Below are 72,089 nucleotides of genomic sequence, written 5' to 3'. Positions count from 1 at the left end.
AGTAGCTCCAAGAGTAATCAACAATTCTCCCCCAGTTTGGTATAGAGATCATGAATATTGTGCTTACCACACTCAGAAGGGGCACAACACTAAAAGATGCTTGAGTCTGCAACATGCAATTCAAGACTTGGTAGACAACGGGATTATTAAAGTCAAGGTCAAGAAATCCCCTAATGTCAATACTAATCCACTCCCAGACCATGGAACCTTCAACATGTTGGCAACAATGAGTGACTGGCAAAATTGGGACCCTCAGTTCTATGATCCAACCTATTTTATTAGGGATTCTAAGAAGCATCAAGAGGAGAGGCGTATTGAGTGGAGAAAGAAGTTCTTGCTTGTGCAGAAGTTGTCTCTTCCTCTGGAATTGGTAGGGCACATCAATGGTCTTGTTAAGGATGCTTGTCAAAGGAGTGTGACCCCTTCCGAAGGGTCGTTCACATGTATCAGTTGGATAAGCACTTTTGTCATCCCATGTTCTATGATCATGTGAACAAGTTGCAACTGTTGCCCACACTTACAGAAAAGCCATGAGTCAAAGGGCCAAGGCCATGAGAACTCCCAAAAAAGAAGAGCCATCAGAAGAAAAATTAGAAAATCAAGCACTCGCTATTCTCCTCACACATCAACAAAAGAATCCACTTTACCACTATCACCATATTACCCACCTTCACCATACCATCAACCTTCGTCATACCATCAACCTCCACCATATCATCAACCTTCACCACACCATCAAGGAGAAGGGACCTCATCATCTTATCACTTCTTATCTTCCTCACAATACCCTATTTCTTATGTTACATCACCTTCATATCACCCCGTCTCATATCCCTTATCACCCTCATACCAATCCCATTCTCAAGGTTCAGTAGATAACCCAAAAGAAGGATGGATGGACGGATATAGCTAAAAGGATATGCTTGCATTACCAGATTCTCCAAAGATAACATCAACAACAAGATCGGTGAATACTTTGGGAGAAGACCAAGGTAATTATCCCACTTCACTAATTCAGAGAACCATATCTCCAGAGGATAATTTGGTGATAATTGTAGAGATTACAGATGATCTTCTTAGAGCAGTAATAGCATTGGCAATAGGGTTGAAAGTCAAAAAACATACCTCTCTAATCCAAATAGGGAGTGGCACAGAAGATGATGAATCTAGTTTAGTCCGGCTTCGGGCCAGGGAAGTCAAGTCTGGCCCTATAGAAATCTTCCGGTCTATACGCTCTGAATACTACGAGCGTTTGGATACAGGGGAATTTGATGGTCAAGAGGAATCTGATGAAGAACCAAGATAGGGGAAAATCAACAAAGAAGAGGATGATGACGACGACGATGAGGATGAGAGTGCAAATGAGAATGATGAACATGACTCTGAGTCTCAAGGTGATGATGAGTACACGGACTGGGATGACTACCAGGGGCCTTAGGTGAATCAGGGTACTATTCACCCAGGGATCCAGGAGGATATTCGATGTATGCAATTGCAGAGGATGACCCGATGGTTTATCCCACAGATGTTATTCAGTTGGCACATGAGTAAAGGATATGAGATCACTTTTGAAGGTGAAAAAAATCCTATAGTAGAACACATGGCTTATGTCTATAATCGTTTGGTTGACATCAAACTCGAGGCTGATGAGATTGATCAAATGTTAGGTGAAGTAGCCATTAGTGAACAATGCTATACCGAGTAGTTGAGAATCCTTGAAGAAACAGGGGGACATGCCACACTTGCAGAAATGGTGGATACAACAATTGCACGGATTTCCAATGCAGTTAAGAAAGTGCAAGCCAAGGCCCTTGACATTTGTAGAGGAGCTCGACTTCCCACCCCTAGCAAGGAAGGAGAATTAGAAGAGGATGATGATCCTATGGCAGGAATAATTACCATAACAAATAGTGATGATGAGGAGTGTTATATTACGGAGATCATCGTGAAGAAACCTATCAATGTGATGGAAACTCAATATAGAAGAGATTACAAGGGTAAGGCACTAGCCGTAGAACAGTCAAGGACTAATGAAGCAGGAACCAGTGGCTTGAAGAAAGAACCAGAGAATCCAGTCTTGGCTCAGCTAAAGAAGTCCCAAGCTAATATCTCAATTTGGGGATTGTTGATGGCCTCCCCCACACACCATGAAGCAATCTTAAAGTCTCTCACCAATGTTCAAGTGCCACTCAAGATAGATCTGGCACATCTCTCGCCATAGTAGGGGCAACATATGCGGTACAGTCATTGATGTTCTCAAACTCTGAACTCTCCAAAGGAGCCTAGCATAATAAAACTCTACACATCAAGGTAGAATGTCTTGACAAGGTGGTTTTCCAAGTTCTCATTGACAACGGGTCTGCTTTGAATGTTCTACCTTTGAGATCGGCAAAGAGTATTGGCATCAACCTAAAAGAGATGAGGCTGTCAAACCAAACCATACGGGCATATGACAACACAAAGAGGAAAATTCTTGGCTTCCTCACCATCACCCTAATGATCAGCCGGGTGAAGTTTGATATCGATTTCCAGATCATTGATATACTGGCATATTTCAACATACTCTTAGGAAGGCCTTGGTTACATCATGCGAAGGCAGTGTCCTCTAGTCTCCATCAAAAAATAAAATTCATTCATGAGAGGAAGGTTATTATAATAGCCAGAGATCCCGAAGTGGTCAACACCTTAGCCAACATTGAAAATGGAGAAGAACGAGACTAGGAAGTTCAACTTAGTGGTTTTAAAATAGAGGAAACTTGCGCAAAACTCGCCAAGGAAATGCCAGATGAAAAGATTTCAGCTAACTATGAAGCTATATGGAGCCCTCCAGTGAACCAAATGATGAGGAACATGCAATACTTTCAAGGGATGGGATTAGAAAAGTATCCTCAAGGTGTTTCAAAATTACCTACTCCGATGGTTAGCTGGGTACATTCCTCAAGCTCTCGGACCAAGAAGAAAGAATGGTAGCAAAGGGCGAAAGGTACTAAGGATGACAAGGAAAATATCTGCCACTTATTACCCCACTATCAATGGGTACTTCGTAAGGGAAGGAGAAGATTTTTCCTTTTGCAGAAATGCTAAACCATGGTTTGATGAAACCGCCACGAAAATGCAACCAGGATTTAAAGTATTCTTTCAAGATGAGTTCGCCTGGATAACTCATGAGGTAGAACAATAGCAAATGCTAGCCAAAGAAAATGTTCAAGACAATTGCATCACCAGAATAGTGGAAGTGGCACTGATTGAAGATGGGTTCTCCTTTAACAACCCAACAACATTGATCCGGTCAAAGGAATTGATAAGTCCTTGAGTACTCTTGAAGAGGGAATGGAAAAAGAAGATAAGACTCATCTGGAGTCTGCAACTTCCCATAGATCTGAAAAGTCACATCTGTTCTTTTCTACAAAAGCCACGAGCTCAGGAGTTACATGAGCTCAAGCACAGGCCCTTTAGAGGAAGAAGCACTTATACAAAGCAAAGGAGAGCACAAAGAATGATGATCTACATGCACTATTCCCAAATTAACTACAATGGGAAGACCCGAGATGGTGGTCAAAAATGTGACCGAGGAGCAGGGATGGCCTCAATCAGTAGGCTTGAAAAATTGGACTTCATAGAAAGAGGATTGAGTAGTCTCCAGCAATCCTCACCCCTCAAGAAGTTTGACTTTAGAGAATATGAGCTGGATCAGCTCATCTTTGTGAAAAACAAGTGTCTGATGTCAGCACCCATGAAGATATAACAGTGACTTTTCTAGAAGAAGAAGAAGGTCCCTTGCCACATCTGCTCATCCACCAAGCCGTTGACCTACTCCTGAACTGGAGAAGCATGGGAGAAGACTTCAAGTTTACTCATGCTACTGAGTCAACTACCCTGAATACCATTGATAAAAGCATCAAGCTAGTTATGGAGCCTGTAGTCGAGTCAGTTGTTGAGTTTTCTGTTTATGATGTGAGTTGGCCTTCCCTCTCGAGGAAAGTCCAGAGTCCATGTATGATGAGTCTGTTACTCCTTCTTTCATGAATGAAATTTCTAATTCTGAGTATGACTTGCCTCATTTTTCTGATGATGATCTTAATAAATATCAAGAGTTAATAAAACAATGCAAACCAAGAAAAGCCCAACCCATCCGTGAGGATACTCGGGTAATTAATCTAGGAACCGACCAATGCCTTTGAGAGGTAAAAATTGGCACTACCCTTGATGACGAAGAAGTAGAACAGATAATTAGTCTTCTGAAGGAATTCGTTGAGGTCTTTGTTTGGTCTTACGAGGATATGCCTGATATAGACCCCAACATTGTGCAACATCGATTGCCAACCTACCCTAGGGCAAAGCCAGTCAAGCAGAAGCTTAAAAGGATGCGTCCAGAATGGAGTCAAAAGATCAGGGAAGAAGTGATAAAGCAATGGAATGCGAGGTTCCTACAAGTGGTAAAATACCCCCAATGGTTAGCCAATATTGCACCAGTGCTAAAGAAAGATGGCAAGGTACGAATGTCATAGACTTCTGGGATCTTAACAAGGTAAGCCCTATAGATGACTTCCCATTACCTCACATTGATGTATTGGTGGACAACATGAAGGGGCATGCCTTGTTATCATTTATGGATGGATTCTAGGGATACAACTAAGTGAGCATGCACCCAGAGGATCGGGAGAAGACAGCCTTCACCACTCCATGGGGAACCTATTGTTACAAGGTGATTCCTTTTGGACTAAAAAACGCCATGGTAACTTACCAAAGAGCAGCTACTACCATATTGCATAACATGATGAACAAGGATGTGAAAGTCTATGTCAACGACATGATAGTAAAGTCAAAGGATTGATAGGGGCACATTCCCGCACTAAGGCGATTCTTTAAAAAAATCAAGAAGTATCAGTTGAAGTTGAATCCTCAAAAGTGTGTATTCGGGGCAACGACAGTAAAGTTGTCGGAATTCTTGGTAAGTGAAAAAAGCATCGAAGTCGACCCTATCAAGATCAAAGCAATCCAAGAAATTCCCATGCCTCGCACTGAGAAGCAGATACGAGGATTTCTAGGTCACATCTAGTATATCAATAGGTTCATAGCATAGTTAACTACGATCTGCGAACCAATCTTCAAGTTGATAAAGAAGGATCAGCTATAGAATGGAATGACCAATGCCAATAAGCTTTTGATAAGATCAAAGGACATCTTATGAACCCACCAGTATTAATGCCACCGGTGGACGGAGAACCACTTCTGTTGTACTTATCAGTAGGAGAATATTTCATGGTCTCACTGCTAGCACGAAAAGAGATAGAAAAGGGGGTGGAACATGCCATATACTACCTTAGCAAAAAATTCTTGGAATATGAGACATGGTATACATCTTTGGAAAGAACTTGTGCTGCACTGATTTGAAGAACAAAAAGGTTGCGATACTATATGGTAGCTTATCTGGTACGTTTGATCTGAAGGATGGACCCAATCAAGTACCTCTTTGAGAAACCATCTCTAATAAGAAGGATGGCTCGATGGTTGTTGTTGTTATTAGAGTTTGACATCACTTATGTTGCTTAAAAATCTATCAAGGGTCAAGCTATAGCTGATCATTTGGCTGTCCACCCCATAGAAGATAGAAGAGCCCTGGATGATGCATTTCCCAATAAAGAAATCACAGTAATAGAAGAAGAAGACAGCTAATGAATGGCAGTTGTTCTTTGATGCAGCTAATCAAAAGGGGTGTGGTGCAAGAATATTGCTTGTCACCCCTGATGGTCTTTATTTGCCTTCATCATTCCGCCTTGATTTCCCCTGTACTAACAGTATTGTTGAATATGAAGCTTGTGCCTTGGGACTCAAAACTACCCTGACCATTGGGGTAAAAAAGATCAAGGTATATAGTGATTCATCCATAATCATCTATCAGACACATGGAAAGTGGAAGAGCAGAGATGAGAAGCTGAAACCATATCAAGAACATCTGGAGGAAGTGATTGGACACTTTGAGAAGATCTCGTTGAATACTTCTAAAGGGACAACAATCGGTTTGCCAATACCCTTACAACCTTGGCTTACATGGTAGAGTGCAATTCTATAGCTAGGGTTCGACCATTCTTAGTGGAACAAAGAAGCAGGCTCATTTATTAGAATTCAATGAACTCTCTCACTATAGATGGTCGGTCTTGGTTTGCTCACATAGTCAATTTCATCAGGGAAAAGAAGTATCTGATTAAAGCAACTAAAAGAGAGAAAAAATCTTAAGGAGATATGCCACCCAATTTATCCTTCAATGAGACTTATTATACAAGAAATACTATGATGGAATACAGTTGTTGTGTGTGGACAAAGAGCAAGCTACAATCATCATGAAGGAAATTCATCAAGGCCTTTGTGGACCCCACATGAATGTCAGAATGCTAGCTAAAAAGATCCCCAGACTAGGATATTATTGGAACACAATGGAAGCAGATTGTGTAAGCTTTGTCAAGAAATGCCACAAATGTCAGATATTTACCAATATCATACATATCCTTCCAATGGAGTTGCACTCACTCTGTTCTCCTTGGCCATTCTTTACCTGGGGCATTGACATCATTGGGTAGATCAACCCCAAGGCATCCAATGGCCACGAATTCATTTTGATAGCCATTGATTATTTCACCAAATGGGTAGAAGCTCAGTCATATGCAGACCTCACCTCTTCTAAAGTGGCAAAATTCATCCAAGAAAATATCATTTCTCGATATGGAGTACCTCAAGAGTTGATATCAGATCAGGGATCCCATTTTTTGGGTAAAATCGATAAAATCTGCAAAAAGTTTAGTATTAAAAGGCATCGCTCTACCACGTACAGGCCATAAACCAATGGGGCAGTAGAGCTGACTAACAAGAACATCAAGGTCATCCTATAGAAAATGGCTGAAACACACAAGGACTGGTCAGATAAGTTTCCCCTTGCCTTATGGGCATGTCAGACTTCTGTGCGATCCTCGATAGGGGCAACTCCTTTCTCTTTGGTGTATGGGGTTAAGGTAGTTCTACCCATGAAAATCCTGGTGCCATCCCTGAGGGTGCTCTTGGATAGTCAGCTACCTGAAAGAGAATGGGTGAAGGCCAGACATGATGAGCTCAACTTTCTCGATGAAAGACGTATAAAGGCTATGGATACTTTGAAGAAGTATCAACTGATACTGGCAAGGGCCTTCAATAAGAATGTGAAGCCCCATCATATAGAGGAGGGTGAGCTTGTTCTTCGAGAACCAAGAGCTCTAATTTATGACCCAAACAGGAAATTCAGGCCCAACTGGAGTGGCCCATTCACTATCAAAGAAATTCTACCAAGCAAAGCTATAAAAATTTAGACCACAATAGTGAAGACATACCTAGACTATTCAATATGGATCAACTCAAGAAATATTATGTCTGAAAGGGTGAATAGCTCGAACTATGCTAGGCTTGATTCCTCTCAAGAGATACGAAGGCGAGTTGACATGTGTAAGTGCGGTCTCAACCATCTCAAGGCAATAAATTAGTTCCTAGATTAACAATCAAAGTATCCAAAAGATCATCATAGCTTGTGTCCCCCAAGAATCACCATTTGCCATACAAGACCATTAGGTATCTGTCATTCACCTATGGTCCTCCAAATTTTTATCCAGAATTCCACCCCCAATAGTCGTCACCAGGCACCAGTATGTCAAGGCTAGTTTATTCCCCATCCTTGATTAGTCAAAAAATCTATATAAAAAGTGTTTGATGTAACAGTGGTAAAGGTTTGGTTGTGTCAATAGCTAATGAGTGATACTTGGCAAATCACCGCCTCTTCTTTTATTTCTGATGGTTGTAGGAAAAGTTATGGACTTGCTGGATGAGACATTGAGAAAATGGAACTTGGACATAAACATGAGAGCACCAGGACTGCTGGAATCTATAAATATATCAATGCTCAGTCGAATCGGATGTGTAAAATTACATCACCATATACATCGACAAGTGCCTCAACACTGGGATACCAATCTGCATGTGTTTCGGTTTAGATCAGTTGAGATCTGCCCAACTCTCGAAGAATTCTGAGTCTGTATGCTATCTCCACCCAAGGGCAGGTTTATACAACCATCTTTGAAGAAAGATTACTCAGAGGAAATTCAGGATTTCTTCGGATGGAAGGAGGAGGAAGTGAAGCAATTCGTTAGATATGGGAAGATTCATATTCTGAAGGTGGCCAAGATCTATGCTCAGTATCCATCAACAAAGATCACAGGATGCTTATCTACTTTGCATGATAGCTCGCTATGTTCTCCGAACCCCTGGATGTGGTGCACCACTCGTTCTGATAGAAGTGGTAAAGCAATTGAAGAAATGAGGTGATATCATCCCTACAGTCCTTGCAGAAATGCTCAAGGGATTTGATGACATGAGCCATAGCCATAGATTCGAACTTGATTAGTATCAAAAAAGTCCTGCTATTTTCTAGATTTGGCTCCTCGAGAAACTGAAGTTGACTAGGCCATTGAAAGAATGCCAACTCGGAGCTCTTTGCTACCAGGAAAGGAGGGAAGCCCCAGAATTTAAGCTCATTGTTGATTGGAAAGAGTACCTACAAGGAAGAACTACAAAGAATATTACATGGAGATACCCAGGGAAGTCACGAGAAGATTTTCTGATGAAGACCCCTTGATACAACTACGTCAGGTTAATGGGATTGACTCACACGTCCTTTTACTTGCCTACGTATATTAGGCGACAGTATGGACTAAAAGCAAATGACCCAGAGGAGTTGGTGAACTTTTATCCAGCCCAAGAATTGTCTCCCTATATTGTTACCCATCTATCCCATTCATGGTAGGAAAGTTATTTTTATGTAATTCACTTGGTAGTAAAATGAGGAAATATTTGGATTTTCATATTATCCCGATTATTCTAATGAAGACTTGAGTTATGGAATTAATTATGCCTAAACGTTACAAACCATAAACAAAAGGAGATTTTCTTTGTGCCAAAGATAGGTTTCCATTCATAAAATGCTAAAAAAAACAAAATGAACAAACAGGGGGAGGGAAAAAGAAAAAGAAAAAAGATATACATGTGTTTGTGCTTGTAAGAACTACAGGAACAGATCCCTAAGAGTCAAAGTCCTCGTCTGAACCATAGTCGCCCTCATGGAATGGCGAGGAGTCCACGGGTTAGATCCTGAATCTGTGCTTGCTGCTGGGCGTTCTCTTGCTGGTAGGAGCTGACTTGGCTCTCCAAGGCAACAATCCTTCCATCCTGAGGAATATAAGAGATGGTTAAGAAAAAGAGTAATAAAAGAAGGAAAAAAAATAAGGGGCAAAGATACCTTATCGATCACCACCTCACACAAGCTCTGATGCATCCTCCTGATCTCAGTATAGACCTCTGGAGACACTTGAGAAGGCACATATCAGCTAAGGGAGGTCAAAAGCCAAGCAAATGAGGAATGATCAGATACTCACATAGTCATATGGAATAGGCAGACCGAGAGAAGCATCTATGTCTATTCTCCGCCCCAAAAAATGAGGGATGCTAGGATTTTCTATGTTGGGATATGACCAACTTGGGAAGCCATGGAAGGGAATGGTGGCTATCCTAAGGGATCCACCCGCACTAGTAGAAGGTTCGGCTTGGGATGGACCAGCAACACCAACATGTGATTGAACAGTAGGAAGGTTTGTATGTCGTGTTCTCCCCTAAAAGAACATTAGTCAAGGCCAAACAAAAAGAAATTAAAGCATAAAGGTGATACCCAAGGAAGAGCAATATATCACTGGACCGTCAGGACCAAAAGGGGTGCATACTGTCTCTTCCTCAAGGAAGGTCTTGTAATCCCTATCCTGGTCTAGGAACAAATCATCCCATGTTCCGTCAGCTAGTCTCTCGATCTGATCTGCAGGAATGCACTCTGGACCACTGTTAGTTAAAACGGGAACGGCAAAAAAATGGAAACGTACGGTACGGGTTTTAAACAGATAAAAATGATGAATGGTGCGGTCAAAAAAAGGGTAAAAAAAACAAGGAACGGCAAATGGACGTAAACGAACGGTACGAGTATTAAACGTGTAGTTTTCAAAAAAACGAAACAAAAAAAACGGTAGTATACTCATGCAATTTGAGAGATTATTACTTGTATACATGCATCTAATGTTCCAAAAGCTCTAGGAGTCCCAAGATAAAATAGCCCAATGGGCTACAAGAAAATGAGATGTTGCTAGCTTTAGCTTCTCCTTATTCAATGGGCTATAAAAAGATGAGATTTTTTTCCTATAGATAGTATGGAAGTTAAAAACAAAAAACCAAGTACCATATTGTCTTCACTCTTCACTTTTACTAATAGGTTTTTTTTTTTTAAATTAATTAATTTTTTTAATAAAATTCCTATTTTACCCTTAAAAAACGGATACGCGTTTAAAACGGCCGTTTAAAACGCGTTTAAAATGAATTCTTTTGCCGTTTCTTTTTTTTTTTGGATTGTATAATAGCATACGGGAAAACGCGTTTTAAACAGCAAAAAAACGGGAATGCGTTTAAAAAAACGCGTTTTAACTTACAGTGCTCTGGACAATGCATGGTCGGTGGAGGAAGACAAGGAGTGAAGCATATATTAGAATCAGACCATTCGGGTGTAACTCTCTCTCCTAAATACCAGGCATGGCCCCATAAACTCTGTTCTCTGATAAATATCTAGCCCGGGTGACTTCATCAAGATCTGGGAACATAAGAGGATGGAATGGTCTCCAAGTGACCTGCAAATTCAAGAAAAAATAAGCACATCACAGGACAGAAGGAAATTTAATGACAAGTATGGCTTACCTCTGTAAGGTCATTCAGGAAAGAACGAGCAGTGGTCCCTAGAGGATGGTGCGGGCCCCTGAGTACTCAGCTGTCTCCCCATCTCGAGGCTATGGAAAAGGACGATACTCGAGGATCTTTTAGTATGGGAGCCATAATCTCCAAATTCTCATAGCACCAGGGCTGATTTAAAAATTCAAAGTGAGTAAATAAAACCAAATGAAAAGAAATGGGTACAAGGATGAGAGATTACCTGGAGGATGTAACCCGCTCCCTTGAGACCTCGGTCTCCATATGATGGTAGGTCTAGGTTCCGCAGAAAGTATGCATAAGCAGCCCCGCCCTAATCTCAGGCGTCCACTTCCCAAATATTCCGAAAGAAGGCAGCCATGCAAATGTCTACCCCACCCCGAAGGTCACTAAGAGGCACTGACCCATAGTAAATAAAATTAAAGAATGGGTCACCTACGCAATGTTACCAGGGTTCACCTACAGGTCTGTTCTCCACCAACGGGCACTAATCTCGCCTAACCAGTTATCTTTCTGGTTGGCTTGAATGTCAAGCCTATCAGATCTATGAACTCCTGTGCTGTCAGAGTCTTAGGAAAAGACAAGGGTCTCCCTCCAAATGGTATGCTCGTCAAAGCATAGAAGCACAGAAGTGTAATGATAATCTCTCCAGTAGGAAGATGAAAGGTGTGAGTGCTCGGTCACCATCGCTCCATCAGGGCCTCTGCCAGTGCCAGGATGAACTTCCTAGTCTCTATGGAAGCCAATCGACTCAGGTATAATGAGTTAACCAACTCCTTCACTTTGCAGGGGAGCATCTTGTACCACTCCCGAGCTATGTTTGGATGACCATATCTGGCCAAGGTCAGTGGTATTCCCCCATGTGCTCCTAGGATAAAAAAAATTTGAGATTCCAATTCCAAGGTGCAAATGAAAGGTTCTTACCACAAAATACCAAATTCAAAATTATTTCTTTTGGTAGATGAAAATTATATCATATGAGAGTGGAAGGTAAAAATCAAAGGGAAGGTGAAATACAAAGCAAATGGGTAAGTAAAAAATTACATCATATAAAAAGGGAAGGTAAAATCCAAATCAAAATTTGTGTGGTAGATAAAAATTATATCACATAAAGAGGGAAGGTGAAAGTCAAATCCCATTGGCAAACAAAATTGTAGTAAAAATCAAAAGTAAAGAGTAAGATTCCAAATCAAAAGCAAAGAGCAAGATTCCAACTAAAAAAGAGTAAAATTCAAGACTCCAATCTCTGGGTTCAAAATTCAAGAATTTCAATCAAGGCACATGAAAGAAATCAAGAAAAGAAACGATCTCATTGACCAGGCCCCAGGTGGCCCAATTTCATTGAATTGGCCCCAGGTGGCCTCATTTCATTGGACTGGCCCCAGGTGGCCCAATTTTATTAACCCGGCCCTAGGTGGCCCAATCTCTTTGAATCGGGTCCGAGTGGACTAATCTCATTAATGAAATCCCTAGGTTGGCACATGGAAGACCGAATAAGGAAAATTTAGGAACCCAAATGTTTTTCTTTTGCGAGATTGAAAGAGCAGTAAATTTCTTTCTTGTAATCGAAGGTCCCAGATAGCCCAAAATGGGTCGAAAGACCCAGCCTAGAGAGAAAATCCCCTATACTGGCATATGGAAGCCTAGCATAAGAGAAGACAAAGATCAAGTACTAACGTCTTTTGTAGGATTGGAAGAGCAGTGAATTTCTTTCCTACAAATCAGCAGCCCAGGTAAGTCTCAAACTTTAAAGTAGCTAAAAGATATTACCTGTTACATTTTTAACTCCGTTATTAATGAGCAAAATGACAGCGGTATATGCTTCGGGTGACAAAATGTGGTCGTTCATTTCTTTGCCCTTCAGCTGTTGGCATAGACCTCGGTCAAAGAGGGGCATTCTATAGACACCCAATTTTGTCACCCCCCTTTCGGCTATGATGAATTGTGGATCTTGGACATGACTTCTTGCTTCTGATCGATTGAGATAATAATTGATTAAAGAAACCTAGAAACATCCCCTGCTCACCCAAAACCCCAAAAATCCCGTGCGGGAGGGAAGAGGACCCAATTATAAATTTTCATATACGAAGGAATACGATTAAATTGACCGTACGGATGGATAGTACTCAGAAACGCGATTTCAACGATATATGGTATGTCAAAATTGGACAGTCGAATCTCCCATAATCTTTCCTGGAAAATCACATTTTTTGTGCGCATGTAGCCCTGTCTGCCTTGCACGCACAACCCTGTGCATGCCAGCCATCTAGCTGCACATAGCCCCATGCATACCAGCCAGCCAGCTAGCCACGCACAGCCCTTAGCATGCTAGCCATCCAGCTTCGCACAAAGCGTCGTGCACAGCATGCATGCTAGCCAGTTACCCTAGCACACAAAGCAGCTCGCCCCCCGCCAGTCGGCCCCTCGTGCCCCCATTCGTATGCTACTTATGCCCTTTAGCCTTTGTGCACATTGTGTGCATGCCTCACTCTCTCCCCTGCCAGCCTGCCCCGTGCACCCCCACGCTCATACTGCGTGTGCCCACCAGCCTTCGAGTGCCCCTACGTGCACGTCGTGTGCCCCAGCCTGCCAAGTTCGTGGCCCTGCCTACCAGCCTCGCACACCAGCCAACCTGTCCCTCCCACCCCCATACGCATGCCACATGGCCCACTAGCCTTCGTGTGCCCTCGAGTGCATGTTGTGGGCCCCTACCTGCCATCTCATGCCCCCGCCTACTAGCCTCATGCACCCGCCAGCCTGCCGCGTGCACCATGCCTGCACCATACACCCCTGTTGCGCGTAGCAATGCTTGTCCTGTATGCTATGTGCCGCACACCCCTGCCAGCTTCCCCATGCACACCCTGCCTACCTTGTGCACCCATGGCTGCCCCGCCACCCTTACCCAACCTCGTGTGCCACCATTAATGGCTGAAATATTTGTTCCATTGACCTATTGGGTGAAGAGATTTTCTCTCCACTCACTTGTGCACTATACACTACCCCGCTAGCATACCCTATGCCGTAACCTCCCATTCGCCCAAAAAAGTATCTTTTTACCTTATTGGCCCAAAAAATTTTACTTTTTTTCTATTAGCCAAAGAAAATCATCTTCTACTCCATTGGTCCAAAATTCCATATTTTCATCCTATTGGTTTAGAAAAATCACTTTTTCTCCCTATTGGCTAGGGAATTTCCCCTTTCCTCCCCATTGGTTCAAAAATCCTATTAATACCCCCTCCCTTTGGTTTTTCACACCACAACAACCCAAGCCTCTTAGTGAGAATCCCTTTGTAGAGAAGCTCTGCCCCTCTCTCCTCCCCTCCCCCTTGAGGTTTTTCAAGTCTTCGGAGAGATCTTCATCAGATCCAAAGTGTTCTTCAGCTTTTTGAAGTGTTCTTCAGGCCTTCAAAATTCTTTAATCCTTTGCCTTCTTTGAGTGAATTTTGGTAAGAAAAGTTTCCCTTTAGTCTCCCTCCCCCTTTTAAGGTTCGTCAAGCCTTCAAAGAGATCTTCATAAGATCCGAAGTGTTCTTCGGATCTTTGAAGTGTTCTTCGGATCTTCAAAGTGTTCTGTAAGCCTTGAAGTTCCTCAATCCCTAGAGAATAGCTTATTCCTAGTGGAAGCTCTTCCGGAGTGCCACATTAGCCAAAGTCCAGAAATAGCTCATCCTAGCAGAAGCTCTGCTAGAGTACCCACAACCTAACCCTTCCATAGCCTATCCCCAGCGGAAGCTCTACCGGAGTGCCACCTTAGCCAAAACCCTGAAGTAGCCCATCCCTAATGGAAGCTCTGCCAAATCAATACCACAGTTAAAATCCGAAAGTAACCATTCCTAGTCGGAACTCTGTCCAATCAAGATCTCTCAAAAAAGGAAATTGGAAGTCAAGACCATCTTCCCCTGAGCCAGGAAAATCCAAAAGACAGTTTGTGCCAGCACTAATAAGGGTCCCATCCCTCTTAACCCGAAACAGGGGTCAATCTCAGTTATAATTTCTCACCCGAATTAGCATAATGTAGACTCTATATTAACCTTGTTGTAGTGTACATAATCTTTTAAATTAAGTCAATATACATATGAGTGATAATTTAGCCATGAATGTGAAATAGGAAAAATCGTGGAAAATGTTTGTTCTTAAGCATCTAGTAGGAAGACCGGTTGAACCAGGAAGATTGGGTGCCTAAAACTTTCCCAATTCTGTAACTTGACACGTACCCTAAATCTCTGGACTAGACCAACTTTCGGGCCATCTTCTCAGGAATCGGGCCCACCCCTTGGTCCTAGGCACATAATCCTAGGTGGTGACTCCAGACCCCTTTTTGTATGATCTTAATCCCCCGTATTGGACCATCAACAAACCCCCGTCTTAATGATGAACTTTACACTCCTGTGAAATAGGCCTCCACGTATCTCTGAGCTGTGATACGGCAGTGCGGGGCCCACAAAAAAGTACACAGGACACAGGCCTCCCTATAAAAGAGAAAGAGAGGAGAGAGGGCCGAACGCAAGTCCTTTTCCCCCGGGGAAGAGAATTCTCCAACCGCTACCCTCACAACTTAGTTCCTTATTTATTTTGAAACTGGTAATTCGGATTAGTTTAATGACTTTAGTCATGAAATTGAAACCAAATTGAACTTCGGAAAGATACAAGCTTTTGAAACCAAAATTGAACTGTTGGTTCCGTTTCAAATGGCCAGTTTTAATTTTGATTTTAAATTGGAACCCTTACCTAGACACAACACATATGGTAGGACCATGCTACCCCGCACTAAAAATGATTCCGCTACCCTCCCATGGGCCCACGCACTAGCGTATACTTGCGACAATAGGGTAGCATTCTCCTGCTCTTCAATCACACATGTTTTTCTGTTAGTTCACTTGAAGTCCCAACATTTGATCGTTTGATCTGCTTGATTTATCAAAGTTATTCCCTTATGGCTTATAATAATTTCAATATTAACAATAATTGCTTAACGCAATTGGTGAAGTTGCGGTGTGCAAAGCCCAAATTCACTAGGAGGTCTCAAGTTCAAGTCTCCTTATTGTATAAGAAATAAATAAGGATGTCAAAAAAGCCCAGTCAGCTTGAACCAAACCTAGCCCACCCTGAGCCCGGTTAGGGCTTGGGTTAAGTGTTTCAATTCATAAGGCGGGCTCGGGTTGGAATTTTCAGGCCCAATGCAAGGCGGAGCTAGGTTGGGTTGAACCTTGGGTTAAGCCCAGGCCGGCCCAACCCGACCCTATGTATATAATACATTTATTACTATTTACAACAAATATATTATATGATTATATTTTTTATATTATTTTTTAAATGTCTCTATTCACTATCAACACCTTTTAAGATCACACCACTCATGTGTATCTTTACTTTTTCCTTTTTTCAGTATAAATTTTTGGCTTTCAAAAGCTGAGAATGAGTGGATTAATAGTCTCTCTCTCTCTCTCTCTCTCTCTCCCATCCAAATGAAAATATACAAGGGTTGCCATGATCAATTAAGGTCAACCTTGCCCTTCCCAATTAGGATCAATAAGGCCGAGCAGGGTTGGGTTGAGCTTGACAAGGCCAGGCTTGGATTGAGACATCTCAGGCGGACCTAGGGTTGGGTTGGCTTGGGCTTAGTTAAGAGACCTTAGGGTTGGGTTAGTGTTTCCCAGTCCATTGACACCTCTATTCCTGGCTATTACCTTCCCCCTCCCCCTTCTATTGTGTACCCATCCAAAAAAATATATTTCTCAAAACATAATAAAAATTCTTTAAGTTCCCCTTCTTATGTTTAAGGAGTTTTAAATTAATTGTGTTTACTTCTACGTATAAAGCTTATTCTTAGCCTATCCAAATTCTCTTTTTCTTAATTTCATTCTGAGAAAAGAACTTTACTTGATTGCATGGCTCTTACCAGATCTGGGTTTAGCCCTTTTCTTTCTCACTCAAAATCGGCTTATCAGGAGAAAGCGCCCAGAGACTTAAGTATAGACCATGGATGGGATCCACGAGCAATGTGGGACTAAACTCCTTGCACAGGAGATTGACGTGCACTCACTCTCCCCCCGGTCCACCCGGCTCTGATACCATTTTTACTCTGACACGGATATTCATAAAACTTCCTTGTTCTTTTTACTCTGACACGGATATTCATAAAACTTCCTTGTTCCTTCTACTCTATTGAGCACTTAAGGCTCTATTTATACAATCTTACAAACACATTGGATTCGTTTACTCTGGACCCCACACTTGGACACGTACAAAGCCTTTTACAAAGCACGAGACGATAAAAAGTTACATAACACTTAAACCAAGACGATAAGTGGGACCGACCACTTAACAACAAACACTAGTGGGACCGACCACTTAACAATAAAATTATACATTAAAATTATTAGAGTTGTCGGAACTACTATCTGGGTATGAGCTGGCAGTATCAATCAACCAATCATTGTAGGTGTCGAGTAGCTGTTCAATACGTGGATCAGTGAGTCTGCCTGTTTGATAAAATTCCCATGCAGTATCCATTCGAAGAAGAAGAGGGGCAAGAACTTGACTTGGAGAGACGTCATTTACTGAACACATAGTGTGTAAAAAGGCTCGCCATTCATTCCTGTGCTAAGCTCGAGTGGTAAAGAGATCATAAGATCTGATGGTTAACATATGAAAATCAGAAGTGTAATGGATGTAATGGCAGGGTTGTTGATTTTCAAATGTTTGGTGTATAAGGGGGGGACGGTGGAAAAGGATAGTAATATGGTGTTGATTTGGGTTCTCTTCCATGTTTTATGAGAGATGGGAGGAGAAGAGATTAAACCAGTGATTTATGGGAGCAAAGAGTTGTAGGAAGGTAAGAATTGTGAGATTGGGTCGTGGAACACCTCGGTGGGAAAACATCGAACGAGAAGTAAACTAGTGGATAGTGGTAAGAAGAAGGCTTAGAGCAATGGTGTAGGCTGAACAAAGGTGCCAAAAGATACATTTGTAGATAAGAGAAAGGTCTTGAAGTTCATATAGGGTAGTAAAGGAGAAAAGGGTAAGAAATGGGTAGTCAGGGTGGAAAGAGCTACCTAGTAAGACTACTCCTTCACGGCGAAGGGCAACTTTGAGAAGTTAGATGGCTATAGTCTTCTTGTAGGAAATGACTTTTCTCTGGGTTAGGTCTTGTAAGATTTCTGGTGGGAGATCTGGTGGGAGAGAACAACAGAGGTTATGACCACTGTTAGTTAAAACGCGTTTAAAACGCGTTCCTATTTTTTTGTCGTTTAAAACGCGTTTTCCCGTATGCTATTATACAATACGAAAAAAAATGGAAACGGCAAAAGAATCCGTTTTAAACGCGTTTTAAACAGCCGTTTTAAACGCGTATTCTTTTTTTAAGGGTAAAATAGGAATTTTATAAAAAAAAATAATTAAAAAAAAAAACTATTAGTAAAAGTGAAGAGTGAAGACAATATGGTACTTGGTTTTTTATTTTTAACTTCCATACTATTTATAGGAAAAAAATCTCATCTTCTTATAGCCCAATGAGTAAAGAGAAGTTAAAGCTAGCAACATCTCATTTTCTTGTAGCCCATTGGGCTATTTTATCTTGGGACTCCTAGAGCTTTTGGAATATTAGATGCATGTATACAGGTAATAATCTCTTAAATTTCATGAGTATACTACCATTTTTTTGGTTTCGTTTTTTTGAAAACTACACGTTTAATACTCGTACCGTTCGTTTTCGTCCGTTTGCCGTTCCCTGTTTTTTTGACCATTTTTTTTACTGTACTATTCATCGTTTTTATCTGTTTAAAACCCGTACCATACGTTTCTATTTTTTTGTCATTCCCGTTTTAACTAACAATGGTTATGACCAGGTGGTGGAGGTTGAAGTTGAGAGGTAGAGGCTCTAGGGGTTATGGGAAAAAGTAAGGATATGACCGCAAAGGTTGAGGGAGGTCGGGAGAGGAAATCTGCCAAAACATTTTCTTTTCCTTTGATGTGTTTGACATCAAATGACCATTGGGAGAACCACTGAGCCCATCGGAGAAGTTGTACATGGGGAAGGATCTTCTGTCAAAATTCAAGCATTCGGGGAAAACTTGACATATCAAGTTCGATGAGGAACTTGTGACCAATGAGATGGAATTGGAATTTTTCTATACCACGCTTGACTGCTAGGATTTCTTTGAAGGTAGAATGATAATGAGCTTCAGAAGGCTTGAAAGATCCACTCTTGTAACCACAAATAGTCCTTTTGGTGGCTGGATTCTGTTCTTCAAGAAGAACGGCACCCCAATGAGTGTCACTTGCATCTGTTTGTCAAACTCTTTTTCCAGTAGGAGGGATCTGGAGGGTGGAGAGATTCTCAGAGAGTTTTTTTAGAGCTTGAATTGCTGTGGTATGTTCAGAAGACCATGGAAGAGATTTTCTTCGTAGAAGCTAGTGAAGCAGGGAGGTGTGCTTGATCTGCTGAGGAGAAACTCTGTCATGTAATTGACTATTCCAAGGAATTGTTGGACCTGATTTTTTGTCAGAGGACCATCTGAAAATCTCTGCAACGAAGTTGCAATATGGGGTTGAAGGTTATATTGTCCTTTTGAGATGGTTACTCCAAGAAAATCAATGGTAGAGACGCCGATTTGCATCTTCTTAAAAGAGAGCATAAGACCATAATCTTGAACAATCTTATGAAATTGCCGGAGAAGTTGAAGATGATCTGTCTCATCTTTAGAGAAGAGGAGGATATCATCAATTTATATAAGGGCATGGTCTTGGATGGGAGCAAAGATCTTCATCATGGCTCTCTAGAAGATTGATGGGGTTGTCTTCAGACCAAAAGGCATCACCGTCCATTGAATATGGTATCTTGGGATACAGAAGGCTATTTTTGGTCTGTCTTCTGGGAGTATCCCAAACTGCCAAAAACCTGCTTTGAGATCAAACTTGGAGAAGATATTGGCATGGGCCAACTGGAGGAGTAAAGCCTGGCGAGTTGGAAGTGGGAATTTATCATCATCCAGAAAGAAATTTAAAGACCGATAATTAATTACCATTCTTAATTTTCTACGAACTTGTTCTGCCCTTTTGTTAACATAAAATGCTTGGCATGCCCATGGAAAGAGGGTAGGTTCTAAAAGACCTTGAGACTGTAATTGTTGGATCTCTTGAACCGCTAAAGAAAGATGATCCGGATTCATGCCTGGATGGCTGACTTTTGTTGGGTTGACATCTTCATTCTTCTTGAAAGGGAGAGTAATAAAGAAGTCAGGATTCTGCTATAAAGGATGGGAACATTTTGTGAGAAATTTTATATGAGATTCTGCACAAGATGTTGAAAGGATGTGTGCTTTAATTTCTTCAAACAAAGATGGACCTGCAAAAAAGAGGTTAGAAATAGGGGACCAGGGAAGAAGTTGTTGTTTATACACAAGGCCATGGGGAGTCCAATGGAGTGGGAGATGGCTGAGAACATCAAAACCTATGATGAGGTCTTTTCCTGAAAAATGGGTTCCTAGAACAGTATGAGTGAAAGACAGGGTAGGTAGAAGCTGGATTTTTATGGGATGTTTAGACACTAGGTTGACATGAAAATTTTCACTATTAGCTGCAAGAAATGGTAAAGGGGGTTCCTGGGTTTTCCAAAGGGATTTGGGAAGAACTTTTAGATTCATAATGGTGGTAGCAGCTCCTGTGTCTAGGAAAGCTATGATTTTAAAGGGTTTGGCATAAAGTTCAGGGATTAGTTGAATTGAAACATGAGGGAGAGAAACTACCTGATATGGGAAGAAAGAAGGTTGTAGGCTGGTCTGGGAATGGGAGATAAAAGGAATGACTTGGTAGAGGGGATCAGATTCCTCGGACTCGGAGAGAGAAGACTTTGGGTCTGAGTCTGTTACTGGGAAATCAATGGAAAAAAGGGAAAGATCTGTGGGTGATTTGTCAAGGGAATACAAAGATTCCATGTCTACATCTGGAAGATCTTCATGATGAAGAAATGATAACATATGCATGACCTTATCTTTCTTACGAGACAGGGGACAATTTTTTACAAAATGTCCTTCTTTTCCACAAACATAGCAAGAAGTAGACTTATTCTTTCCTCTGAATTGCTTTTTTCGAAGAAATCTCCATTTTTTCTTGAACTTTGGAGCTCTAAAGGAGAACTTATTTTTAGGTTTCCATTTCTGATGCTGAGAGAACGGTGGAAACTTTTTGTGATGAGAGGACTTCTTGGTGCAACAATTACAAGACTTGTCACCTTTGCATTTAATTTTGAGATAAGAAGTATCACAAGCAGAGGAGACCTTATCAAATCTATCTTGCAAATCTTTTCAGACTTTTTTGATGTTGCAAAGTTTGTCAAGAGCAGTAAGAGCATAGCTATAGAGTGAACCAATAGTACACAATGCTAGTGGAATGTTCTGGTTCCTCAAAAACTGCTGTGTATCTGCACCAAGAAATTCTGGTAAAGAATTCAGGAAAACTTGTTTGAGATTTTTATCATCAATGCCACCAATCTTATGGAAACGATCAGTCATTCATGAAAAATGTTTATCAATATCTGACCTGTTCAGGGAACAACACTTCATTTGAAGGAATTCGTCACGGGCCTTTGATAAATCATTTGAAACTGGGCCAAGAAACTCTTGATAGAGAGTGGTAATAAACTGGCTCTCTGCAAGCTAGACAAGTTGAAGTTGTCTGTAAGGGCCAAGAGCTAAATACCATTCCTTGAGTTTTCCTTGGAGTCTTACAACAAATTTGGACAAGACTGTGACAGTGGAGGCTCCTTCATGAATTAATTTTGCATTGATCCATACGTGAAAATCTACAATTCTGGATGCCCATTTAGGGACAGGGATATCATCTAGGGTGAAAAACTGTTTAGGGTCCTGGTTTTGGTACCGGTATGCGGTGTGGGTGGAGCAGGATTTGGTCTAGGTGGATCCTCAGGATTATGAATTTTAGGGTCATCATCCATTTCTGAAACATGAGGAGCAGTAGGATGAGGACCATCATTCATAAATAAAAGAAGAGGATTAGTGATGGTAAGGTTTGTAAGGTACTCAGATAAAGCATTCTCTGAGGGGGACTGATAGTATGGATAGTTTTAGGGGGTTGAGCCGTCGCAGGGGTAGATGGTTGGGGAGAAGTCTGAGGCATAGGTGGTGGTATTAGTACTGGAGGTGGTGGCATTGGGTAGGAGACGGGCATAGGATAAGGTGTTAAAGGAGGAGGTGCTGGTAGGGCATCTGCAAATTCTTCTTCATATTCATCACTGAGATCCATTAATGCGGTAGTAGATATCCATGCTAGAGGAAGTCTACCACTGGCAGGTCCTCTAGTTGCTCTTGTTCTTTTAGGAAGAGAACGCTGTTGTCTTTGAAGTTCTTTGAGTTCTTCAATAGGAAAAGTCCCTGGAGAGGAGACAACTGGTGGAGTAGGAGAAGCATATATAGCAAAAGGATCTTGTGGAATGAAACTTGGAACTGTAACTGGAAGGGGTTGCTGCGTGCTTGTTGCAAAAGGAGGTTGTGGCCACTGCAAGCTTTGAAGTTGAGCTTCAAGATGTCGAAGATGTTTTTCCTTTTGGCCAATAAGGGCAAAGGTAGCAGTGGTATCTGCAACACTATAAGCAATTCCAGCAAGTTCTGGCATACACGTGATCAATTTCTCAACGTAAAGACTGTAAGAGATGATCATGATGAGTCAAAGTGCCATGGGTTTGCTGTGTTTGGGCCAGAATTCTTTCAAGGTATTGGTTTTGAACAATAGCATTTTCTGCTTGCCAATTCAAAGCTGCTTCGGCTGGATAAATTTCTAAAGATTGTCTTGTAGGACGGATCGGAGGTTTTACTTTCCAAACATGATGAATACCATGAGTATCCGGGCCATAGTCACTTGGTCCTGGGAAATTCTTGAGGGGAGAAGAAGAAGAAGAACCTGGAGTATACATACAATAGGGAGGAATAACCGGAGCGGGAAGATCTGGTTTTGATGGAGGTTTGCAAGTAGAGGGAGAAGGTTGGGGGGTAACCTTTTTTCCATACTTAACAAAGAAAGGGTATTTGGATTCTTCACTGAGTGGACCTACAGAGGAATCTCCAGATTCATATCGTTCTCGTTAAATCTGTTGGGAAGACTTTCGTCTTGGAGAACGGCAAGTTGGTGAAGGTTCATCCTCAGAATCTTGTAGACAAGAATCACAGTCACAAGGTCAAAATATTTGTGACCAGTAATGGGATCTTGGAAGAAGTAGATAGGGCCACCTTGGGAATTGAAGGATTTAATAGGAATTTTATCTTGGATCATATCAAAAGATGTTGGAAAAGAAGGACGGGTATGAAGATTTGGAGGAGGAAAACGGATTTCTACCTCACCATTGGAGTGTCTGATATATTCTGGGTTTGTGGACTAGACAGGTTCTGGAGGAGCCTGTGATTGGGAACTAGACACTTGTTGTTTATAGGCTGTAACCCAAGAAGAGGGGAGGAGACGAAGGAGTTCGTCTCGTGAAATCTGTAGTGGGACATAGGTACAGCAAGGGACTTGGTTAGAGTCCATTGTTATGAACAAAGCATCTTCTATATGGCTAGTAAGGATAAAAACATGATTTTGCAATCGATAGGCCATCTGATAGTGTAAGGTAGCAGCTTGAGCAATAGCATACTGGGGAGCACCAGTAATATGAATTTGAAACTTAAGGGCAATAGGGAGAAGAGGATCTGATAGTGGGATGTTAAAATTAGGAAACAGAGTTAAAAACACTGTTCCTGCATTCAATGTTGTCTGAACAGTAGCAATTACGGCATGTTGATACCGCAAAAATGACTGTCTAAAAGAGCTATCCGGGAAACTACTAGAAGTCCTTTCTTGTCATGGAAAGAGAGAGCAAATTTGATGGCTCCAAGATGGAGGTGGGTATATCCTTGTTGAATCCACTAGAGGATTAACTCCAAAGGTATCTCAAGAGTGAAAAAGTATTCTTTTTTAGTAGCAGGGACTTGGAATTGATTAAAATGAGAAGCCTAAACCAATTCTTTCAGAGGTGGAGTCTTCTTAGGTTTAAGAAGGGTTGTCCATTTAGAAGGGGTGGGGTCTTTGGAAAGATAGTATATGGATTAAGAAGTGGTGTAGGTGTAGCAGGGATAACCTGATCATCAAGGACATAAGAAAGTTCATAGAGATAGTCTAAGGAAGATGAAGAAGATGAACGGGATGACGAAGATCGTCGAGGGGAAGAAAAAAGAGAGGAAGAAGGTGAAGCCATAGAGATTCAGTAAAAATAATGGGCATACTCCATATCTAAATCATCACCACTCATCGGAGAAACTGCGCTGGGTAAAAACACAACTAGTCGAGACCGATCAAGAACCCCCCTAATTATAGTATCTAACTGCAAAGCAACCCGAGCAAAAAATGGCACAAAACGGCAACCAAAGCCTGAAAGCCTAGCACACTCAAGGGTCTTTTTCTACCATAAGGGACCAAAAGCAGGGATTACTTGCAAAAGGGCATGCCTAGACTGTATCCTTAGCTAAAACAGGTTCAAACCAAATGAGAGTGATAGCCAGAGTAGGCATCATGTCACATCATTCTCGTGAAATAAAAAATATCTGTCCTTGTTGATGCCTTGCGCGGAACCCCTCTTTGGCCCAATTCGGGCCACAAGACTTCATAGCATTCTGCTTTCATTTTTGGTTTTTTGTTTCAATTGTTGCTTCTTAATCAAATTGTCACTTTTGACGCTTTTCGAAGTGAAGTGTGAACTTCTAAAAGCTTATTCAAACCTTTTGATCATTTCTGTCCATAAAGGAATTGACTTGTGCTATATACCTATCCAGACTACACATCAAACATGTTTATGAAAGTCCATTATATGGACCTAACATAGTTATTCGATGTAAAGCTGGCTAGCCTACTTTTTGGAAAACAATTTTCTTCAAACGAAGCAGTAGAAAATTTCCAACTACTTGCAATTGTATGTGTCAAAATAGAATAATTTCGTTCTCGCAAAAATCTTCTTAGGTTTTAGCATTTTTTTCGAAAAGAAGAAAGAATGCTACATACTTGTGTATGTCTACACCTAGACATAAGGGTGTCAATCTATTTGGATTTGGGTTTGGTTATTCTGTTGGTCTTAGTTCAATTTCTGATATAAGATGTATAAACTAAAATCGAACCGAGCTAAGAATAGGAACAGATTTTAGAAATCAAAATCGAATTGACTCGGTTTGGTTCGGTTTGTTTTTATTTGGTTTCATATTGGACTCCTTATTCAGTTTTAATTCGGTTTCATATTAAGTTTAGGTTCTATTTTAGGTGTTTGGATAAACTTTTTTTACTTCTTTACCGACAAAAAAAACTCTCATTTGTTATGTCAACAATTCACCCAACTTTTATCAAACATTAAAAATGAATCGAATTATCATCCACATTGATTGAAATGATAAAAAGAATATAATTTTACTCAGTTCCTTGTTCGTTTTGAAAATAGGTAATTTGGTTTGATTTAATGGTTTTAGTCATGACATTGAAACCAAACTGAACCTGAAAAGATTGAAGCTTTTGAAATCAAAATGGAACTAGTTGTTAGTTTCAAATAGTTGGTTGTGATTTTTGGTTTTAAATTGACACCTTTACCTAGCAGGTGTGGAAAGACCAGGCTACCCCCACACTAAAGATACTCCTGCTACCCTCCCATGGGCCTACACACTAGCGTGTACCTATGCCAACAGTGTAGCATTCTCTTCCCATTTCCAAAACATCCCTTTTAATTGGAATGAAATTCTATTTTGATGCATGCAATTATGGGCAGCTAGAAATTTCCTACAAACCTGGTTCGCAAGAAAATTTTGTCCATCTCCCACCCCTTTAAGGTTCATGATTTACCGAAATTTTATCAAACATTAAAAGGGAATAGAATTTATCATCCACATTGAATGAAATGGTAAATAAACAATCTAATTTTACTCGGTTCCTTATTGTTTTGAAAAGGTAATTTAATTCGGTTTAACAATCATAAAACTAAACCGAACTGAACCTAAAAAATATTCTAGCTTTTGAAGATTCAGTCTTAAACGGCCGGTTTTGGTTTTAGATTTGACACATTTTTGAGTTTATCTAGACATAATGGTGCAGGAAGACCATACCACCCTTACATTGAAGATGCTCCTGCATACCTTCCCATGGCCCCATGTGCTGGCGTGTACTTGCGCCAGTAGGATAGCATTTTCTTGTAGTTTGCAAGAAAATTTTGTCTATCCCCCACCTAGGGGTGTCAAACAGTCGGTTCAAATCATTTTTGGTCTGGCTCAATCGGTTACAGTCTAGGAATGAGAGGGACCAAAATCAATCCATTAAGGAACTTCGGTTTTTGATGAATTTTGGTTTCGGTCCGGTTTGATTTCAATTTATTTTGATTCTTCAATATCGGGTTTATACCAGTTATATCAGTTTATTATTGGACTTGAACCATAATGAAATCTTACGTTCATAACTTCTGTGATGAAAGATTTGGCGAAAAAAATTTAAATTTGTGATGAAATCATGGTTTTTTATTGTAAGGGAAATATAATTAATATTAAAACCAATTGATAGATAATAACTAAGAAGATAACTAATATTGAAATCATAAAATGAACCCTATTATCCAATCATTCATATCCAATTAATTTTATATATTGAACAAGAAGATCAATGGAAGTATTATTACAATTTACAAATCAATTTTTCTATTTATAACCTCAAATTTATTGTTTCGTAATAATTCCCTCTACAACAGAAAACATTTTCACTTATATTATAAAATATCGATAATCAAGTAACCCATTTATAACCTCATAATCACATTTTTTTTTACTCAGTTTCATTCGGTTTTGATTATTGATTGGTTCGATTTGATCCAATTTTCATCTGATCCTGAAATACCTCATTCTAAAACCAATTTAATAAAGATCAGCTTGGTTCGATCTGAATTTTTTCGATCAATTTTGATAGATTTTATTGATTCAGGCTAGGTGTTGTCACTCCAACCTTCACTCCCTTGATTTTGACCCACTTTTACGATCTGCTTTTTTTTTTTTTTTATCTTCGATGCCTTGTAGCTGATGTAACTATGTATGGTTATGGTTGTTCGTGGAGCGTGGATTTGTCAACATCAGTATTAGGGTATCTGGTTTTTTTTTTTTTTTTTTTTTTTTTTTTTTTTCCCAGCTTCTACAAAATTCAACTAAAATCTTGTTTTTTCTCACATTTTCTTTTTTCGTTTTGGCTACTTGCTAGATATCTCTTTCCAGGATTGCGTAATCTTAAGGGCCATGTTAGTCCAATGATTTAAGTTTATGGATTCCACATAAAATGAATGTCATGAGGTGCTCAGTGTGACCATTCTACAATTAAATTTGGGACCGGGTTTCTTTTCATTCATATTATCAATCCCACACAAAGGATAGAGGGTGAGAGCTTATAATGGGATGAATGTCTTATCATACGGTCAAATCACCAATGGTGAGGGAGTTCTTTTCATTCTATGAGTAATGGAAACCCTATATCTTAATCTTATGTCAATCTATCTAAGATCCAACCTCCTCGCCATTAAGGTCAGAACCCTTTGATTAGTATGAAAAGTGTATTTTCAATCTTATGCAACAATCGGTGAAAATTAATGATGAAATGAGTTTAGTCATAGGTTTACCAGCAGAGATGCTGGAGAAGAGATTCCGTCTTCTTCTTCACACATGAAGGAACACTTGTACCATTTACCTATAATATCTACACATGGCAAATCTGTCACTGCTTCAAGCCTTTAACTAAATAAACATGCACCATTATCTAGTCATGAATTTGAATTTTGGTTTAATTTGATCCCATCAATAGTCAATGTAGTGATTTCGACAATATGACTTATAAGGATCTTTACAGAGGAGTAGGGGTGTCAATTGCAAATCCACATCGGTAGGCCTAATCGAACATGACCGGGAAAGCCCAAAATCAGTCCGTTTCATTTATTAAATGTGTCGACCTCAAGCTTGTCGCAACTAACATTCAGTCATTCTCGATGCAAAGGTGCTACTTGAGGGGCATCCGATCAGGACATCCCAACTGAGGCCAAAATATTTTAAGCCCCCCCCCCCATTTTGCAATAAATGTTTTTATTTACCCATTTAATTCGATTATTGATAACCTGATTAAGATTGCTACTTGACTAAATATTTATAAATGGGACCATGCAAAGCCTATAAGGACCAATTACTTAAATGAATGAATCACCTTAAAGTGGAAAAACCTGATTAGGCCCAACCAATGGATACCCTTACGGAGGACAACATATATTAGGGCATAAGAGAGAGCAAGAGAGAGAGAGAGAGAGAGTTATTTCTTATAAATTGATTAGTTGACTCTCACCTCCATCCAGACTCTTGCGATGTTTGGATTTTCCTAGTAGAACCGTAGAATTAACCATTGGTGTCATCTTGCCTACTTATTTTAAAGAAAAAAAATTCCGTAACACAAATAGATTTTTCTGGTTCCTAACTCATAAAACACCAACAATTTGTTATGTGGCAGTATTGTTGGGGATTGAATTCCTCTGTGGCGCAATAGGGTGTCTAGCACACATTCAACAGTCAGAAATGCTTAAGCACAGAGCCCAAGTTTGTTGCACGCAGCCTAAAGACATTTTTTGGCGTTGGATGCTTGCCAGACGCCATGTTGCACTACAGATGGTCCAAGTCAATGTTGTTGGTCATCTTGTCGTACGGATGGATGGATGGAGAATCCCTAAATTGAACACCCAGAATTTTGGTGGTCTATCTCAATCAAATGGGTACATCATGTATGTTTTCCATTTTATTTATTTATTATTTTTTTTTAACAGGTATCCCTTGAACTTGTCCAACTTTACTGTTCAAGCCCAAGGGTAAACTCCGGTTACACTTAACCACACTTAACCCATGTAACAGATCAGTCGTGAGGAAACCTGAATTAGAGATGTCGGTTAACACACAATGCCTTTGGACCAGTGGAGCCACACACGGGGTGTTATATTTTCTTTTTCTCCTTTCCTCTGATGACCCTTCTATTTGGAAGGTAAAAAGTTTTCTAGCTGCTCTGCATGGAATAGAAAATGTTACATGTTTTGCACACCTAGTTATGCTATGCTACATGGAATAACACTGTGAGAATTTTGATTATTGTATATCTACAAAAATTTCTAGATAAGCTATAAGGGTAATTCCATATTTCAAATTCAATTTCACCAATATATATATATATATATATATTCAAATTCAATTACACTACCATGCATGTCCGCGCCACTTTTCAACTCCATTTGTACTGAATTGTGAGCAAGGATCTTGGGCTTACTTATTCACAAAATTTCAGATGCATCTGACCTACCATGTGAAAGTAACTTTGTGTGGAGTAGATACTTCTCTATTTTTCCATTGTGGAAATGCCCTATACTTAGAATTGAATTTTTGGAACAGTTTTAAAAAATGTGTAAGCATGTGAATATAATAAAATAAAAATCAAATAACAAGTTTTATAGGATCTCGAAGCTATTGTCACAAAGTTTTGATGCAAACTGATGAATGCCACATGGCACAAGACCATCTTTGGCCTCCGAAGTAACTTTGTAGTATTTTTGGAAAACTTAGGCTATGTTTGGTTGTAAGGAGAATTAAAGGGAAGGGAAGTGAAATTTTCATACTTAAAAAAAATATATATGAAACCATTACCCATGTGACTTTAACATTAACTTCAAACCATTCTATATTTGGTTATAACATCTCACTTTACTTTGCATCCAAAACCCTTTGCTATAATATATAAAATAAAAATTACATGTAAAATATATCATTACTAAATATGGTTAAAAATTAAATAGTTTATATAATCATATAGGGTAATGATTATAAACATTTCTTTTTAAAGTATGAAAATTTCACTCTCCTTCCCTTTAAATTCCCATTACAACCAAACAGAGCCTTAGGTTTTTTAAGTCTACGTTCTTTTTTTTTTTAACTTGGTGACTTGAGTGTGTCATGTGGATAAAGACAACAAATACATTATATGCCTTTTTGTATGAAAAATTAAACTGATGATTGAAGGAAATCAAATTACTATAAAGAGCTAGAATTTATTATGTGCTTCTTTTTATAAATTATTTTCACATGTCCATAGAAAAATAAACAAACGAAGTAAAGAAATAAATATGATGAGATGATTATTAGAATGTCATATTATAAGGGTTTTAAAAAATATGACCTAAATTGAAGAGGATCAATCAAGAATTATAAGACCATCACTTTCAATCTCAATCATTCAATGTCAGATTAATGGCAGATGAAGTCATGAGAACCCAAAATCTCAACCATTGCTTCATGATGCACTCGGAAGGAGGAGAGAGAACCATGAAATGAAAGTAGCTAACAGGGGAGAAGAAGCAGAGGATTGTGTCTGAGAGGGTAGTATTGTGGTTGCGCCATGCATTGTGATGTGATGCTGACACCAATTACACCTTGGTTGATTAGCATGTGCGCGCGCGCACAGAGAGAGAGAGAGAGAGAGAGGTTTAACACTTATTGGACTCGGGGCAAGTTTCATTTGACTCGATAAAAAATACCATGTTACAAGTGATTCGATCAAACTCAGATGAACACTATTTTTCTTTTTCTTTTTTTAATTGAACAAGTATACATGACTCTTGATCTGATTTTGCCATTTTTTTATGAGAATGTGTTTTCAGTGGGGAACACATCTTTGACCAATGCCTCTCATAGTCTGTTTCTCACTTATATCTGTATAGATTATTTCACATGAAAAAGCAGAGAAACAAATTAACAAATTGTGACGGAAGTTCATTCTCCCAATGAAAATATTCTCTCTCTTTTTCTATTTAACTTGAATAATTTATTCGAATCAAAATATGATTTTTCGAACATTAGTTTTTATAATGTGATTGCATCATAATCATGGTCCTAGAGCATTTCCATGTTGTTGCGTTTTCTTTTGGTAGGAGTTTCGTTTATTAGTTTATAGACTCATCTAGCTTCTTTTCGAACTCACCGAGTCTCTGCTACATGGATACCACCTTGGTGGTGACTTCTCCTCTATCGGTACATTCCATTAACAATATTCCACATTTCACCCGTGGTGGGATCTATATATTTTTGCCTGTTTTTTCTAAGGTGGGACCCATATCACCGTGGGAGGAAAAGTGAAGTGGACCACCTTAAAAAGTAACGTCAATAGTTCAATTGTCTGCAGTATATGGTATATATCACCTACAGAAAACGTTTTTTTCTTTTCTATGGAACATTGAATCGAGGCAAGAAAGACAAAACGAGATTCGGTAACACTTAAAAACCTTTAAAAAAACATGATTTGATAGTAACAAATCCTAATTCCTATCTTCATATCTGGATGAGACAAATCAATTGGATCGGGAATCATGATTAATTTTTTTTTTTTTAAGTAAATATGCATAGAGAGTTTTGTTTGGCAGAGTCTGGCCCTAACGTTTGTTTGATGCAGAGATAGTGCAATGACAAGTGTCATAAAAGAGAAAATGATATCTTTGCAGATGTTTTTTCGTGCATATATATGAATTGCACTCACCAACAAAAAATATTTTCCGATAAATATATTAGGGAATAATGTTCTCTGTGGGAGAGTGCAGCCTCCGCTACAACTTGTTTCTCATCTTTTATTTGAAGTGACCTATATGGACAAAGAAATAGAAAGATTGGGATACATTGGAGATTGTGATCCCCTATGGAATTCATTTTCCCATATATTAGATAAGAGAAATAGCAACCTCTGAAACAAAGCTAGGTTAGGGGGAGCCCAAAAATAAGGAGGAAATGAAAGGGTAGGGAATCTAAAAGACCACAACACAAGAAAGTGGTGATGAACCCCAAATGCAACAAGGGCATCAGCTATTGCAATACATTGCCTATATACATGATGAAAAGAAATGACCATAAAATGAGTCATCAAAATGAAATAGTCTTCTCTATTGAAGTAAGATGCCTTGAAATTTTGGATGTTTGTATGTTAAAAGATCTCGAAAATCAGCATCCCTTCAATAACAATTTAAGAGAACCCTTTAGAAATTGCAATTCAAAGTACTTTACAGGTTACCAATGCATCTTCCATTTAAGAGTAAGTCAAGCTCACAAATTTTGCAAATCCAACAACGAAGACACTTGAGGAGTTTCTCAAGACTCCACTAATACTTGCTAGAATTGGAGAACCAAGAGCAAAGCCATCAACATTGATTTTGATAATGTTACCTCGGGTGTTTCCAAGCAATGTAGATACATCTCCACAAGAATGTTAAAGAAAATGAAGCACCACAATATTCATTGGCTAGATGTTGAGCAAGATAAGCCGCCACTAATTAAAAAGAATGTGGACCAGTTTCTCATATGATCTGATCCACACACATGGAATCCACCAAAGGACTTTTTTTGTGTGGATTCCACCATGTATGCGGATCAGGATCATGCAGGAACCTGATTTGCTTTCCACTAAAAACATTCCTAATTGAAGCATCATTAAGGAGATCCATATGTTCCACAGAATATTAGCCATCAAAGCACTACCAATTGTGTTGGGAAGGAGAACCCTGAATATTAAAGATAAAAGCAATCTAGTCATTCACCAACAAAGATGGTGAGATCTCTTATAGAACCCTAGGATATACAAAAATTGAGGCAAATTGAATCTCATGAAAATATGGAAGCCTCGCTCTCAAAAAATACTAGGATGGCAAACTTGATCTAAAAGTAATTTCTAAACAAATTGCTTGATTTTAAGAGCAATACAAATATGATCGAGTTTTCCTGAGGCCACGGTGAATAGGCATAATTCACCATGGCCCATCAACAACATACAATTGGGGGAGATACATGGAGAGAGAGGGGGATCACATCAGGACTATGTTTTCCTTCATTGAGCAGTGAAGGAAACTTGGTCAACATGAATATGTCAGATTTTTTGGCAAATCAGACTAATATTCGAAGACGACAACCCAAGAGAAAGTCTATAGGTTCACGAAACTGAAGATAAATTATTATATGTATGTTTCCAAATGTAAGAACCATGTCTTTTATGAAGCACGATAGAGATGGAAATGATTACTTCTACCATACATGGAGGTCACAAATGATGAACCAGCTTCCTCTTCCAAGCACACACACAAGTCTTGATCAATGAGATCCACAACTATCATAGGGGCCATTGGAAAGAGGAATGGGGGTAGCTGAGAGTGAAATCCTAGTATCCGGGGGCCTGTCCAAGGATTAATGGATCTCCCATGGCCAATTCTGTATGAACAACCCTTGAATACGAAGGTCCTTGGTTCTGACAATATATTTCCACCCACATGACAAATAAACCATGAATAAGGAGGACAAGAGCCATGGAGGAAATCCGAATGTGGGAAATATTTGGTCTTCATCAGATGTCCCAAAAGAGAAAGAGAAGAAGGATCAAGGAGCTCCCATGACTTTTTGTGAGAAGGGATATGAGATTAGATTGCTTCGTATATAACCCTTCAGATTTATCGGTATACATATAGTCGACTAGCTCATAGTGGGAACAATGACTGATCTTGGACAATGATAAAGATTTTCTCTGTGCATATGAGCATTTCTTTGTGACACAAGGAAGCATAGAAGGACTCGTGTCATCATAACAAGATCATGAGTGAAGGAAGAATTGTTATACTAAGTATTACCAAAAAATAGGAAAAAAAAAATTTATGTATCATTCCTCCTTGAAATTTGAATGGATTATCCATCTAGTTTTATTATATAGATAATAGGTGATACGATAATCCTGGTCATTGGATATCCAGAAATTGGTAAGGATTATTTTAACCCCTCATAAAAGGTTAGGATTATATTAAATTAGGGCATTATATGGCACATAAGGCTAGAACAGAAAAACTTAAAAGCTATTATGCCTTTTCGAAGTTTAATGAGATTTCTATTTGACAAAAGGTTTTTTATATACACAATCATACATACAACCGTTGGAGAAGGAATGAGGGGGTCTACAGTGCACCTCCTTATCCATGAGAAGTACCGAAGCCTCTCCCTTTTTTGTTTCACAAAATAAAATAAAAAAAAAACTCCCTAAACATTTATATACACTTAAATGATTGGTGATCTAAGTATTCTCATAACCAGATTCCTAAAGTATTGATACACCCAACCAAAAAAAAATCTTTAATTGTTTTTTTTTTCTTCGGATAAATAGAATCTAAGTGTTGTTGATTCCACTTCTTCCCAAATTTTCATCATCTTAACTGAAAAAAAAAAAAAAAAAAAAAACAAAAATCCAAAAGATACCCTATGGAGATGTCAGTCGACTCGGTAGATAAAACTTGCTCTCCAATAGAGAAACATAGGGTTCGGAGTCCCACGTGACACGGATCTCATAGCACTTAAGCCGTCCGTCAGCGAAGGATATCGTTGCTGTGGCCACGTGGCGAGCGCCGTCTGCTCATCGTATTTAATTCCACCCCGACTCTTCGCTCTTTTCCGTTCAGAGCTATGACTACGCATGGTTGAATATTTCTCACTTCCCACTCTCACTCTCTCACTCTCACCCTCACTCTCTTCCTCCCACTGCCTCTCTGCTGCTTGGTTCTCTCTTCTGCTTTTTTCTCTCCCATCCAAACAGTAGGAGGCGAAAGCTTCCTCTCAATCGAAGATTATGGATTCCATCGATCCTACGCGGGCTTTCGTCAAGGACGTTAAGCGTGTCATCGTCAAGGTGTCATGCATTCTCATATTCTTCTTTGTTTTCCACTTTTCGCTTTCAATATCGGGCTTTTCTGGTTTTCTTTTCGTTATCCTTAATTTCTATTGCAGTGAAGCATCTAATGATGTCTGAGGCAGATTGGAGTAGTTTTCTTTGCCGTTCAATTCAATTTTTATACGAGTGTTGATTCCTTGGACATGGCGGTGGTTTTATTTGGAGTTTTAATGGAAGTTTGAACAAAATTTGTTCCTAGATTAATATAGATGCCTCATGGAAAATTGAAGCTTGATTGTTGATGTCAGAGATCTGGGAGAGGGCTAATCTAGTTTTAAGATTTTTCTAAGGTTTTATTAATGAATTGTTTTCTTCTTCTGTGTATTTTTTTTTTGGTTGGGGGTGGTGGTGACGATGGAAGAGGGAAATGTGTGTACTTGAAACATAAGCTCAGCAAACAAGTTGCAATGGGAATATCTAGACATCTCTGGGGTATTATCCCATAATCCTGGCATAGGAGAAACTTTATGATCTTCCTAGAGTCTCTACAAATGTGCAAAGAAGAGATATTCTCGAGTTGAATTTTAGCCTTGATCCCTAGAGTATGCCTGTGCCTTGATTGCTAATAAGGCGGCTGCTGAGTCTGAGAATGCCTGGAAATTTCTAAATCCTCAAATTCTAGCTTCTTGAGGGCCACCGAGAAGTCGTTGAGTCTCGTGGATTAGAATAAGAGGTGGACGGCAGCTCACTTGTATGATGGTTGTTTCCGACAATGCAGCCTAGTGAACGAATTTTACTGCCTTTTCCCCTGTTTGAACTCTTCTACTAGTATAATTTATCTCACATGGGGAATCTTATCTTTCTGTGGGATTATGGTAGTTTTTGTACAATCTGTTATCATGCTTACAGCGTGAAACAGGGAATGAATAACTTGGGATTGCTCTGGTTAACTCTGGCAATCTCATGCGAATTTCTCTCTTTTATCCCAATATCATGAAGGATTAGTTGAAATCAATTCACAGGGCCTGACGCTGCTTTTGATATTTTGTCTGCGGCGGTGGCTCTTATTAGGGCCCGTTTGATAACGTTTCAAGAAACGCGTTTCCAGAAACAGCAGAAACGGAGAAAAAAGCGTTTGATAAAACTGTTTCGTTTCACTTATTTTTAGAAATAGAAATAGAAATTTTTACTTATTTATGATTCAAGAAACGACCCAGGTGAAACAAGTTCAACTTGTTTCGCCGTTTCTGGAAACGACTTGTGGCAATTCTTTCACTGGTTATCATCGACTTCTAAAAACATGACTTATCAAACACCTTCAATTCCGTTTCTATTTCTAGAAATGGAAATTTATGTTTCTGCCGTTTCTTGAAACAGAAACGGTAGAAACGTTATCAAACGGGCCCTTAAAATTAAACTGCCTTTTAACATTTTAAATGTAATGTTAGAAATTCTGATGCAGAGGGACTAATCTTAATTCTTCAGTGCCTCTAAATACTGCCACTTTTCACATGTTAGATGACCATGGGTCATACCATTGCTGAAGAAGTTGCAGATGGTAGGAAATAAGTGGGATTAATTATTAGAATAAGGAAAAGTGTTAAGTTCTCCTAAATGACTTATCACAGAAGACCAAGGTAGGTTGGCCGTATTAAACAATTTAGCTGCTGTTTTCTTTTGATAGACTATTTCCACAGAATTGTATACAAGTTCTTCCCTTTACATTGTTATTGCTTTTTAATAATTTTTTTTAGGGTGCATTTTAATAATAATACAAGTTTTTTTTTTAATTATTATAAAGAGGACTAAAACAAACTGAAGGAAACTATGACAGTTATGTTAAATAGAATAAGTGCTTAATCCTCTAGACTTTTTGACGCTAGAACCTCAATTCTGCTAAACATTGACATTGGTTTCACTAACGTGCAAAGTTCCAATTTTGATGCAATTTTCATTTGGGTGCAAAACTCATGAATGGTACTGGCGTTTCTTTAACATATCCTTATCTATGAAAGGGTCGATTTTTTATTTTTTTTTTTGTTTGGGGGGTCTTGGTGTGGTGTGGTTACATATGGTTTTCGCAAATTCGAGGTTGCTTACTCTTTGTCTTAATTATGAAAGGTTGGAACAGCAGTTGTTACCCGAGGTGATGGAAGACTAGCCTTGGGAAGAATGGGAGCACTTTGTGAGCAGGTATGCTTGGTTTGTCATCCTTGCTTATTATATAATGTTAGGATTTGTTTTTTATCTCTTTCGTCAGTCCCTGTGGCATGATTCAGATCTTACAGCTTTTCTGTCTGGATGGAACACCTGCAGATTAAAGAAATGAACACCCAAGGCTTTGAGGTTATTTTAGTGACATCAGGTGCAGTTGGTGTTGGCCGCCAAAGGCTAAGATACAGGAAACTAGTCAATAGCAGGTTCATTTAGTTTTCTCTATGTTGTCATATATTACACTTTAGCATAGAATCAACAATTTGGACTCTTCCACTGAACAAGAGTCCTGAATCTTACATTTTAATTTTTTGAAGTAGGCATAACTCGTTCCTTGATATTTATCTAATTAAAGTAATCATGGTTTTGGTTTTGGTAAACATCAGACAAACATTTGTTTGGGATCCAGAAGCAACTCATTTATATATTTCGTTTATTTTTTGCTTGCTTTGCTGCTTATAATAGTATGATAGTATGAAAATGAAGCAAAATGTCATTATACTTGTTTGCAGTACTCCTGGTTTTTAGAGTTTGGCACAGGGAAATGAGCTATCTGAAAGAATCTTTGTGTTTGTGTGTGTGTGCACATATGCATTTTTGCAGCTTTGCTGATCTCCAAAAACCACAAGTTGAACTTGATGGAAAGGCGTGTGCTGCAGTTGGTCAGAGTGGTCTTATGGCTCTTTATGATGCATTGTTCAGTCAGGTTTGCTCATCCTTCTTACAAATCCACCTTCTCCTTTATTTTCCATTTTGTCTTCTTCTTTCAAAGAATTTTCATTTCCCTATTATCTGTTAGTAGCTTTCTTTTGAACATGTATAGGTTTCTCTGTATTACAGCTGGACGTGTCATCATCGCAGCTTCTTGTGACTGATAATGATTTTAGGGATCCAGATTTCAGATTGCAGATTTCTGAAACAGTGCAATCATTGTTGAATCTGAGGGTTATACCCATTTTTAATGAGAATGATGCAATCAGTACCAGGAGAGCTCCATATGAGGTATATTAATGTTCCATAATTGATTTTTCTTTTCTATCTTTTACTGCTCTGTTTGATAATTTGGGGTTTTTCTTTTGGGGGGTGGGGGTGGGGTTGGGGTGGTTCCTTGCTTTGTTGAAACAGTTTCTCTGGGGCTGGTATACAGGGACTTGATCGCTAACAATCTTTTGATTTGTTGAAACAGTTTCTTTGGGGTTGTCATACAGGGACTTGACCGCTAACAATCTCCTTATACTGTTGTTTCCATTGCCTTGTAATATAATGACATGGAACTAAATGTCTGCAAAGATTGGGTGATATTGCCCTGGATGGACTGAAATCAGGACCAAAAAATGAATTTAGTCCCTTGCTTGTGTTGATATTTAACGATAAATAGAATTCCTTGAAATTGAAATTCTCTAAGTACCTATTTTTATTGAACTTATAGAAATTCTTATAATGATATAACCACTGAGTCATACTTTTCTGTTATCATCAAGCCCATCAGTCATTAGCTAAATCCTTCTTGTGAGTTATGGCTATGTGCCTGAAGGTGCCAGAATCTTTGTGCATTCTTCTAAGCTTTTTAATTATGCATCCATAAAAAGATGCTAGGCCATCGTTGGATTATTGGGAAAAGAAAAGTGATGTACGGTTTTTTATTAGTTTGAATCAATAAACTTTAATTTTGGTTTTTGAGATGCATGAACTGAGAGGCCACAAGCACTTGAGATGTTCAAGTGTGTGTGTGAGACAGAGATGTTCAAGTGTGTGTGTGAGACATGAGAGAGAGAGAGAGAGAGAGAGAGAGAGAGAGAGAGAGAGAGAGAGAGAGAGAGAGAGAGAGGGGGGGGGGGAGAGAGAGAGAGAGAGAGAGAGAGAGGGGCACCATTCATTAGTTTCAGGATGCCTCATTTAATTTGGTAGTCACCCATAATGATCACCTGCAAGTTAAGAGAAAGAGAGGATGGTTGTCCATTGTTTATTCTGTAAAAAAGAAGGGGTGGGGACCATAAGTGGGTGATATTCCTTTTTCTTAAGGGAGCTGTGTAGATCACATGTGTATGCCTATATTACCCAATCGAATTATTGGATTAAGTGAATGGTGACCCATAATGTGATGGATGTGATAATAGATTCTTACTTATTGTTTTAAAAATCTTATTGTTAGACCAAAGATTATGATGAATTCCCACTTATTAGGTTCAGTGGAATTAATTAGGGGTTATGATCTATACCTAGTTATTAATTCTCAACAAATTAAACTAACATTCACAGCCAACGTATAGGAAGAATAGCTGTGGTTGGTGTTACCAATGATTACTAGTTTGAAAGGACTTGAATTTGAATTTTCGAATACACAGGACTTTTAGAAGTTGCTATGAGAGGATGGAACGAATTGTTAAGGTGTCTCTACAAGATTAAATGATATATTAGGGAATCTGTGGATTGGATTTTTTTTTCTCATGTATGAAGAATAACAATGGGGTTCTGAGGTATTTGTGTCAATTTTTGAATTGCTATCTTCGTCTATTCTTTACTTTTTTAATGTGTGCATACATACTGAAGCCTACACTTTCTCCTAAGTCATGGACCTTGGTCAAACATTCGCAATATTTAAAAGTAATGCTTTGTATTTTAACATTCTCTGTTAATGCACTATCTATCAGAATATTCTTCTATTTCTTTTGGTTCATGTAGCCACAAAAATTTCAGCAACCTTACTCGGAATCATAATTGATTGTCAGTCAATATTGACTTGTGTGATGTTGAGACCATTAAACTCCTTAGCTGCCTTGGAGCATTCTCGTATGTAATGGGAATATCAGACAAAACCCATAACCTTCTCTTGATCTTGTCTATCGCTGTGGTTCCCATATCTTCTTGTCTTTTTCATCATACAAAATATCCATTTTCTACTGAAAGATTCTATGGAATATGCTAAGGTATGCAATTGTTTGTAGTGGGTTTGGGAGTGCAGGAATGAAAAGATGTTTGAGGATGTGATCAGGCTCAAGTTCAATGGCTGCTCTCATGGGGACCTGGGCTTCTTTGGGTTTGTGGATCTTCAAGATATACAGCAACACCAGTGCATGTGGCTCCTGCTACTGCAGGATCTGGGAGGGGCAAATGCACACAACCTTTCCCCTTGCTTTGTAGAAGAGGCTGTTTCCAGGTTTTCAACCTGTGATCAACATGTTGCAATAGTGTAGCTTAAATGACGTGCCACAGGCTCGCCCACTTTTTTTTTTTTGGGGGGGGGGGTGTTGGGATCTTCAAGATCATAGTGGAATTTTTTTCTCCTTCTCATGGCTTATTGGGACCTGAGGTTGTACCTTTTTTTGGGCCCTTCTCTCTAAAGTTTTCATCTTTGCTGATTGGCTCAATTGAGTCAAAGTGGCAGTTGAAGGAAATTATTACAGAACCATTAGATTCAATACTGTGGGAACGTTTTTACTTTGTTAAGCAAGATCCTGGGTTATTGGGAACTTCTTTACTTTGTTAAGCAAGATCCTGGTTTTGGCACTCTCTAGCAACACCTCTTCTCTTGTTGGTGTATATTGCCTGACACTCCAGCACTTGATGAGGCAAAGTTGGGAGTTCAGTGGATCGCACTGTAATGTCATCTGACTTTGATTTGTATTGCCTCTTTTTCAATAAGGTTTTCCTAGTTCATTATGATGTGTTGCATGTTGATCTCTGGAAGAATATTAGAGGAGAATTTGAACTATTAGAATCTTAATTTTTCCTTGTTTGTTGCTTCTGGAGCTTCTATAATGCCTATGTTCACACACACACACGCACACGCACACGCGTGCGCTCGTGCGCACATACTCCAAGAGACACCTCTTATTTTCTGGACAGCATACACCAGGTTGAGTTGCTGCTTCTTTACCCAAATTTTATTGGAAACCTTGTGTCCATGCCCACTTATTGGTGTTATAGCTGAAGTTCATTTTACACCTCCGGAGCAGTTATTGATGGTTCTCAGCCTATGCCTTTTGAGTTATGTATTTTATTTTTCTGATTTTTGGCATTATTTGCAGGATTCTTCTGGCATATTTTGGGACAATGACAGTTTAGCTGCTCTTTTGGCTTTGGAGCTGAAAGCTGACCTTCTTGTCTTATTGAGTGATGTAGATGGCCTATACAATGGGCCTCCAAGTGATCCAAATTCAAAGTTAATCCACACATACATAAAGGAAAAGCATCAAGGAGAAATCACATTTGGGGACAAATCTAGGGTAGGAAGAGGGGGTATGACTGCAAAAGTAAAAGCTGCTGTCTACGCAGCTTATGCTGGTATCCCTGTTGTAATTACGAGGTATACTTCTATATTATGCTCGGTGCCACTAATGAAAATATCAGATATTAGTACTTGGAATATATATATATATATATATATTCTGCTTTTAATCCAAATGATCATGAAATTGATAGCTCTGAATTTTCAGTTATTTTGACATGAAGGACAATTCTCAGTTTTAGTTTGTCATTAACTGAAAATTATCCAACATAAGTTAATCATGCCATCTTCCAATCATATGAAGGTGGGAGTATTCCCAGAGAATCTTAGTGTGAATAATGATGTGTTAACTGAGAAACACCAAATTGAAGTGGAAAAGTTGATTGGGAATCCCTCTCTATTATTTGTTGAAACCAATGCTTCAGCGAGACTATTCCTCAGTTGGCCTGTATTTTTTCTGTTGAGCTCTAATTTTCTCTTCCGTTATATGCTGAAGTGGCTTTGCTCCTGACAACATCATAAAAGTACTTAAAGGAGAACATGTTGGTACGCTTTTTCATCAAGATGCACATTTGTGGGTTACACTCAAAGGTACTGGTGCACGTGAGATGGCAGTTTCAGCCAGGGAATGTTCCAGAAGACTTCAGGTGGATTTATTGTCACAATACCAGCATTTGTTTTGCTGAGTTTTGCATCTTCTATCCAGTTTTATGTCCATTTATTTCAACTTTAAACTACCAAGTACCAATATCGATTCTTTGTTGGCCTCTTAGTGCCTAGGTGTTGTGAATGCATGCTTATATTATATAAATGCCTTCGATGCAGAGCCTGTCGTCGGAAGATAGAAGGAAAATTTTGCTGGACATCGCTGATGCACTTGAGGCAAATGAAAACTTGATCAAAGCTGAGAATGAAGCTGATGTTGCTGAAGCACAGCAGGGTGGCTATGAGAAATCATTGATATCTCGGTTGACTCTGAAGCCTGGGAAGGCAAGATATGTTCTGTTTTAGATTGTTATTTTTCCAACCTCTGGTTTCTGACCTTCTATGATTATAGTCACACTGTTTAAGAATGATTTCAATTGATTTATTTCTGGTCTTTTGGAAGGATTAGATGCATGGTTTTGTTTTTATTTATTTATTTAGATAAGTTAGCCCCAAAGAGAGTTGAACTCTTGACCTCTTTATTGTGAGGAGTTGGTCTTTACCAACTGAGCTACCCTTGGGGTTTAAGATTTCTGCTGAAGTAAATCCTCGAAGAAGGGAGAGGCAAATATTCATCTTGCTGAATCCAGTGTGTGGTTTTTTACAGATCTCAAGTCTTGCAAAATCAATTCGTTTAATTGCAGATATGGAAGAACCAATTGGTCATGTTTTGAAGAGAACAGAGGTAAGGAGAGGGGGATGCGATTTAATTTTTTTTTCCCTTTTGCAGACTAATATTTTGACTTACAATACAGAAAGTGTAGATCTGAATAGCTGTTATATTAACCTCTGAAGTATGTGGGTGGCATAGCTGTAAATATTTAATTTCTCTACTTCAAGATTTAAAATAAATTAAACTGAAGTGAAAGGTGATTACTTACGCAGAAATATGGTAGTGGTAGAGCATGGCCCAAAGTCTGGAATGTGGGAGCTTACTTAGCACCACAAGAAGTTATAAATATTGATCTGGTTTTTCATTCCAAAGGTATTTCAGAAATGTAAAAGTTAAGTCCTCTGCTTGGCGATGAAAGGTCAACATTCTGATAGCTTAAATGGCAAAGGTGTCAAATACATGGTAGTTAATACAGTTGAGGTGGTCATTCTGAGGTTCTCCCCACCACAGTTATGAATGACCACAAAGTGATTGGTTTAGAAACTCATTTAAAAACCAGAATCACAGTGTGAAAAAAACCAGATTTATAAGATTTAAGATATCAGAAGATCAAGGATTCTGATTTGGTCAAAAGAGTGGTCATGTCCTCTATTTGGGAAGGAGAATATGATATCAAAACTTGGGACCAATCTGATGGTCTGATCTGGTAATATGGGAGACTCAAGATAGGATTCCAGATTTAGGGTTCCAGAACAATAAACGAAACCAGAATCTTAAAGAGACCAACTTATGTTAAACAGATTGTGACCAATAAACCTCAGAAACAATAACAGAATTATCAATCTGATTTTGACATCAACATTGGAGTTCAGAATTGAAGATTTTGGAAAATCCTACCAAGGAAAGGATTCCTTGAAACCAGCTCAAAGATGAATTTTGAATCCATGATACAATGAAGCATGAAGTGTGATTTCTGTATATGTAACCAGATTTGAAAACTCAGGTCTAAAAGCCAAGATTAAAGAATTCCTATTAAGAATAGGAAAATCTGAGACCCAGTTTAAAGACTAGATTTTTAAGAGCCAAAAAATAATTTAATTCAGGTCTGATTTGAGAAAGAAATGCTGAATAGGGACCGATTCAGAACTCAGGTTCTATAAAAAACTGTATGCGGGAAATAAAAGTTGCAGACTGGACCTGATTGCAGGAACTCGAACAATGAAAAGGAGATTTAAGAAGATATGACCAGCCTCTCACCTGGCCTTGCTGGAATCACATCTGCAGTTTTAGAATCTCACCAATAGAGTGGTTGAATCTCACAACCAGTTTCTGAGTCATACAGAAGAGTGACATGCTTTATTAATAATAAATCCGTACGTCTTTAATGGCTGGTTACAAAAATATATATAGACTCCAAAATAATATGATCATAACATGACACTAGAAATAGCCTAAACCAACTAGAATCAAACTGGCTTCTTAATTGACCAATGAAAGACTTAAAACTACTCCTAAACTGACTCAAGAATCAGACTTAAAACTACTCCTAAACTGACTCTAGAATCTCCAGCTGTGTTCGGGGTCCTGTACCAACAAGGAGTTCACATAATGAAAGAAAATCAACTCATAAGAGGACTTGACTTATAGTTTCCTAATCCTACCTGAAGTAGGACACATAAATATAATTGAAATAGAAAAAAGAAACTGAACCAGAACTCTACTTAAATAGAACTCCATAGTAGAGTAGGTATAGGATTCCCAGTGAGGCTAGACGCTAGGAATTCTGAAATTCCTGAAACCACAGGTACTTATTCTTCTCTTGGTGCTGCTGCTAGTGCCCAAATACTGCATCACATAATTTCTCCACTTGAATGTTTGACCTAATGTAGACTTCATTAAATATCATTAGTTCATTACATTGTTTTGGTAACTGACATTTGAGTTTCTGAGTGCTATTTTCATCCAGCTTGCAGATGGGCTCATCTTGGAGAAGACCTCATGTCCATTGGGTGTTCTTTTGATTGTTTTTGAGTCTCGTCCCGATGCTCTTGTTCAGGTAAAAAAAAAAAAAAAAGAGGATTTATTTCATGTCAATAAACCATGGAGCCTATTTGAATTGAGGTTGGTTAAATGATTGATTTGATCATGTCAGGTTCATTAGGTGGTAGTTTTTTCTATCTGGTATTATTAGAAAAGACATAACATTATTGTGGGAATGCGTATGTAATTTGTATTGAATAGGAATTAGTATTATGTATGAAGTATTTCTGTACTTTCCAGTCTTCTATTTGACAGTAATATAAAAGGGGGAGAGGTAGAAGTGGACTGCCGTAACCTCTCTTCTTCCCATTGTTTTGTTGTTTTCTCCATCTCACCTCTTCTTCCACACTGCTGCTATTTCTCACCTTCTCAAAACTTGGTTTTATTCTGCACAACAGAATTGAACTTGGTATCAGAGCTTCCCAGTTCTCTCAGCCAGTTTTGAGAGTTGGTGAGCTCTCCAAGCTCCCACTATCCTGGTAAGGATCTCCATCAAAGAAGCCAGACTCTGGTTGCCAAGGGTAAGCTGAGCACAGCATTCTACAACCATGAAAGGACAGAATGAAGGTCCGTGACTACGGGGAAGTCTTCCTGGGCAGCAGTAACAGAGACAAGCTCTCAACTATAGGAGATTTTTTGGGCATGGAACCTACATGTTTTGGGTCCCCTAGGGGTCCTTGATTTCTTCTCTATGACTTGCCCAAAGAGGACACCAGGTGCGAGTGTTATGATCCTAAACTTGAGGAGTTGTTCTATCACCCCTCGCTGGTTGTAGAGCTTCTTTCCATGCATCGTGGAAGTGCTTTGGGTGGTAATCCAGGATCATTCAGGTTGCCCAAAGAGGTGTCCTTGAGTGCCTCTAACCTCATATTGAGTGGCCATGTATTCTGTCCATAGGGTCTCAGAGAGGAATAGAGCAGGTTGGAAACAACCATTGCGTCAAGTTTCGTCCACTAGAACACATCAAATTCAATAAAAGCAAGTAAAATATGCATTACAAATGAAGAAAAATCATTTGATATTATAAAATGTCGAAGTGTTACAAATACATTTATATGTATACAAGTGTTACAACTATAAGTGTATAACCAAAGTAAAACTCGAAAGTCTGCTACAAAGCTGTTCCTCCAACTCTATGTCAGTACCACATATAGAGTTCTAAAAAAGCTAGAAAGATGAGGAAGATTGCTGACATTGATGAAACCATTCCTCTGACTCTTTCACAAAAGAAGACTATGCCATGCTATGTCCGAGGAAATGCTCAAAGTCCACAACGACCTGATAAGTCTCATCATCAACATCCTTTAGGTACTCCAACCTAGGATATAGATTACCGGGTCGGAGATGGTGCAAATGTGGATTCACTGTAGCTGCGTGGTGGACTAGGTTGATATGGTTGCTGGGGGTCTGGGTCTGAGAGGATGCACGTCACTGCCCTATGTATTCATTCCCTATTGATTTATTGAAAAGATGATGAAGAGGTATTCTGATCATACCCACCATACCCGACACTAGATGTCTATATGGGAGATGAGGATGCTCGTCATTGCCTTGTGTATCCATTCCCTATTGATGTATACATTTATGTTGCCCTTCCCTAATAGTTCGATTTCTTTGGTGGAATGATAGTGATATAGTATCAAAGCATGGAGGTTGAGTGTTTGACTCTTGGGAAGTGCATCAGAAGAATTTTCCCGACATTTTTTCTCCCTTGGCCCATTCGAAGGAAATATCACATGAGCTCCACGTGCAAGGACCATGGGATCTTGGCCTTCACATGCAGGGGAGTGTTGATGTATACATTTACGTGGCCTTTCCCTAAAACTTCGAGCTCTTAGGTGAAATGGTAGCGAGCATTCTCACCATATTTACTACTTCCCTTTAGTATGAGTCCTTCAAGTGTGTTAGACAAGGAAGAAACAACTATTTCCATGTCAATTTTGTCATCCGCTTCATCTGGCCTGAACTCGCAGTGTGGGCCTCTGGAGTGAGGCATGTGCACCATGGTCGGAGTGTAGCATGATCAAACTAAGTAATGCAGGAGTAGATTACAAGAAACTACCCCAGCAATTTATAACCCCAAACAATACAAATAGGACCAAGAAACAAAGAAATAAGACCTTCAAATAAACCCCCAAGGATACAATACCCATATAGGAGCAAAACCAGCCCAAAACACAACCTGATAGGAGAGAGAAAGACCTGCTATAGAGCTGGAGAGAGAGAGAGGTGCGGCCAGGTCTGTAGGAGTCCGATTGAGCTGCACTCTTGGGCGTAGATAGTCCCTAGGGAGGGTACAAAAACCCCCAAAGTTGAGAGGATTCTGACGGCTGGTTGTGAAATTACAAGCTTTCTTGATTTTCTGACCTAGAAGAAATAATTGCAGGCTTCAGGAGAGAATCAAATCTGGTTTGTAACTTGGACAGATCTGAACTTCTGAATATTCACAACAATCGTATACTTCAACAGCAGTAACTTTTGGATAAAATAGAAAGCTTTAACTAAAAAGAAACAAAGGGGAAAGTGGGGGAGGAGTGGCTGTCTCGGCCCGGGCTTCTCACCCACGGCTATCCCGGCTGTTCTAAGCAATTAACTGCAATTATTCTTTATTCAAATCTCAAATTATGAGTACATAGGCTCCTCTATTTATAGAGGGCAGAATAGCAATCAAACTACTACTAGGAGTTAGTTTCCCAATAGGACTAGACACTCCTACTACAACTAGGAATTCAAAATTGGACTAGGAATAATAAACCAATGTGGAAAACAAATAGAGTCCTAAGACAATTTGGACTCGACATACCACTTACTCAACTCGATGGGCCCAACGGCCCACTAATTAATTAAAAACAACTACTAATTATTCCCTTAGCCGATGGGCCCAATTGGCCCTTATTTGTACTTAGCCACACTCAGGTGGACCAAGTAGGGGTTCGGCTGGCTTCTTGGCTGGACCCTAGCCACTTAGGTGGACTAAGGCTGGACCCTTCTTCCTCTCATATTACCTTCCATAATGTGGATCTACATCAGCTCCCCCTTTCTTAGAATCATTCAACTCCGATGAATGGGTAAGGGACATGTAGTGCTTATAGAGGTCCATGTCAAGGCGTTGAAAGTCATCGGCATGGATCCAAGTACAATCCTCTCGTGGTCGACCTTTCCATTTAATGAGGAAGGAGTAGTACCTTTTGCCCCCACGAACTATGGTGAACTTGTTGTCGAGAACATCTTCGATGACATCATCTTTAGGGTTTACAAATTGAGGAAGTTTGAGGTTGTGTTCAGTGTCACCGTCATCAGAATGGTGTCCCAAATATATCGTCAGATCAGCTACATTAAAGACATTGTTGATCTTCAGAGTAGGAGGTAGCTCTAGCATATAAGCATTAGTGCCAATGCGCTTTAAGACCTTGTAGGGACCCATGTTCCAAGGATGGAGCTTGTGCACTGTACCAGGAGGAAACCTCTCAGGTGGAATTCGAACCATTACCAAATCACTAGGCTGAAATTCCACGTAGCGACAGTTGCTTGGTATCCGTCATTGCTAACAGCGATGCGACGACGAACATCAGCATGTACCTCCGTGATGTGTCTAAGGAACTCATCGGCTTCTACACTAATACGGGCCTGAGGTGGCAAAGGTACCAAGTCAACCGGTCGTTGAGGCTGCAGTCCAAGGACAATCTCAAATGGTGTACGACCTGTGGTGCGGTTGACGGAACTATTATAAGCGAATTCAGTAATATCCAGTATGGATGGCCAAGTCTTTTCATAGTCTCGGACTAGACATCGGAATAAGTTGCCAAGACTTCTGTTCACCACTTCCGTCTGTCTGAGGATGGAATGCAGTGGAAAACTTGAGTTTAGTATTTGTTTTCAGCCATAGAGTCTTCCAGAAGTAGCTCATGAACTTGACATCCCTATTTGAAACAATTGTCTGTGGTAGACCATGTATGCGCACTCTCTTTGAAAAAGAGTTTGGCTAAGTGACTTGCATCAAGAGTCTTCTTGCACGGGATAAAGTGTGCCATATTGGAGAAACGATCTACTACCACAAATATGGAATCATACCTTTCCCGTGTAGGTGGTAAGCCTAGGACAAAATCCATGCTTATGTCTTGCCAAGGTGCATGTGGAACGGGCAACGGTGTGTACAATCCTATATTCTTTTCTCCTTTAGCAAGTTGACAAGTGCGGCATCTCTGTATCACACGTTGCACATCCTTTAAGAGTTGAGGCCAAAAGTATAGGTCTTTCATCATGGAGTATGTTTTGTCCTTGCCGAAGTGTCCACCCATTCCTCCTCCATATAGCTCTCGAATCAAGTGATGTCTCAAAGAGGTGTTTGGGATGCAGAGACGAGTGCCTTTAAAAAGATACCCATCATGTATAGCAAATTTGTCATCTTGTCCTCCTCCTTGTAGGTTGTTGAATACTTCTGAAAAATCAGCATCACTAATGTACTCTTTAATGTGTTCCACTCTTGCCCTTTGTACTGTGAAGGTGTTCATCATCATCATCTTTCGACTAAGTGCATCAGCCACTTGATTCTCCTTCCCAGTTTTGTACTTGAGAGAAAATACGTATCCTTACAAGTATGTGATCGTCACTCCTCCTATCCCAACATGGGATGCATTAGTAGCTACTTCAAACATAAGATCAAAATTGGGTAGTCTAAGCACTGGTGCTTCTGTCATCTTTTGTTTGATCAAGTTGAAAGCTTTAGTGGCTGCCGGAGTCCACTGAAATGGGATTTTTCCCCCTTTTGTGCATTCTGTAATTGGGGCTACAACGGCGCTGAAATTCCAGATGAATCGTCGGTAAAATGAAGCAAGACCGTGAAAGCTACGAACCTCGGTCAAGGTCTTTGGAATAGGCCAATCAACGACACTTTTTACCTTCTCTGGATCAGCTTCTATGCCTTGTGAAGACACAATAAAACCAAGGAAGATGACCTTGGGCAGCATAAAGGAACATTTCTTCAAGTTGATGTATAACTTTTCTACCCGTAGTACTCTCATGACACGTCTTAGATGCTCCAAGTGTTCATTTTGTGCTTTGCTGTATATTAGTATGTCATCAAAGTACACTACGAGAAATTTGCCGATGAAGGGTTGTAGTACATGTGTCATCACCCTCATGAAAGTGCTAGGTGCATTGATGAGGCCAAAAGGCATAACCTTCCACTCATACAGGCCTTCTTTTGTTTTGAAGGTTGTTTTCCATTCATCCTCTAGACAGATTCGAATTTGATGGTAGCCACTCCGCAGATCAATCTTTGAAAAGATGGAGGCTCCTGTCAACATGTCAAGCATATCATCCAAACGAGGAATAGGAAATCTATATTTTACCATGATTTTGTTAATGGCCCGGCTGTCAATGCACATTTGCCATGATCCATCTTTCTTTGGTGTCAATAGGGCTGGTACTGCACATGGACTCATGCTCTCAACCAAGAACCCTTTCTTTAATAAATCATCCACTTGTCTCTTAAGCTCGGTATGCTATGTAGGACTGAGACGGTAAGTGGGCAGATTAGGGAGTACTGACCGAGGCACAAGGTCAATGGCATGCTGAATATCCCTCATCGGTGGTAGTTTATCAGGCAATTCCTCTGGCATCAAATCTGAAAAATCAACAAGTAACTCTTTGATTTGTGGGGGATGTTTGACCACTATCACTGGTTCAGCAGCCTTGGTAACAAGAGCTATGATTAGGCCGGTTTCTTCACCAAGGGTCAGGAATTCTCTATGGGGGCAGCACGCATAGCTTGTTGTCCACAGTGTTCTTCTTGCTGAAATTTTCTTTGCATGATTGCTTATTTTGCTTAGTGGTTGTTTGGAAGAGGTCTTAGCAACATTCTTTAAGACATGTTGTCTCCTTAGTTGGGCAGCCCTTAACTTGTCTTTTACCTGAGGTATGTTTAGTGGGTTTAGAATGAATGGTTTTCCTTTGTGATCGAAGATGCATTGGTTCTTAGTACCTCCCACTAGCACATTGTTGTCATATAACCAAGGCCTTCCAAGTAGTACATCAGTGAGGACCATGGGGATGACATCACACCATACACTTTCTTCATAATCTGAGACCTTTAATGGGACTGAACACCATTGAGTTACAGCCATGGTGTTGCTGTCTAGAAGAGATACCTTATATGGCTGTGGATGGGATTCAGTCTTAAGCTTTCCGTCAATGACAAAGGCTTGAGATACCACATTGACACAACTTCCACTGTCCATAATCACTTGAGCTTTTTGAGGTCCACTAGACATTAAGGTGTAGAAGATATTGTGCCTCCTCCAATCTTCACCCTTAGTTTTAGACACTAGGATTCTTGCAACCACATTGATATAAGCATAAGGATCATCATTCTCTGGTGTAAGCTCATCTTCCAGTTCATCTTCCTCTCCTTCAACTGCAACATTAACAGTCCAATCGTCATCCTGAGGTTCGTGGATTTGTAAATCCGGATTGGATTCTATGGCACTGATGACAGAGTTGGATCGTCCCCGCTTAGGGCAGAATTTTTCCGTGTGTCCAGTCTTTCCACAACTGTAGCATGTCACAGATCCACTCTCCCTTCCCATTGGAGCCTTCCCCTTATCCTCTGTATCTTGTGGAGCTCGGGTAGGAAATCCAGTGGGTTTGGTTGGTACACAAGGCTTTTTATTGTCAGTTGGCTGGATGTACCTTCTGGAGGTTGTTTTGATCAGATCCTCTGTTTCTAGTGATTTGTCAAAACAAGTGCTTAAGGAGGATATCTCGATCACGCCAAGCTTCTCACGAATATCATACCTTAACCCTAGTTTGAAACGGGATATGAGCAGTTCTTCATCTTCTTTATGGGCATCTGTTCGTGAAAGCAGTTCATTAAAACGACCAATATAATCTCCTAAAGTCATAGTACCTTGCCTAAGAGTATTCAGCATGTCGTAGAGTCGACGTCGGTAGGTGGGTGGGTGGCAAGAATCTATCGTTAAGGATAAATTTCAAGTCTTCCCAATTGTGAGGCATCTGACGACTAGGGATCAGCCTATTCTCTTCATTCCTCCACTAGTCCTTAGCTCCACCAATTAACTTAATGACAACTAATTGAACTTTCCTTTCTTCAGGCATACGGTACCATCGGAAGTAGTCATCAAAGGAAGTTATCCAGTCTTGGTAGTAGAGGGGATCGTGCCTCCCATTGTACTCTTTCAATTCTAACTTGACCTTGTACGTATCGTCAGGCTGATAAAGTTGATTGTCATACTCATCATACTTATCATTATGAGCTGGGACATTCCTTCTAGGTTGCATAGTGACTCTTCTGGGAACATTACCAATGCAATTAATAGCAGGTTGAACATTAGTTTGGGCAACAGTTGGTTGGGTGTTAGAGTGGGTAGCAGTACTCTATTTTAGGTCAGCCAACTGTTGGTTATGTCCATCCAACCTCGTAGACAAGGCTTGGATTGCTTTCATCACATCTTGAAGGGTGGGTTAGGGTTCTTCTGTCTGAGCCATAGCTCTGATTCCACTTAATGCAGGAGTAGATTTCAAGAAACTATCCCAGCAATTTATAACCCCAAACAATACAAATAGGACCAGGAAACAAAGAAATAAGACCTTCAAATAAACCCCCAAGGATACAATACCCATATAGGAGCAAAACCAGTCTAAAACACAACCCGATAGGAGAGAGAAAGACCTGCTATAGAGCTGGAGAGAGAGAGGTGCGGCCAGGTCTGTAGGAGTCCGATTGAGCTGCACTCTTGGGCGTAGATAGTCCCTAGGGAGGGTACAAAAACCCCCAAAGTTGAGAGGATTCTGACGGCTGGTTGTGAAATTACAAGCTTTCTTGATTTTCTAACCTAGGAGAAATAATCGCAGGCTTCAGGAGAGAGAATCAAATCTGGTTTGTAACTTTGACAGATCTGAACTTCTGAATATTCACAACAATCATATACTTCAACAGCAGTAACTTTTGGATAAAATAGAAATCTTTAACTAAGAAGAAACAAAGGGGAAAGTGGGGGAGGAGCGGTTGTCTCGGCCCGGGCTTCTCACCCACGGCTATCCCGGCTGTTCTAAGCAATTAACTGCAATTATTCTTTATTCAAATCTCAAATTATGAGTACATAGGCTCCTCTATTTATAGAGGGCAGAATAGCAATCAAACTACTACTAGGAGTTAGTTTCCCAATAGGACTAGACACTCCTACTACAACTAGGAATTCAAAATTGGACTAGGAATAATAAACCAATGTGGAAAACAAATAGAGTCCTAAGACAATTTGGACTCGACATACCACTTACTCAACTCGATGGGCCCAATGGCCCGCCCACTAATTAATTAAAAACAACTACTAATTATTCCCCTAGCCGATGGGCCCAATTGGCCCTTTTTTGTACTTAGCCACTCAGGTAGACCAAGTGGGGGTTCGGCTGGACCCTAGCCACTTAGGTGGACTAAGGCTGGACCCTTCTTCCTCTCATATTTCCTTCCATAATATGGATCTACATCACTAAGTCTCTCGTGTTAATTCAATAGGCTCTAGTTCCACCTTTGCCTGTTCATTCTCCTCTCAATGGGATGCAAATCTACACAACCACTACCATCATCGTCATCATCTCCACCACTAGATGGAGACGGTGTGCTATTGTAGAAACTGTAATGCGACCATCTTCATCATCCCCAACTGGCTAGGACTCAAAAGGTCGGGGTGTCTGTATGTGAACTCGAACCTCTTGACAGGCCATTTGACTAGTAAACTCATGGTCGGGCTTACACTAGTTTAATCCATCATGGTGTCACCTTGATCCCTTACCCACTTATACAGGGGATTCTCCTCGTCTTAGTCCACTTGGAAGATGTTGCTGAGCTTGATTGGGTCTTTGTCATTGTCCATGCCCATGTGTATGTGTTGCATCTTCAATCTCATGTTGTAGTGCACATGCACCAATTGCTCCAGCTGTTATGACCCAATCAGTTTTGCCTCTTGGAGTGGATAAGTGAAAACATTATCTACTTGTGTTGCTTCCAGAGGCGGAACATGTCTAAGAGAGCACTTTAATTTCTGATTTGGGTGTTTCTTTCCCATTTGGAACCCGCTATTCATCTACATTAGAATGTTCTTAATAAGTGATTCTACATGGTACATACTTATATGGATCGAACTAAGAAGTTTAATGGGCCTACCAGGAGTGGCTTTGTCCTGACTAGACTTTGTGGTTGCACGGCTAAAAGTCCCAAGTGCATCCTTAAAGGTCAAGTAATTGCATTTCAAACATTGGTAAGTTAACATCAATGCTGATTCGAGTAATTGCATTTTTTAGATATATTTATGAAACTACCAGTTCACCTCATTATTGCAGGTTTACTGTTTATCTGGGTTAGGCTCCGGTTTGGCCTCCACATCTTTGCACTACTTCTATCAATTCTTGATTCATTCCAAGTTGGTGCTTGTTTTGGTTTTTGGGATTAATATAGTAGGCTGGAAATGACATAAAGAATGACATAAAGAACTTGCCAATAATTATGGAGTTCTAAATGGAAAGTAATTGGACTTCTGTAGTATAAAAGAATAACTTACCAGCCTTATGTAGTGGATTAAGTTGCCTCTCCCAATGATCTTGCACTATCTAAATGTAGCTCATGCCACCATGTGGTATCATTTCTGACACGTGGTCCTTCTTCATCTCCACTACATGATACAAGTGTGGCAGGGTAGGTATCTTCTTAGAGCCGGCCATCTTTAAGACCTTCACGACTTACTCAAGTAATATAATGACCTTCTTCAGGTTGTGACAGAATTTCTCACTAGATATGGTCAACTAGGATGCTCTTCCTCTTCGATTGCCTCCACGTAAACCATTCCTCTGAAGCAAACATAGATCTGAGTCAAACTTTCTTCACCTCATAAATGGTAATGTACTTTGTGACGAATCTAGTAATTTCGGGCCTTGCCAAATCCCAACCACCCTTGCTCCTAAATATTTTTAGTGCATTTTCATGGTTGCACACAAATGTGGTCACTAGTCTATCCCTCTCGACCACACTTCATACCAAGGATTTATTCGCCATGTCCTTTAGCACGAGGTCAATGCAATGGGCTGCACATGGGGTCCAAAATGGGCGATACCTTCTATGTTTCATCAGTCTTCCCCACCTTTTTGAGGTTACTACTGTTGTCTATCACCACTTGGACAACATTCTTTATACCTACCTCTTGGAACACGCCCTTTAATAACTGGTATAAATTTTGCATCCTTCCTTTCATTGGATGCATCCCCTGACTTAAGGAAGACAATACTACCATCATAGTATACCATGAAGTTGATTATGGGCTGTCTAGTGGGTTAGTCCAACCATTTCACATAACTGTGACACTGAAGTCTAACCATGTCCCCTTAAGGGTCTCCATGTACTCCTCTAGCTCCTTTATCTGCTAGGGAAAATATACACTTATAATCTTGTAAGAAGTGAGCCGGGCCCCCCCTTCTTCACTCCTTTATGAGCTTGGCCTACATTGTCAAGCATATTCTGATAGTAGGGTCCCTCTATAGCATGTGCTGGGATGCTATGGTAAAAGAAACCGCTTCGATACGACATCTCCGACTTTACCCTTCCAATCAGACTACACATGTTTCTCTTTCTCTGTCTACTGCTGAGTCATTGGAAGTGCAGGATCCTGCTCAAATATACAAATAACATCCTTATTTACTGGGTGCGGGGAGGGGGGGGGGATTGGGTGGTGCTCCCCTCATACTCTGTTCTCTCTGGTAGGGCAACTTTGCCTGCTTCTGCTTCTGTTTCTTCCTATCCTCTGCAGAAGAACCACCACTATCAGCCTTTGGTGCAATTTCTCTCGAGGAACTAGCTACTTTCCCAGTCTCTTAACCTACCCTACAACTGCATATGTGTAAGTTGACTCGTTGCCCCAGAAAGCCGTATCTGTCTTACCTCTGACTCTGTCTCCACACCAGTAGGAATTTTATCATCATCACTATTAGAATCAGAGTCATTACCTACTCCTGGGTGTCTTTCCAGTGTTGCCTCTTCAAACTTTTCCCTTGCCTCTTATCTAACTTCCTCTGTATTCCTTTCCTCATGAGGGCAGCCATGGCCTTCTACACGACTACTCCTCACTTGGGACCTAGGCCATTTGGCCACATTTCTGTATCCACTTGCTAGATGCCACTTTAGTCTATTTCCCCCACCTCCCATGATCTTCTTCTGCATTAGTTGCATTGTGACTTCTTTTGATCATTTCTAATCATATTTGTCAAGGCATTGCCTTTCCAATTGTAGGGCGTTGGCATGCTTTATTGTTTATATCCCTTGATTATTTTTTGTTAAGATTTTTTATGCCTTTTGTACTGTTTTGGATAGTATACGCTATTGATATACACTGTTATACGTTATGCATTGTATCATCCATAAATATTTAAAAGAAAAAATGAATAAAAGTCAAAGGTGAAGAGAAGGAAACTGAAACTCTGGAAGATGGAGAGAAGACGATGCCGACTATTATAGTGATAGCAGTGAACAGGTAAGCTTCTCCTCCTGGTTTTTTTTTTCCCCCTGTGGATGCATGCCATCTTGAAAACGTTTTGCCTAACTCCTCCATGAAATCTTTCTCTCCCATTCTCCCAGAAACCCTCTCTCTCTCCCATCTTCCTGAAACTCAAAAAGGAGAGATTATGCGAACCTGTCACTTGATCATTGGAATGTCTCCAAGTTGCACAGTTGTAGATGGCGAGGGCGACGGACTTGACTTCGTCGAGTTGAGGCCAAGCTAATGTTGTGGTGTTTGTATAAAAGAATTCATTTTATATCATTTTTATATGTAAAGTCCTTAAAAATTGAACTAAAAGACAAGAAATATGGATGTTTACTCCTAAACCCTTCACTTTGAATGACACACCTAGGCGACGCTTAGGTGCCTGCCTAGGCCCTTGGCCACCGCCTTGGGTCGCGTTGTCTTTGTGAGCCCGTGATCCCTGACGATTATTTTTCCAATGGATACCACCACACCTTCACGCTATGTCTCCTCCCTCATCTCCTCTTTAGTAGCCCTGACGTTATCTTCTTATGTTGTTGTAATGGAAGTGCCACATTATTTAATTTTTCTACATCAAATAAAACTCCTATTGCAACAGTTAAGCTATTTCTTCTTCTTCTTCTTCTTCTTTTTGAATAAATAATTCATCACTAAAGAGGATAAAAGAGGGAATATACAGACCCTAAGGGGAAAAGAAAAGAAAAGAAAAGACAAATTAAAAGCCAAAATAGGCAGCCAACTTTTAGTAAAGGTTGGTGGGGAGCAAGAATAGAGTGTGGAGACCCCAGGACACAACAATGTGCTTGTTCCTTGGGGCATCACTAACAAAGCAAGGGAGGGGGGGAGCAAGTAAAGCTTGGTACTAACATCAAAATAGATGACTCTCCAAATCTTGTCAAATGACGAGGAGTTCAGAGCCCATCTACAAAGAAAGGGAATCCTTCTTGGGTCTCCAGTTTGAATGCCTTCGTTTTGTGGGTTGAATCAGCTCTTTCAAACCCTAGTTGAAATAGCAACACATCTAGGTGTGGATATTGATCGATTTCATTCCATTTAGATGTGATTGATAGCAGCACAGAAGGCAAGCTTTCCATTTGTGTCACAAATGGAAGAGCTAGCAAAAGTCATATCAACCTAGATCCATTCCCTATGAAATGGAAGGATGTGTCTCCTCCTACCAGGACAACAAGAGGAGAGAACTCTTTTTCAAATAGAGGAAGAGAAGGGGCAACTGAAGAAAAGGTGATCAAAGTCTTCAATTCCATTCCGGCAAAGACAGCAGTAAGGAGAGAACTGAATATACCAGTGGAGGAGAAAGGATTGGGTGGAGAAGCAGTTGGAGAGGGCTCTTGATGTAAGGGCATTCCAATAGATCGACCAGAACCCATTCGAGAGCACGGACCAAGAACCGGATCCAAGTTTGCTACACATGTGGCCCCACCTTGGACAGCCACACAAGAAGGCTAGAGAGAATGCCAAACCGAGACTTCAGCTTTTGACAGCCAGCTGCAGGGCCCACCTGGACAGCTGGCACAGATGAAGGGATGGAGAGTTAGGCTCCATCGAGACTCCTATGTGGATGCTTTATTTTGCTGTTATTTGTTTTTATTTATTATTTCGTAAGTTGGTGGATTAGATTAGGACTCTTTTCATTATCTTCCTAATTTATTGGATTTGATTAGGGATCCTTTTTGTTAGTGAATTATATAGGACTTATTTTATTGGCTTCCTATTTTCTTGGGTATGACTAGGATGTATTTTTTCTCTTAGTTTATATTAGTTTGTAAGGCCTACGGCCAATTCAAATGTTAATGAGAAGAAGAAAATTGAATGTTGTTTTGGTGCAAGAGCCTACGTGGCTGTGTGCTTCCACCCCCTCCCTTCTCTCTCTTATTCTTCTTCCTGCGATAGCCCTCTCCCTCCCTTCTGCATGCTTATATCCTCCTTTGATTTTCCCCTCTTTTCCTCCTTTTTTCTGGGTCTTCTTTCCCCCATCCCCTGTTCTGGCGTAGGAACAGTCCCTCACGATTGAGGACTGTTCTCCCTCATCTCCTCTTCTTTTCCCTTCAAATTCTAAGCGAAGGTTTCTCTTCCTTGGGTGACCCAAATCTCCAAAACTCTAGCTCCGTAACTTCCTTCTATCATGTGGTTAAGCCCCAGTTGCATATCTGAACATAACCTCACTGTAGGGATCAACTTCTGACCTCTAGAACCCCTGGTTTGTTTGCTGTCTAAGGAGGCCATTTGTGGATTTTGTTAGAGCTTCTTCTTGGGTGGGTCCATCAGCATTCTGAGACAGGTTTACTACCCATCGGATCCCGCCTGATAGGAGAAACTAAGATCTCCAAAGGCAGTCGTTACGGAGGGGGGAGGAATAGACCCAGGACGCCCGGATGCTTTTATGCCTGGAGACAATCTTCCATATGAGCTTGAGGATACCAAGAAAGTTAGTATCTTGGATTCTATAGATGCCAAGCCTTACTTCCTTGAGAGGAAGGGAAATGGAAGACCAACTAAGGGGTTGGAGGAATCTGGAAAAGTCCACCCCTCTCAAAAGGAAGGTGTAGTAAGGGACGCCACAGCTTTAACGGGACTAGGGGAGCCAAAAAACTCCAGACCAATAGATTTAACAGGATTGAAGAATAGAGCGAATAAGCACTAGATGACCGGCATAGGAGAAGAGTTTACCTTTCTAAGGTTGAAGCTTCTTTTGAATGAGGTCAAGCATAGGGGTATAGTGATGGGGAGTGAGCCTGACAGAGATAAGAGGGAGACTTAGATACTTAACAAGAAGGGAGCCCAGGGAGAAACCGGAAATACCAAGGAGGTTGGCTTTCAGGGAGTCAAATATCCCGGCCAAGAAGATATGGGATTTTAGAAGGTTGATACAGAGGCTAGAGAGGGATTCATAGAGGTGAAGGGATGAAAGAATTGATTGAATGGAAAGGGGGTTAGCTTTGAAGAAGATCATGAGATCATCAGCAAAAGCAATGTGAGTAAGCTTAAGAGCTTTACATTCGGGGAGAGGAGAGATGTGGTATTTAATGACACATTAATCACCGTTTTCAGTTGAAAATACTAAAACAATATTTTCATAATTTTCTTACCAAAACAGGATACTTTTCCTTATTTTATGTAAATTTTTTTGGTTTAATTTTTTTTCTCTAATTTTTTGGGAGAAAAAAACCGTCGCCATGAAGCCATACTTAGACCAACGGTGTCTAACATTCATCCTTGTGTATAGGACTTGGTAATAGAGAGGCACTTTACCTACATGAGGATCCCTATAGATATTTGGATTTGCTGAGATTATGTATTTACTTATTCAAACTTTCCTCATCCCTGCCATCCCTGTCTCTCTGCAGATGCCATTGATGTTTGAGAATATATTTATCTGTGAAACGTAACTTTGGTTTTCAAATGGATTGACATGTTCAAAAGAGAAATAATTCCATGTGTGGATGCTCGAATCTGTCTGTCAGGCAGTACTGCTTGAGGTCTGTTTGTTTTGATGTGATGTGGGTGAGAGTTAAAAAGTAAACATGAAAATTTGAGCTGTAAAATTTGATTCATTAAAAGTAGAAATAAGGGATGTAAAAATTTATATTTGGGCAAATTGTTTATGCCCAAAGAATGCAAAATACAGTAGGGTAAGCAAAAAATTTCCCTTTTTTTTTTATTATTATTTTACTTTCAGGTACTGTACGTCAAAACAAAAGGTTCCTTGGTGTTTATTTAAATACTAATGTTGTTCAAGTAGAATACCCATATCAGAATACTCCATTTTTTCAACTGGAAATTAGTGCTTAAGTTTGTTCCCACCCCCAAACCAATCTTAATGTGCTGTTTTTGGTATGCTGACACTTTAACTTCTTATATGATTCAATAGATAGCTTCATTAGCTATTCGGAGTGGGAATGGACTTCTCCTGAAAGGTGGGAAAGAAGCGAAACGATCAAATGCAGTCTTGCACAAGGTTAGGTTTCTTGAAAGTGGGTCTTTTATGGGTCTTTTGGGTGGAAGATCTGCTTATTTTCCATGTCTATATTGGACAATCAATTTCTTTATTCAAACTAATTTCTTTCTGTAGGTTATTACTGAAGCCATCCCAGATTCTGTTGGCAAAAAACTTATTGGACTTGTGACTTCAAGAGATGAGATCCCTGATTTGCTAAAGGTACATGATGAAATGAGGGAGTAGAAAAATATGTACTGATTTATGTAGATCATGTTTGTATTAACTCCTATATGCCTTCTGCTCCAGCTTGATGATGTCATAGATCTTGTAATCCCAAGAGGCAGCAATAAACTTGTCGCTCAAATCAAGAATTCTACAAAAATTCCTGTTCTTGGTCATTCTGGTAAGATGCTGGTTTGGAACTTATATTGATATTGGAAATATCATGGGCCTAGGCCTTAGATCATTCTAAAGGTCTCATGCACTTTTAACTTGTCATGTTTCTAATGGTAAGAGTATTGGGACCTTTTGATGGGTGCCCACCAAAGAGATCAATTAAGGTAAAATTCAACTGGAAAGAGCAATTTTACCTTGTACAGATATCGCAGAACTGAGATGTTCCCTTAATACAATATTGTCTACTAAGAGATCGTATGATATAATGCTTTCTCTTTGAGGAGCGGAGGCTTAAAGTATGACTGGAAAATGTTCAACTTTTTAATTTATTTTGTTTTATTCTTCTTTCTAGATGGAATTTGCCATGTTTATGTTGATGAAAGAGCTAATATGGATATGGCAAAGCGAATTGTTTTGGATGCGAAAATAGATTATCCTGCAGCCTGTAATGCTATGGTATTTCCTGAACATTCTTTTCATTGAGAATCCCATGGCTGATTGAGGTTATTATAGTTCTTGATTGTAGTTATAACTAATGCATACTGTTAAAAAAAGATGTTTACCTACCTATTTATGACATGCTACGGTTCTTGGTGTTCCCATCTTTCCTCAGGAAACTCTTCTTGTACACAAAGAATTGGTGAAGAATGGTGGACTTAATGACCTCATGGTCGAGCTCAACAGTGAAGGTATACCCTTTCCTTACTAAACTGTCACGCAAAATAAGTTAGAAGAAATTTCTACTGTCACACAAAATAAGTCAGACGAAATTTCTACTTAGGAACATTGGGCATTAGGCATTTTGTCCATTGAGTGTCTATGGACTTTTCACGAATGTAAGCTCTCATATCTCCAAGGAGAATTTCTCTAGGAGCCCTGGCATCTGAGAATCCAGTTGAAAGTAGTTGTGATGAACAAAGATACCATATCTGTAGGAAATTAGTCTGTGTGTGTGCATTTGTTGCCTCTGATTAATGCAGTTGTCTGCCACTTGCTTTTGGATCAACTGACCTATAAAACACATGGGGTGACCAACCAACCTTTGATTTCTCCAAGGACCAGATATCTTCTTTCTTCATCTTCTTGATTGGTATTCTTAGGCATGAGCACATGGATGTTAAACCTTTTGGTGCATTTTGGTGATTGAAATTTCCTATATTCTGTATACTTCATATTTATCTCTTTATATTTATGTGTTCATTCTGAATATGCAACTCCTGGGAGTATTGTGTTGCTTGGGTGGTTTTTAGTGTCAATCCAGTCACAGTTTAGCAACGGCAAAACAATGGAGCGACAGATTTACAGCTTCACAAATTGGTTGTATTTATTATAGGTGTAACTCTATATGGTGGGCCAAGAGCGAGTTCCTTATTGAATATTACAGAGGCGCAATCATTTCATCATGAGTACACCTCATTGGCTTGCACCATTGAAATTGTCGATGATTTGCATGAAGCCATTGACCACATACATCGCCATGGAAGGCATGTTAGCATCTCCCTCCTTTCTTTCCTTCTTTTTGCAGGAATGGGTATTTCTAATCTTATCATATGCTCATTTGTTTTCAGTGCACATACGGATTGCATCATTACAGAAGATCTTGAAGTTGCCAAAATCTTCCTACAGCAAGTTGACAGGTATGACTGCTGCTGGCATGTAAATGATCTGACTGTAAAAATCATTCACAGAGGAAAACTGTTTTTGGAAGCGACAAGCACAGAAAATATATTATAATAGATAACAAAAATATTGTTTTAAATTAAATAAATATTATTATATAAATACAGAACATTAACAATACAACTCTATTGTTGGACTTTGGGAAATCCTCGAATGGGGATACAAAATGGGCATGTTGAAGCTTAGTTATGAATTGACTTTCATTTAGGCCCAATTAAAATCGGTATATTTAACCTAAAAGAAAAATATCCAAATCCATATTTGGTATGTGTTTCAAGCCAAAATCACTGAAATAGATTGAAGTAGCTAAGACTGACCGAAACAACCAAAATTGATGCAGATTGTAGCGAAGAGAAAGAAGTTGGCAATTCTGGCACAAAACCTGCGGATTTGGTTTTAAGATCTCTTTGAAGATTTGATTTGAAATTACATGAAGATTGAGTGAAAATCATCTAGAAGTTTACAAAAATGTGGAGAATATTCTTCTGGATATTCCAGCAGTCTTTTGGCAACTATGGGCTCTTATCTAGTAGTTTCTTTTACTGGAAATCATAGCTAATAGGTAGCTCGCAATTAATTACTTTTGTTATTATTTTCACAGTTAGCAGTTGCTTTCTATTTTGTTGATGCTTTCTTACCTAGGAGAGTTACTATTATTGTAAGAGACCCTCCTACAATGGTAGAGGCTTCCTATTTTTTTCCCCCATTGAGATTATAAATAAAAGAAAGGGACTGTATTCTAACTAACAACTTCAGAGTTTAGACAGAAGAAAAGGTGATGGATTTATGTTATTTTTCCTTGTGAGATGCAAGATGGGTTGTGAGATACACTTGCAAGGTGAGAGGGTTTGCAAGGTTGGTGTGATGCTGATCAAAGGCTTTGGTGGGATGCCAAAGTCATATCCTTTTTATTGTTTCTTTCATATGCTAAAAATATTTATGTTATTGATTTTTATTCTTCCCTATATCATTGATCCTATTGCAATTTATCTCCCACTGGTTTGTCCCTGGTTTGAGACCGATACCATAGTTTTTCAAGGCGCTAGGTGATCAAAGGAGTTCCAGGGCCAGCTAAGCGCTTAGGCGCCGACCTAGACACCCTAGGGGCTTTGTTTTTAATGTATTCTACTCATAAGACCTTATCATCTCAATCTTAAAAATGTCCAGAAAGACTTTGGAAGCCCTACTTATAATTTTTTACTCCTGTTCCCTTTGGTTAAAATAGAAAATAGAATATTAATACATAAAATAAGATAAACAAATATCTTATTAAAGAAGGAGGTTTGGAGGGCATTCTCGATGGATTCTGCCACATATGCTAATTAAAGAAGCAGGAGGGGGTTGAGGCCATTAATATATGAAATAAGATATATAAATAACTTATTAAAGAAAGTGGGGGGGTGGGAGGGGTTGAGGGCATTCTCAATGTCAATGGATTCTAGAAAGTGGGGATGGGAGCGCCAGGGGCAATAGCGGAGAAAAACCACTCATCCTCCTGGAAATGTGCTCTATTCACAACATCGAAAGAATCACGAATGTGGCTTAGGCGTCTTTGACGAGGCTGTGACAGTGTCGAATAAGTATGCTCCCCCTCCCCTATCTTCTTTTTTATTTTTATTTTATGGAATTGATGACGGTGTGGCAATGGCCGGTGCACCTTCTCTTCATCTATGGTTGCCACTTCTACTGCTTCTCCAATCTTCTTCCTCCTTTCCCTCCTTCAATCTTCATATTCTACTTATACTAATTACGCTGTTGCTACTGCTGCTGTGGCGGTGGCGGTGGCGGTGGCGGTGGCAGCAACAGTGTTTTTGGTGTTATTTCCTTCTTATCAGGGTTGGGGCGAGTCGAGTTGCAGGGGTGAGCATATGCTGCTGACACCAAGGGGCCTTGGACAATAATGCAACAGCTGGCCTTGGGCCAGATTTTCCGCCCAGACGCCAAAATGGTGCCTAGGCAACGCTCTGACAACTATGTTTGATACCGCATTAAAATTTGATCGAAAGAACCAAAGCCCGAAGCGGAAAATTTTCACTAAATCTGCTGGTTCATTTTGGCCACTGAAGTGAAATGTTATGGCTTTTTTTTTTTTTTGCCAAAACGAATGAAACAATTTATAACTAAATATAGAATATTACTAGAAAATGGCATCTCTTTCATTGGCTTTTAGGCACATAGGCTAAAATACTGAACTTACTGGTCTATCTTTGTACATTCAGTCATCCACGGAAGGAACTGACCTTTGAACAGAATCATTTATTTATTTTATTTTTTAAACCCAAATATTATCTGGGACCTCGGCTAGCCCCTAGGATTTTAGTAAAGAAAAAATATTATAGAATGGAATACAAGGGGGGGGGGGACATAACCTGCATTACCCCAAACCAAACTACAATCACTCTCCTTAAAACAAAACTAAACCCCAACCCTTGAACAGCATCATCGTGGATAAGGTTTTAGTAACAAGAATAAAATTCATTTTAAGTTTAAACACATTACCTCTCAAGTTTATTGTTTCAAGCACTGGATCTAGGATCAGATCAGTTCCAGCCAGCTCCTGCCTGGACTGGATGGATAACCCCTTTTTGGGGTTGGTTAGTCCTATCCTTTCCTGAGTATTCTGTTTTTCTGTGCATGGAGAAAATTCGAATTGATGCAAATACTCTTCTGATATTTTAACTACAATTATTATGTTATTTGTAGTGAAGTTCTTTCCAAGACATGGTGCAATTAAACATGTGTAGCTAACTACATTGCTTTTTCATCAACATTTTCAGTGCTGCAGTCTTTCACAATGCTAGCACACGATTTTGTGATGGAGCTCGTTTTGGACTTGGGGCAGAGGTATGCTTCATTAAAAAAATCTGAAAGTTAGGCATCAATTAAAATGGTCAAGTTTCTCCTCTCTTATTAGTTATTTATCAGGTTGGGATAAGTACAAGCAGAATCCATGCTCGAGGACCAGTTGGAGTTGAGGGGCTACTGACAACACGATGGTATGTAGATGTTTCATGTTGATTGCTTAAGTATCATTCATGGCATATTTTGACAACTGGGTATACTCTCTTAATTTTTGGATACCTTACTGATAGCTCTAGTTCATAGAAAAAGGCTAATATGCATATTATAAAAGCCGAGACTGGATAGCGAACTGGAAAGGGATCCAGTTCAGCATTTACCAGCTAACTGTGGCTCAGAAAACTGGGAAGTGTCAAAAGTATACAATTCTGGTCAAAACTGGTTCGACCTGCTGCTGATGGAATATGGTTTCTAACTAATTAGGGGCTACTGACACTTATTTGAGAGAGAGCATAGTTGTCAAGGCATCATGAAACCTTCTATGGTTGTCAAGGCATCAAGAAATCTTCTCCCCCCAAAATCTCTCTCTCTCTCTCTCTCTCACACACACACACATGATCGTACTCCTTTTTTCTTTTAACCTTTGCCCCTCTGCCATTCATAATTCCATAAGGAAACCTCAACTTATTTGGGCTTACTTGCATCATCCTAAAATATGTCATTAGGCTGTATGTTATGTTACCAGACCATATCATTTGAAATGGTAGCAGACAGTAAATGCTGGTTGGTAGAGGCATTTTCTTGTTTCTAATATTTACCAGCTTAGTTGTGACGACAATGTCAGGGTGGGGATTCAGATCCTATGACATGCTTTTTCTTTGCCTCCCCCATTATCTAAATGACAGCTACAGGGAAGAATGGTTTCAGATTACCCTAGTCCTACTTTATGTGCCTCCTAGGTAAACTTTATGGTACACCTGACGTGCACCATGTTCTAGGAAGTGAAGGTAATCTATGCTGCTATCACACTATGTTGAAGTCCTAGAAATGGAGATATGCACTGCTTATTGTTCTTTCCAACTATCTCTCTATCTCATGCAAAGGCCATGCATTTGCAGAGTTAGAATGTTTTTCATGAGCTGATTAACATTGGCAGTGTCAAAATCGGTCACAAAAGCCTCTTGCTTGTATAGATGCATAATGTAGAAAAAGCATTTGCCGTAATTCATATTGTTCAGGACTCTTATAACCTTCAAAAAGGGTGCTGATTTTACGAGTTCGTAACTTGCCACTCAACAAGCAATTGATTTGCCTTTGGGTGGGCCATGTTATAAAGGGATTTTTATTCATCTCATTGGTAAAATTCAATCAAAAAAGGGTATTAGTCTATGGGTTAGGAGTGTGTCGAAATCTGTAGAAAATTATAAACGTCACTAACCTTATCTATTACATATTAGAGATTAATGGCATTCTTGTAATTTTTAAGTTTGAACCATAGATTGGGATGAAAATTTGCCAGTGAGATGGATACAGGGTCCTCTATAGCAGTGACTAACCACGTTCACCGGTTTTTGTCACAAGGAAATTGGCGAACACTACGAAGTTCATTTATCTTGGTGAACGTTAACATTTTCCTGCATTGTTTTTGTTTGATCCATGCAATTGCTGACTTGTTTTGAAAATGTAGGATCCTGCGAGGAAATGGGCAAGTGGTGGATGGTGACAAGGGGCTCGTCTACATTCACAAGGATCTCAGTTTACAATCCTAAATGCTTCTTGCTGGAATCGGTCTGCCAAGCTCTAGGACTCGGTCATTATCTGGTGCTGTCATTGTTGTAACGTGCGTGCCTCCTATTGGTTATCTCTAATAAATTTTATTTATTGGTCTACACTATGAAGGAAGATAGAATGGTTAGAAAGGTGGAGAGAGCCAAAAAAAATGTAATATTTTTCCAATTTTGTCTGGCGACTATTGTCTCTTATGCTGTAGTGCTTTTCTAGTTGCAGTTTTTTAGCATCCTTGGGAACTGATTTGGAAATAGCCCAGGGAAAGTAATTAGCCATGCTGAATTAAGACAATGGTTTCTTTAGGATTGAAAAATGCTGGGAGATGGTCATGTACGTGTTAGTGATGGTTACGTAGCATTAGGATTGGGATAGACCTATTGGAAGCCAATCTAGTAATGCTTTTTGGATCAAACAGGGGGGGAGCTAAGAATGTGGTACTACTTATATTTGCCTTCAAAGTAGGGAATGGAGTTAATACCAACTCATTACAGTTACCATCTATTCCTATGAGATCAGACTATGAATGAGGCTATATCTTAATGTAGTGTTGGTATTTTTTTTTTTTTATAGTAAACAATGTAGTATTGATTGACTAAATCTAAAATGTTCACTCTGCCAGTGCATGATCCAATTGTCCCTCTTGTGTCCTCGCCTTCTAACCGATGCCTAAATTAGTTCCAGAAATACTCAAATCTAAGACCTTGGAAACAAATCCACTGGTCTACTCAATATTTATTTTGGGAAGTTGTTTTCTGTCTGGGAGCACGGTCTGCACTAGCACTCCTTGTGTCTATCTGCTTTCTTCCCAAAAACAAGAGATGTCTTTTCACATGAGTAAGAGATAGATAAACACATGGGAGTGCTGGCATAGGTGGCGCTTGTAGACCTGACTTTTCCCCATTTGTTTTTTGAAGTAAAGAACACTACCAGGAAGTGCTTGTGCGCCCGACATGTGGATGAAATGACCATCTTGCCCCTCCTAATGGATGTTTGGATGGACACTTCCATTGGCCCCTCGGTGGCATAGGGGCCAGGCGACTTGGTAGTATTCTCTCAACGTATTTTTATTTTTATTTTATCCCGCCACAGCCACTTATACCTCACACCCCCACAAGGGGTTTAAAAACATGGAATTGATTGGATCAGAATCGGGCTGGATGGGATCCAAAATTGGTGTTTTAATGCCTAAAAAAAAAAAACATGAAAGAAGAGAAGAAATGATTGATTCTCTTTTTTCTCTTTCTGGAGGAGGGGGTGGGGGGAAAGAGGGTCTTATGGAGGGAGGGGGGAACATTTGGGCGCATTTATCAAAATCCTCCACTACATCCAAGATCACAAGTGGAACCCGTTGCAGAGGTGGGGAGGCAGCTAACTCCGCTTGAAAAGCACAGCGAGCCTATCAGAGAAAGCTGTTGTACATCCACATCCGTTTTTCAGTTGGCTTCAAAGTGCTAGTTGTAGAGAAAATAATAAAAAAGTAAAAATAAAATAAAAAAATAAATAAAAAATAAATAAAAAAACCACATAATTATTCAAGACAAAAAATGAAAAGAAAAGAAACCCACATAATCTATTGAACACAGAATTACATCATTAAAGTTAGGGAAAAAGATCGTTACCTGTGTGGTATTACTTAGGGGTGTCCATGGGTAGATAAAAAACCTCAACCCAACTCTAAGGTATTTTAACTCAACCCAAGCCCATCCCAGGCCCAACCTTGTTAGTCTTAGCCCAATCCAGCCCTCAAAACCCCAACCCAACCCTAAGGTCTCTTAACTCAACCCAAGCCCAGCCTAGGTCCCACCCTGTCGGGCTTAGCCCAAACCAACCTTGATGGACCATGATTGGGCTGGGTTTGGCCCAGCCCAGCCCAGTACTATTGGTAACTCGATTGCTTGATCTTGATGCAATGCAGGGGCCAAAGACCAAGGTTTTTGTATATATGTAGATTGTGGAAAATGAAAGACTTTTTGAAGATCTTTTTCTATAAGTACCTGTTTATATTTATATTGTAATGTACTTAATATACAGAGTTGGGTTGGGTTGGGTTGGGTTGAGACCTCAACCTAGGCCCAACCCAACCCGGTTCGGGCCTAAAATTCTCAACCCTAGCCAACCCTATGGGCTGAAATCTCAACCTAGGCCCTGTTCGGGCTCAAGGTGGGTTAGGATGGATTCAAGCTAACCGGGCTTTTTGACACCCATAGTATTACCTCACCTCATGTGAAATTAAAATACCATTTATGTTGATGTCTTTAAGTGTGTTCTCATTGGGGAAAAAGATCCTCTCCAATTAACTGTGCGCCCAGTTAGTGACCCAAGGGTTGGGATGACATGGGGATTCGTGTCCAGGTATTGGGATGTGAGTTTGTGGTCCTCCCAGCCCCTGGATCACTAATTGGGCACCCAATTAATTGGAGAAGAGCCAAATCCTCTTATTGGCTCCTGTTTTGGTACAGAATCACGCATGCTCAGACACTGTTGGGTATGAAAAGACCCAATTGCTTTCTCATGTGTTGAATATTTCAATCCTAGCTATGTTTGGGCGTAAGGGGCACAGACGGGCAATCCCAACTATGTTTGGGCATAAAGGGCACAGACAGGTAGAGTCCCTTTCCCCTTATTCTTATCATTAGGGAAAAAGAACCCCAAAAGGCAATGAGGTTCATACACCTAGGTACAAGGGGAGAGAAATGACCACCCTACTCCCATGAAAGGTGCCATTGTTGATGTATCTACGCTCGCTCCCATTGGACCCTATGTTGGTGCAAGAGCCACATTGCCTTTTAGGGAATGCTTTTGAGACTCATCGTCCTTCATCTTCTTTAGTTTTCTCGATTTTTTCTTGGGAGACTTGATTATCTCCTCCCGCATAAGAATATCTTTCACTCGTTGTTACCAGAGATTGAAGTCATTATAGCCATTGAAGTATTCAATGGAGAAACTTGAACACTTCACCACCATCCAATTTACCTAACATGTTCCCTCCATGCCTGCCATCAACCTTAACAAACATGATTATCACTGACCTTGCACGAACCAGCATAAACTATAGCAACAGAGCATAATTTATCCAAATTGTTTCTTCCACTGTATCCAAAACACTGAAAAACCTTAAGAACACCTAAAATCCGTACTCACACCCTTTGCAAGAAATCCGATTTTCAAACCAAAACCATATGATATCGACTTTGGATCACGACTTTAAACTTTGTACGATTCTCCTTCCACAAACTTCCTTTTCAAACTTTCTTTTCATAAGTATTATTTTTTTTTTGTAATGATTTTCCCCTTTTTTTCGATTCATTTTTTTTTTCCTTCATGGGTTATACCAAGTTACCAACCAACTCCTTCTCTTCTAGTTACAAAACAGAAAACAGAGGAACTCATAGCTTTTGTCACACATTTCTTTTTTTCTCCCTTTTGTATGGTAAATAACATTTTTATTATTTATCTCCCACCGTCTTTTCTCCTTTTTATGTAACATGTGTTCTCTATTACCTTCCTACTAGACCATACCAAACTTCACTTTCTTGATAAAAACAAGTAACCTTCCGCACAACCAACCAAAGATAATGCAACGGTTGTATCTCATGGTAAAGTAGAACCAATGGAAGAGTAACACTGATTGAAATAGGAAAAAATTCGTAGCAATGATTGCACGATAACTCGAGAAGAAAAAAACTAATCTTTTATTATGCCTCCTTCTTCGCTCTTCATGTTCACCTCCCTTTTCCTTAGATCTCCATGCATACCTTGCAATGATCTGTTGAACCTCACTTTAATACCACTTGATAGAGACAAATGTAGAACCAAGAGGAAGAAACCAAGTAAATAATCGCACACAATACAAAGAATTTAACATGGTTCATCAAAATTGCCTACATCTAACCGAGAGAAGCTGAAAAACTCTTTACACTACTCTCCACCTCATAAAATGAACCCCCATAGAAACTATGTATAGAGAACTCAAAAACCCTAATTCATACATAATTACAATCATATCCTCGTACATGTAATGGATTCCAAAACCGACCCAATTACAAATACAAACCAAATCATGATTATATGGACCCATAGAATACAAGACATACTCAACCCCCAACATATCACTCCCCTCCCCTATATTTTGACAAAATATCGTCCCCCCTAGACATTTTCAAAAATATCATTCCCTTTCCCCTAATCTGAAATATTCTATCAACCTTCTCTTTCCATAAGAAATGACTGTTAAATCATGAATTTATGTTTCTTAATACCCAAACTACCATCACACGTGTGAAACCCCAGACCCTCTAAATGCAACTCATCTTTCTTTTCAATGTGAAAACCTAGATCCTTCCTAGAGTTATATGAAGAAACGAACCTTGCAAGGTTGTATTAGCCTAGGGTTACAAATGAATAGCTGCCACTGTAAGGAAAAAGAAGTGTGGAATTTCCCCAGAGGAGACAACCGAAGTATTGTCTCTGGCACAACCAATATCAACCACGACGAGGTGAACACAATGCAAATAAAAAAAATTAAAAAGGGCATAAGGAGTATATTACAAATCTGAATTAAATAAAAAAATGAAATAGAAGAATAGAGAAGGGGATAGATTGGGTTCTACCAAAACTTCTATACTGATCGGAGGAGGAGGAAAAAATGGGGGCAGAAACCCACTTTTGGCCAATGACTTAGCCTGAGGAAAAAAAAAAAAAAGAAAGAATGTGGTGGAGGAAGGATCCTCTCAAAACTTCTGCTACTCTGAAGATCTTGATTGAAACCTCATAATGATCCGGAACTTCTTCATTAAACACGGACAGGGCGAAACCAGGTGACTCCGCTCCATGGCAAGGGAAATGGAAAAATCATCCTTCCACTGACTCAGGTTCCTTCATATTTGGGATTGTAATCCCAGGTTTCGCGCGAGTGGTGGCTAGATTAAGGATCGCTCAAGAGATAAAGAGGGAAAGAGAAAGAGATTGGCAGCCATGGTTGACTTGGTTCTAATAGAGAAGGCGCAAGGTTCATCCAACAGGTTACAGTCGATGGAGATTAGGAGAAAGGAGAAAGCCAAAGGGAGATGAAGAAAATGGGTATGAGAAGTGGTCAGCGACTACTGGTTTTGTTCTTCGCAAGAGGCGGAAGAAGAAAGGGGAGAGTGTGAAGTAGTTTGGGTATTATGTAAGTTACATTTGACTTAACAATCGTTTCTCATGCAAAGGGATGGTTGATAGAATCTTTTAGAACATGGAGAGAATATGGAGAAGTGAATGATATTTTTTTCAAATGTTTAGGAGGAATATAATATTTTGTCAAAGTATAAGGTGTAAGATTTCTAATTAGATTGGGCTAGCATAATTCAAGATTTATATTTAAAATCGGTTTAGTGGTGTTGACTGGATGGAGTAAGCAGAAAGAATCAAATATTATTGGTAAGTGATTTCTATGGAGATATTGGATTCTATTAGCACACCCTAATGTTATGAAATATATATTACTATATGTAGACCTAAGGTATTGTTTCTTTAATGGGGAGGAAACCCTAATTTCTTTGCAGGGTTGATCCCTATCCTCAT

At 39.7% G+C, this 72,089-nt stretch overlaps 1 protein-coding gene across 1 annotated transcript; it reads left to right on the top strand.

Annotated features, from left to right (window-relative positions):
* Positions 1-34,338: 34,338 nt before the first annotated feature.
* On the top strand, positions 34,339-66,840 carry LOC122058224 (delta-1-pyrroline-5-carboxylate synthase-like). Its single transcript, XM_042620804.1, has 20 exons — positions 34,339-34,578; positions 36,682-36,753; positions 36,877-36,980; positions 37,378-37,480; positions 37,615-37,776; positions 40,803-41,080; positions 41,499-41,649; positions 41,828-41,992; positions 42,315-42,392; positions 44,287-44,376; positions 59,796-59,882; positions 59,997-60,083; positions 60,171-60,267; positions 60,613-60,716; positions 60,874-60,949; positions 61,594-61,744; positions 61,829-61,897; positions 64,718-64,784; positions 64,866-64,936; positions 66,427-66,840. The coding sequence occupies exons 1-20, from the start codon at positions 34,519-34,521 to the stop codon at positions 66,506-66,508; spliced, it is 2,154 nt and encodes a 717-aa protein (XP_042476738.1). The 5' UTR covers positions 34,339-34,518; the 3' UTR covers positions 66,509-66,840.
* Positions 66,841-72,089: the final 5,249 nt, after the last annotated feature.

The sequence above is a fragment of the Macadamia integrifolia genome, chromosome 12 (assembly GCF_013358625.1).
Source record: "Macadamia integrifolia cultivar HAES 741 chromosome 12, SCU_Mint_v3, whole genome shotgun sequence".
NCBI lineage: Eukaryota > Viridiplantae > Streptophyta > Magnoliopsida > Proteales > Proteaceae > Macadamia > Macadamia integrifolia.
Note: the sequence above shows the minus strand (reverse complement) of the source record. Positions and strands in the feature narration are given on the sequence as shown.

Bases quoted from the DNA above. Each gene is read 5' to 3' on its own strand.
- LOC122058224 (XM_042620804.1), top strand. From the start codon at position 34,519: ATGGATTCCATCGATCCTACGCGGGCTTTCGTCAAGGACGTTAAGCGT. The intron at 41,993-42,314 runs GCAAGATATGTT...GGTTTTTTACAG, and splicing joins TGACTCTGAAGCCTGGGAAG to ATCTCAAGTCTTGCAAAATC. The intron at 61,745-61,828 runs GCATGTTAGCAT...ATTTGTTTTCAG, and splicing joins CACATACATCGCCATGGAAG to TGCACATACGGATTGCATCA.